The 72,089-nt window shown below is 40.0% G+C and overlaps 1 protein-coding gene across 5 annotated transcripts; it reads right to left on the reverse strand.

The window, feature by feature from the left end:
- Window positions 1-6,585: 6,585 nt before the first annotated feature.
- On the reverse strand, window positions 6,586-26,535 carry kdf1a (keratinocyte differentiation factor 1a). Of its 5 annotated transcripts, none has more exons than XM_039740064.1 (4): window positions 26,432-26,535; window positions 13,619-14,736; window positions 8,831-8,905; window positions 6,586-8,521 (listed from the first exon to the last, which is right to left on the reverse strand). In XM_039740064.1, the coding sequence occupies exons 2-4, from the start codon at window positions 14,715-14,717 to the stop codon at window positions 8,421-8,423; spliced, it is 1,275 nt and encodes a 424-aa protein (XP_039595998.1). In that variant the 5' UTR covers window positions 14,718-14,736; window positions 26,432-26,535; the 3' UTR covers window positions 6,586-8,420. The 5 variants fall into 5 exon arrangements, with proteins under 5 accessions (XP_039595998.1, XP_039595999.1, XP_039595996.1 ...); XM_039740065.1 differs by lacking the exon at window positions 26,432-26,535 and adding an exon at window positions 26,288-26,367; XM_039740062.1 differs by lacking the exon at window positions 26,432-26,535 and adding an exon at window positions 26,195-26,281.
- Window positions 26,536-72,089: the final 45,554 nt, after the last annotated feature.

Here is a 72,089-nt window from a genome sequence, read left to right on the forward strand (position 1 = left end):
TACCCGTGCTTTGCAGCAGAGAAGTAGTGTGTTAAAGAAGTTATGAAAAAGAAAAGGAAACATTTTAATAATAACGTAACATGATTGTCAATGTAATTATTTTGTCACTGTTATGAGTGTTGCTGTCATCAAGGATTTGATTATCATTATTTCTTTCAATCAGGTTTGTATTCGGAGGACGTGTTGTGTTCAAGTTACATTCCGTGTTTGCCAACCGTTGTAAAGATAACAGGTTTCATTCTTTGAAGTGTTCACTACCCAAATCGGTACACGTGAATCTAAGATGTTTAACAGGCATTCCCGGTATTCACTTGTGGATTTGCCTGCGAATATTTAGCGGCAGCGTGTCTACGAACTTGTGGAATCGTCTGCGAGTATTTAGCGACAGCGTCTCTATGAAGTTGTGGATTTGCCTGCGAGTATTTAGCGGCCGTGTCTCTATTAACTTGTGGATTTGCCTGCGAGTATTTAGTGGCCGTGTCTATTAACTTGTAAATTTTTCTGTGAGTATTTCGCGGCAGCGTCACAAAGTTGTTTCCATCTAGCTGCATCAGAAAATGTACCACAATGTCTGACATGCCTCCTTTTTAATGTTTTTTCATAGCTTGGATTGCTGCTGCCATAATTGGTTTGAGTTTCATGGTTTGTTTCAATTACGTTAGTATTTGCAGGATTTGTTGTGTTGAAGTGACATTTGGCATCTGTCAAGTGTTGCAAGCGCACAACCGGTTTCATCGATAACTTCACATCCAGCTTTTGAGAGTTTAAACATTCATAAATATCAAAGTGTCCACTACTGAAATCGTCACCTGTGAATCTAAGATGTTTAAGAGGCATTGGCGGTTATCCAAAGGTGTAAAATATTTGGCCATTTCGGTACACTTGAAAGCGACAACCAAGCAATTCAGTGGCAGCCATCAACTCACATGCAGAAGCATTGGTGAAGGACTTAAGCATTTCACTCTTCTAGTGCTCCTGTGTAGTATAATTATCTCCTGTACCGTCATCAGTCCACACCTTGAACGTGTCCCAGTCATTCAATACATAAGACACAATGTTCCTCCGGATATCAAGAGTGAGCCTGATATGGCCGTGCAATATGTAACAAAGAGAATGGAAAAGGTAGGTGGTATCTCCGGGCATGGAAACCACTCGGTAAGTGACAGTTCTTTGATCGATGGTGATCACCTCAATAGACATCTCACCACCCAAATTGCTACTCGTGAATCTAAGATTTTTAACAGGCATTCCCGGTATTCACTTGTGGATTTGCCTGCGAATATTTAGCAGCAGCGTGTTTATGAACTTGTGGAATTGCCTGCGAGTATTTAGCGACAGAGTCTCTATGAATTTGTGGATTAGCCCGCGAGTATTTAGCGACAGCATCTCTATGAACTTGTGAATTTGCCTGTGAGTATTTCGCGGCAGCGTCACAAAGTTGTTTCCGTCTAGCTGCATCAGAAAATGTACCACGATGTCTGACACGCCTCCTTTTTACTGTTTTCTCACAGCTTGGATTGCTGCTGACGGACGGCCTTATATGGGCAGGCAGTCAATTACGTGGGAGGCGTGGGGAATGGGGACGCAACTCCGCCTCACACGGCGACGGAGCTGCAGGCTATGGATGTATATATGTACGTAAGTAGGATTCAGTTATGACCGTTACGGGTAGAATTTCGAAATTAAACCTGCGTAACTTTTGTAAGTAACCTGTAAGGAATGAGCCTGCCAAATTTCAGCCTTCTACCTACACGGGAATTTGGAGATATGTGATGAGTGGGTCGGTCAGTCAGTCAGTGAGGGCTTTGCCTTTTATTAGTATAGATACTGAAATGTCACACTGGCACAAGTATTCAAATCCTTGGCTATGACACTTGAAACCTGGCTCAAATGAGTCCCATTCTATCGATCATTTTTGAGATGTTTTTACACCATGGTTGGAGTCCACCTTGTTAGGCTCCAAGAAGCACTTGTGGGTATGCCAGAACAGCTTCCCAGCTGGGAAGTCTCCTCCCAAAAGCCTCCTCTAGTTGCCCCCAAGGACCCCAGCAGGACTGCTCTCCAGAACTACAACTGCCATGGGACCCTGCAGGTGTCCAAGTGGAAGCTATGTTGGAGGGATGCTGACACCCAGTAGACTGGGGAACACATGGTTCTGGGAGCCCCATCTGTCCATTATATCACTGACTGGGAAAAGGCATAGGAGCCTTTCTGGCGGGGATGAACATCCATCCATGTTGTTCATCCAGAAGTGCTTCTCAGCAGGTTATGGGAGCACCATTCATCTTGGTTGGGATGTTACACCATGTATGATGTCTGCTACAGACTGGTGACCCATATAGGTGTGGTTCCTGACTTGTGCCCTACTCTGCTGCGATAGACTTTGGCTTCCACAATCCTCAAATGGGTGAAGAGAATGCATATAATGGATGGTATACAGGGGTGGTTTTAAGCACAGGGAGTCTTTGGGTTTGGTCAACTCAATTCAAATGCCACATCTGCTGATGTTTAAGTAAGTGACTTCACCTGACTATACAGACATGTCTCATGTTTTGAAAAGCATACAAGTGTCAGCTAATAGGATTTCCAATTAACACTTGCTATATAAATGTTCAGATAGATTTTTAACAGGGTGAAGCTCTTGGTAAACTACACATGAACTGGAAAGTCAAGATTAATAGAAATGTTTTCTTTTCCTGTAGTGTTTCTGCTGTGAATTGTCCCCAAAATAGAGGCGAGTCTCCTCTTCATCACCTTCTAATCCAGGCCATCTCCATATTAGTCACCTGCATATCATTTTCTACTAGATCTTTTTTTTACTCTTTCTTTTTCTCTTCTAGCAACCCCATTTCAAATACTTTCATTAACACATTGTTTTTTTCTAGTCTCCTGGTTCAACTCACTGAAATCTTCTCCTTTTACCTATTCATTTACTCAATCCATTTGTTCACCCTGCATATCCATCACACAATTTTCATCTCTTCAAAAGTCCATTCTTTCAGCCTCTCTTTTAGCTGTTCTGAACTGCTACTCTGATTACCATCTTGTATATTTGTCCTTTTATCTTGTTTGGTAAATGCTACCAAAGTTTAGATTGTCCATATTATGAAAAGAGATGGATGGAGGAATGCTTTTATTTTCTGAGCCACACAAGTGTAATTTATCATTGTTACTATTTATTTCTGCTACTCACACTCATATGTTAGGAACAGCACACATACAGTATACAATCTTCAAAGATCAGTTAAACATCTAAAATCCCGCCTGCAGCCGAGACGCTGTTTAATTGATAATAAACTCACATATATACTACCAGTCAAATGTTTCACAATGCCCCAGGCTTTCCAGTTTTTCCTCAAATTTAATCAGTTGAAATGTACCTAAAATGGCGAAAAGGTAAGCAGTAAACTGCCAGAGATTTAAATTTAAAGTTTAGGTTTTTTCAGAATATTTCATATGGGCCTTGTTCAGGGAACAACTAATAGGGTACAACCTACAGATGTTCTGCAGTAAGGTTAAAGTAAAATTAAGCCTTGCAAGTTGAAGCAAACAATTGGCACAGGTGTCCCAACTTCTGTCGATTACTTAAAAACAGCATATGTCTTAACGCAGAGTTGGAACAGACTGCTACTACATCCTCTGAAGTACTACTTGGACAATATTACACTGAAGAAAGTTGTAAATTCTAGTGATAACGGTAAGGAAACAGCAATTAAAAAATGAAATGAGACAGAGCATTATTACCCTTAGGAGTGTAGGCCTTTCATTTAGAGAAACAGCAAAAAAAAAAAAAATCAAAGTGTCACTGAATACGGTGTCCTACACAAATCCAATGACAATTGGAAACCGGCAGAAACTCCAATAGGAAGAGATCCAAAGTCACAATCCAATCAGAAGACAAGTTTCTGAGGCTCAGCAGTCTGCGTGATAGGAAGCTCACAGCAGAACAGCTTCAAGCAGAGCTTATCAGTGGTCAAGCAATGCAAAGGAGACTTTGAGCTGCAGGTTTGACAGGGTGAGCAGCAGTAAGAAAGCCATTCCTTAAAGGATGCAAGGCCTGCCTAGGCCATGAAATCCTGGCTGTGGACTGTTGCAGACTGGAAGGAAGTCTTATGGACTGATGAATCAAAATTTGAAATCTTTAGTTCACCACACAGGGTGTTTGTATGCCATTGAGTTGGTGAAAGCAGAGTTCCTCAGTGTGTGACACCAACTGTCAAACATAAAGGAGGAAGTGTGATGGTCTGTTTTTTTTTTTTTTGCTGGAGGCAGAGTCGGTGGCTTGCACTGGCATTTTGAATCAAAAGAGTTACCACAGCATTTTGCAGCACCACACAATGCCTTCTGGTCTGTGTCTAGTTGGTTAGGGTTTCATCCTACAAACAAACAACGGCCCAAAACATCCCTCCAAGCTCTGCCAAAACCACATTAAAAGGAGAGAACAAGAAGGTACAGTTCAAAACATGGAATGGCCAGAACGCTCTCCAGACTTAAACTTAATTTAGTTAGTTTGGGATGAACTGGACAGAAGAATGAGAAGAAAGCAACCTACAAGTGCAACACATTTGTTGGAACTTTTGCAACAGTGTTAGGAAGATCTTTCGCAGCAATATTTGATTTTCCTTATAGAAAGAATGCCATGCGTGCGTTTGGCTGTTGTATCAGCAAAATGTGGCTACTTTAATGAATCAAAATTTCAATTAAAAAATTTAATACAATTTTGTACACTTAATGATTCATTGGGTTGTTTATTTGCCATTGTTTATTTGTTCAATGCCTCAATTTCATGATACACTAAGGCACTGAACTGCATGCATTTCAATAAAAACTGACGTGTTCTAAAACATTTGAGCAGAAGTGTATTGTAGTTGGTTGCTTTCATTATTTACATTCTCTAGTGTAATTAAAATGCACACAAAATTTCTACAACAGATGGACTTTTACTTATGTTTGGACTGATTGTCAGACATTACAAATTCATTAATGTCCATACTTCAGAGTGGCATACATTTCAATCACAGGATATAGATTATCTTCAAATTTTCAGTACAAAGAGAATAACTACAGAACTTACTGTATTACAGCCCAAAAACATGGAATTATTCAACTGTCTGTGTTGCTTATCTGTTCAAATCAAGGTTCAGGACACATTATTTTAGCACATCAATGGCATTAGTACATTTTTCTCATCTTTTTTTCTGGTGTCCTGTGAAGGCACTTGGGACGATTACCATTTTGATTGAATTTTTCTCTTGGAATCTGGATGGGATGGAAGTCACAGTTTGTCCAATTGATTGCCATTGCCCTGCTCTGTAGTACACGATAGATTGTTGGATGAGGGGAGTGGAGAAAATCCTATTGTTTCCTAATTACTACAACACCTAGACATTTATTTTCTCTGGACTCTACATAGACTGAAAAAAAAATGTTTTTTTTTACCAGCCCATATAAACTGTAACCTATTCATCCATTGATATTTTTAATATTGAGCTGCCTAAAAATGATAACTCTTAAAACAGTTTATACTGTATATACACATCTGTTCATTATTTCCATGTATGTGTGGGGTTACAGGGGTATGATGGCATACTAGTTAGCATAACCTGACATTTCCAAATGCCTTTGTGTAATTTACATGTGCCCCCTACATGGGTCTTTCTACCACAACCCAAAGGTGTTTCATTTAGTTTACCTGGAGACTCTAAATTACCCCAACACAATCAAGTGTGGCCATTTGCACTGGCACACTTTTTTGAAAATCTGGAAATCCATCAAGCACTTGCTTTTGCCTTAAGACCAATGCTGAGAATGACTATTTTTGCTTCATGGTTAACAAGGATTATATTAGAAAGAATTACATGCTAAAAGTTTACAAGCTCTAGTAATTTACTTCAATATTGAATTAGGAATTATAAAATGTCAGAAAAAGTGAGCTTCAATTTCATTTCAGAAGATGGGAAAGGATTTCACTTTTTTGACGTGATGCTCATCACTAATGCGCAAGAGAGATGTATATTAACAAAACTGACTATGAATACCACCTTCTGCGACATTAAAAATTACAAAATTTTAAGAAAACAGCTGGAAATGATCAATTACTACAGTTAACCTGGAATCATGTGGTCCCAGGCCTTTGGAGTATTCAGGATTTGTGTATCTGGTGCAGAATAATGGGAAATAAAGCTACCTGCAAACTCATCACAATTTAAGATGGAGATGAAGAAGGAATTTTCTATAAAAGAACAAATGTTTAACGTTAACAGTTGAGTTGAAATGAAATAGCAATCTAAGAGAAACCCTGGGCCAGATCAAAGTCTTTCAAATGGCTCTTGTCCCCATGTATACTATATTGTTTCAAAAGTTATGTTTTTAATCTCATTGGATTTCTAACATAAAAAAGCACATTCCTCTAAACACATTTTTAAGCATTTGGTCCCAATAATGCATGATTTATTAAATTGAAGGATTTTTTTCTTTTTAAACTACAGCCAAGGATAGAGTCATTACATAATAGAATGAGAGGTGCTTTGTTAGCAGATAAAATTAAGTAGCAAGAAAATGAATTAGCACTCAGAAAAAAAATCCTTCCTACTTTCATTTTATTAATGGTCACATTTTGTCAGAGAGATAAAAAAGGTTGTTCACTCTCCTTTCCAAACCAGACAAACAACTTTTTTTCATTTCACACTGCTTCTGAAGAAACGGGACTTTCGTCCAAAGGAGAGCATGCAGGTGCTGCAGGGGCCAGAAGCGTATTCAGAGCCACAGGAATTTTACTGGTTGGTTCCCTGGATTAAGGAAGTTGAAGAATACTATTGTTTCAAGTCTGCCTTCATGAATGTAAAAGAAAGTCTGCTTCAGCATTCTTGAGGACTTGTGTAAAACTTACTAACAATGCACAAGAAACAAAAATGAACCAGTAAGTGGACATCATCCTCCTCTTTAATTTCTCCACACTCCACTTTTCTATCAGTTTTGTCATTGTTTCCTATGGGGTGTTACAGCAGGTGCAGAAAATCGATGACCACTTTTACTTGTCAAGTAACAGCTGAGAATAAAAGGATTTTGATTTCTTAGATGAAGCAATAAGGCCATATGGTAACACCCACTGATGACTGTTTTGTCAAATCCTGCACTCTAGTAGACTGTTTACTGCTGCAACTCTGATACTGTAGAGATTGTAAAGGAAGAATACCTGCACACGTGTATAGTAACTTGTTCTTTACATATTTTAAAATTCTTTGATACAAAATATATTAAAAGTTTGATTTACTCACTAAACAATGATTGGCGCTGCAATCATAAAACAAATTATGATTAGGCTTGTTTTCATTGTTCCCTAAACGATTTGATATTTTCTGCACTTTAATGATCAGATAGTGTCTGAAGTTTTAGGCAGGGGACATTTTTCAGTAGTATACAAAACTTTAATTATAAGTCATCCAAAATATAATTTGTTTCTAATTATATACAGCTGTATAATACAGACAAACACGGCATGGTGGGAATTAAAAAGCACTTAGAATTATACATTATTTTTGATATTTAACAAATACAAATAAAAAATAACAGCCAACACTAGCTTTGTAACTAGCTTTTTGTAAAGTACTGTACTATATAGCCCGTCAACAACTGCACAGGCTGTCTAATGCAGAAAGAGCTAAATAAGTCACCTGCTATATTATTCTAAAAATACAAACTTGACAAGCCATACAAAAATATCACAGTTCAATAACCTGCTCTCCTCAAATCCAGTTTTCTCCAGTTACTCCAACGTGATAAATGAGATAATACAATTGGGGGGAAAAAAAAACAAAAACATTTTACATTCTCTCTAAAGTACAATTCTTTCCAATTCAGTGGTTTCACGTGTTATAATCATGCAGAAAACAGAGTGTAGTAAAACATCATCCAAAGTCTGTGTGCTTGCAGGTTAAAAATCAGTGAAAACATAAAGGAACACTAAGCTGGTCTTAGCATCTGGGTGTTTATGCAAGAGACAAAAGTCAACCATCATTAGTTGCTCAGGCAAACTTCTGGGCATTGTGGACTATTGAATGAAAAAAAATATCGTTCAGATTGCAAACCTCCTCTGACCATGTCCAGGAAAGCAAGTTTTCCAAATAAAAGAGTTCTAGTCCATCTCCAAAGGGCTTCACCACATGCTCGTTTCAGTGGCATAAGACTAGATGTGAGATAGGCATGTTAGCTTCTGCTGTCCTGTTAGGTAGGCCAAACATTTTTTTAATCTTATATTCAATAAGAAACTCAGCAGTTAAAAAAGCATGGGGAAGATACAGACAGAAGAGCAAGTTTATTTGTCATGAACTCTGTCTGCCATAAGGCCTGCTTTCTAACATGGAGTAGGAAGGTTAGGATCTCTATGTGGTTCATGGCACTGTGTCAGTCCCCTGAGAAGGTCACGTTCGAGCAAGTGGTGAAAGTAGAGGAGCGCCAGAAGAGTCTGTTTCAGTCTCAGGAAGTGGGCTATAATTTTCAGCAGATGATCTTGAAGGAGAAGCTACATAAAAAAAAAAAAAAAGTCACAAAAAACCCCAGAGGATTAGAAATAATATTAATAGTATTTTAACAAAAATCTGAAAATTTAAATCTGGGGGGGGGTTGAACATTTTTTTTTTTAGATTTGACCATGTGTGTTCCAGGATATTGGCATGTTTTGTATTGTATTGTTTATACATTCAGTAAATGTACATTTACATATATATCCACAGACATATATACATTATACATATATTATATACAGTATACACACACACACACACTATATGTATTTTTTAATTATATAAAGCAAATAAATAGAAATGTTTACCCAACAGGCTCTGGCAAACCAGATCTCGAGCACGTTTATCCGAGCTTGTTTCCTCTGATATCTGTATATCAAGTCCTGTTATGAAAACAAAAACATTTTTACATATTAATCGCACAAATATAGTTTGGCTGTTAGAAAATCAATTAGATTGCACAGATTGTCATTACCCCTCCCCCCAACACAAAAGGTCCCAATGAGTCATGCTACGGGAAACAATAGGCACAAAATGCTCGCGGCTATAAAGTTGTGGTTCCTGTTTGAAAACTTGAGAAGGCACATTCATGTTTTTGAGATGCACTGAAAACTAAAACCTGGATGGCAGCAGTACTTTTGCAGCAGAGCACAGGTGGCACTAAAATAGCATGGCTTGCATTTTATTATCCAGAATGAATCCTCCTGCCGAGACATGGCACACTTTCTTTCAGCCAGTACCCCATATTGTGTATATAAAATCATTTATATATATTTCACTTTGCATGAAAAATAGCTGCTTTTTCATTATCTCATCATGGCTGCATTAAACACATAACACATCTGCTACATTAGAATTGAGAAGCAATTAATAACAACTGATAATACGCCAGATGCACTTTGTAAAGCTTACATATTAGTGGTACCAAGCTGTTCATCCAAGGAGAATGAAGGTTGTTTTAGTCACAACCAGGCAGAACTATGCTCTTTGAGAAAATGTTACCTAACATAATGGAGCCAATAAGCCTGTCAAAATACCACTTTAGAATATAAAATAAAATTTTTATTGGATCCGCTTAATCCAGTTTAGTGGGAAAAGGAGCTGGAGTTTATCCTGGCAACACTTGGTTCAAGATGAAATCAGCACAGCATACTGCACCAATTCATAAGCGGGCCCACTCTCACAATAGGCCACTTTAGAACTACACATCTCTTATGGGGTGGGGGGCGTGGGGGGAGAGAGAAACGGAAAAAAAACCCATTCAGGCACAAAGAAACAAAGAACATGCAGCCTCCACTATGATAACTAAGAATGGGATTCAAGCCCAAAGCATCAGAGAATATTTCTGCTTTAGTTGCTATCAAATTAAAGACACAAAGTAATCAATTGCTTTTATAATTTATTACAACTGCAAACAAAGCATAGCAAAGATATTGCCTGCAAGCCTACAGCTCCATACAGCTAAATTAATAACATTCTAAACTACATATTACAAAGGAGTTTACTCCCAAGGTCCCCACAACAGTAGTCAAGGACTCGAGCTCACCAGAACAGGAAACAAAGTAACAAAGCAAAATTATTTAATAAGACAAGCTTATTCTCTCTTCACTGCACCTATGGCTGTAGGTGAGGCAACTACTTGCAAAACAAGATTTAAACTCTTAATTCAAATGAGAAGGCTAAAAAAACCACAATAAGTTCTCCAGTGAGGGAGAATTAAAAAGACTTAACATTACTTGCTAAAGAAACAAAGATTACCTAACAATATTGACAACTAGCTTACAGCCTGTCAGAGGGAATAAAATAGAACAGAACAGATTTGTAACTTAATATAAAATGTATTTTGGATTTATTTTATACAAAAATCTAATGTGAGAAACCTCATCCATCATTTAGTACCTGCTCTTGCTGAAGTCAGATTATTACATCAACTAATGCTTTGAGGTTTTCCTTACCATGACTGTGTAACAAGGAAACCATGCAAAAATGGTTTGTCTATGGTTGTCATAAATTACTACCTTTTAAATATTTATTATTAGGATTCCTTTAAAGTGACTGAAGGGGTTATATAGGACTGATTTTTTTTACATAACTGAGAAAGGATGAACAAAATTCCCTATAATTGAAAAGCCAAAATCAAACACAGAAAAAATAACTGAGTATATACTAGCTAGCCTATTCCATTGTAAACCATTGAAAATGGATTTAGCATGTAAATCTAAGCGCAGAAGGATCACCTAACTGAAATGAATTCAAGAGTGCACCTGTAATCCGTAATACCTACAATGTTACTTGCGACACTCACTCAAGGGTGTCAATCTCAACATGACTATGCCATTGCTTATACTAACAAAATATATTGGTTTTTCACTCCAACAGATGGTGTATACAAACACACCCTACATATAGAACTGTAAAAATAAAAGTGGAGATAATGGCCGATTGAGGAATCCCATTGGAGCACAGTAACTTCCACACAGGGGAAGTAGCTGATGGTATAACCACAGGGTTTTAAACCCGGATCCTGGGAGGCTAGCATGCCCACTTTACAGCTTTATAACAAAATTTGTTATTTTCACGGTTTATTCCTTCTGTCATTTTTCTGTACTAATAAGGACAGATAACCAGAATGTTTAATGGACTCAGAGTAACCTACAGAGGGAATACAAATCTCAACCTCTCAATTTTCTTTTTCTGCTTAACTTTCCTTCATTAACTTAGTGCCAGTCCCCTGCTCTGTTGCCTCTGTTATACAGCATTTGGCATAGGATACTCATTAGCAAGTACTAATGTCTGTAGCATCTGTTGGAATGTAAAATGCAATGAATGTAATTGCTATATACTAGAGCTGTCAGACAATGTCATTATTCGAAAATAATGAATATTTTATTTTATTTGAAGACAAAGGCTGAAATTGATTGTAAAAGTAGAGTGTATTGGCATCAAGTTACCCCAAATGTGCCATACAAAGCTGTAGTATTTTTCCAGCTATGTTTTGCACTTCACTTCCATAACCTGCCATTTCATAATTTTGAATGGTTAGTTTGTTATCTTTAGCAGTAAAACTTTCAGCTGGAATCCTTCACAATTATTTTTTCCCCTGACCCAAAAAGTGTACTTGGAGCAGTTGTTCTAAACACGTTTCTGGTGCCCTGAAGTTGTTTTGCATCCAATTCTTCCCCACTCACTCTTAAGGCCAAGGTCCCCCACTGTTAAATGCTATAACCTTCTCTTTAAAGCAAATGGAAATTAACTGATAAGTCTGAATTTTCTTTTATTACAGTACTATAAAATGCTGATGAGACAATTCCTGAAACAATGAGGTGTAATTAAAATATTGTTTTAACTCTTCCAGGGCTGATGTCGACTTTTGTCAAAAGTAGGAGTTGATAATGGTAATCGACTGTAAACTGTGACAAAACCAACTGTTCTGTTTTAGTTGGACTCTCGTTGCTAGAAGGAAAGTTAGATTCATTGGTTTGACCGAGATTTCCTGCACTCGTGTGAGTAGCAAGGCGCAAACAACAGCAAAAATGGAGCTGACATTTGGTGAGAGATCAAAGTTAATGCGTAAAGCAAAACACTCCGTGGAAGACGTTTTGCCTGTTATCTCTAAACTGGACTATGACTTGTCGAACTCAGATTTTGATACAAGTGATTGAAAATGAATGAGAGGTTCCAGCTTCAGTTGATTGGTCCCCAGCTAATTGTTGTACTGACAGTGTTCGCCAGGGAGGACTGCCACTTAGAAACCAGGTTGCAGTGCACTGTGACTTTGACTCAGCCATGCAAAAACAGCCTGGCAGCAACCCTGACGCATATTCTTGGCAAACTGGCAGCCACAGCATGCAGCAACAGATGTTTTATGTTGATTTCTGTGTGAAACCATCGTTTTTTTTGGAAAAATATTTAGCCCTCAAGGAGTTAAAATATTGCTGTAAATTAGGGGGAATGACAGACTGTGCAGACCCAGACTTGACACCATGATGATCCTGTAAGCCACACAGGAGAAACTTTTTTTATTTGGATTGCCAAGATAAAACTGAGATATTAAAGAAGATGATGATAAAGTTCACATACTGGTTAATGATTTTCTGTCTTATGCATGATTAGTGGTTTTTCCATTCATTTATATGACAATCAAAACAGGAGCTGTTAGTCTGCATTTGAACAAGTAGAAAGTGGGAGCAGAATAAACAAGTTTTTCCAATCATCTCAGTTTCTCTGTGATGTCTGTGGAGGAAAGGTCCTGCATTTTCCTTTCAAAACTCTGACGACAGACAGACAGACAACTGGCCACCTATTTTACTGAATTACTCCCATGTGCAGCTATTACTAATGGTTCACAATGTGAGTGTTTAAAACAAGATAAATTTAGTTATGCAGTTTGCATATTAAGGAGATGTGTAATTTAAAAATAAATACATTTTGATTACCCTAAATGTAGATCTTAGATTCAAAAGAAACAACATACTAATGGGATCAACCAATGCATCTGATTGCGTATAACGCATTGCCAAGTCTTAAAAATTATGAAGACAATTAAACATGTTACTTCTAAAAATACTAAAAACACTTGACTGACTTCCAACTTAAAATCCCAAGGTACTAATAACCTTGTCATTTAGTCAGTCAGCAGTCATTATCCAACCCACTGTATCCTAACACAGGGTCATGGGGGTCCGCTGGAGCCAATCCCAGCAAACACAGGGCGTAAAGCAGCAACAAATCCAGGGCACCACAGGACATACACACCAAGCACACACAAGGGACAATTTAGGAACACCAATGCACCTAACCTGCATGTCTGTGGACTGTGAGAGGAAACCGGAGCACCCGGAGGAAACCCACGCAGATGCAGGGAGAACATACAAACTACACAGAGCGAGGACCCGGGAAGCGAACCCAGGTCTCCTTACTGCGAGGCAGTAGCGCTACAACTGTGCCACCCCCCCCCTTGTCATTTAATATAATGAAATGCTAGAATTCTACCTACAGACTATCCAGTTATTTCAACATCAGTATAAATAAACTGTCATTCATTTTATGCTTTTACAAAGAAAGATGAAAAAGATCAAATAAACCAAAATGATTACCTTTACTATCTTGACTGATACCAGAAGTGTCTATCATTGTTTCATTGCCACTGTCAGGAGGATAACTTCCATTATCCCTCTTGCCACTTTCCCTTTTGTCATCGTTGTTCCTAATGGAGCTTACATAACGCGAGTCATTGTCAGACCGATTTTCAGGGGATTTGATTTTCTTGGGCTTCCTGGTGCTAATGCGTATAACGCCATGTACCAAACGACATTCTGCATCCTGTTCATCAAGATTGTAATTATGCATAATGTGATTGATAAGCTCAGCAATCTCACTTGTTTTCTTAAAAAAGGCTGAATCTGATGTGCATTTTGCAAGCTGGTCTATTTGATGCGAAGTAAAGAGCTCCAACAATTTCTTGTTAATCAATGAGTTTATATCTGTGCCTGAAGTGTTGAGTTCGTCTATACCCTGATCTAGGTCTTCAAAAGAATAGTCTGAAATCTTGCTGAGAGGACCTGATGGCTTCTCCATACTCTCACTTCTAGAAAGTGATTTTAATGAATTTGTGCAAGATGTGCTTGGTTTGTGGCTACCAACACTCTCAAGGTTCAAAGGCTTTCCATAAAGTTTTAAATCTGGGTAATTAAAACTAGGGTTTTTTGAAGGCTTATTTTCAGTTCTCAGTGTAGTTCGTTGATTAATCAATGCTACTCCATTGGCTTTAGATTCATGAATTTTGTCATCTGTTGAAGTTTCAGAGCTGGATGTACATGGTATACAGATGTCGTGCTCAGTTTTGTAGTGACCACAGGTTACTACAATGCATAGGAGTTCTTTGCACCGTTCCCATGAAAATGTATTGCAAGGCCCACATGAACCAGAAGATGGAGGACTTTCAGCAGATCCAGGAAGAAAGTCAAGAGTCTCCGACTGCCTCCCGTTGGCATTACTTTGATAGTACTTTCTGACTTTGGCAGCTTTTGATTTTTTGGGTTGATTCAGATCAGGAGTCACATCACCCAAAACCTCCAGGCACATGTCACTTTCTTTGGAAACACTTGATGGCCTCTGTTGATTGTCCCTCATTGGCTTGTTATTCTGGCTATAGATATTGGCTTGCCGGGAGTTCCCCACACTGTTCCCAGGCATATCTTACAGATTTACAGATCTAGAAAAAACAAAAAGGAACATAAACAATGCAAATCTACTTAAGGGAAAAAAACCAAAACAAAACAGGCTGTAGACAGAAACTCCAAACAGAATAATTGAGATTTGACATTGTTAATCATTAACATCCACAAAAGAAAAAAAAAAATTTTGGATATCAAATTTACAGGTGAGAATGAGTGGTGGTGCAGGCAAAAAAATGATACAGTTCACTGGAACTGGGTTGTTGTAAAAAATCTCTTATTTTACCAAATGAAACAATTCCCTCCTCCATAATTTATCATCCATCCATCCATCCATCTTCCTAACCGCTGAATCCAAACACAAGGTCACGGGGGTCTGCTGGAGCCAATCCCAGCCAACACGGGGCACAAGGCAGGAACCAATACCGGGCAGAGTGCCAACCCACCGCAGGACACACACACCCACACCAAGCACACACTAGGGACAATTTAGAATCGCCAATCCACCTAACCTGCATATCTTTGGACTGTGGGAGGAAACCCACGCAGACACGGGGAGAACATGCAAACTCCATGCAGGGAGGACACGGGAAGTGAACCTGGGTCTCCTAACTGCGAGGCCGCCCATAATTTATCAGATTTGAGTTTTTTCACATACAGTAAATCCCAGTGGTAGCCAGACCAACAACAGTACAGGGCATCCTAAGTATTGTTTAAAAAAAACAACTCGCCATTCTGTAAAGCAAAGGAGAGCAAGTAATTGTTTAGATGCTTTGATCACTCTGAATATATTCAGGGCCACTAATACAGAAAAGTGCATTACAATACAAAAAAATCTGATGCAATATTTTACTGAGAATGCAAATCCCCAAACTACAAAAGCGCCATTGGATACCTTTGCAGAGAATGGTTTTGCAGGAAGCTGTTCAAGACTGTTAAAGGTGGCCATAGTACTAGTTTTTGTACTTGCCAAAATACTTTTTGGTTTAATTTTAATTCAACCTCTTAAAAAGCAATTAAGGGTTCTCAATTTTATTAATTTCTTCTTTTACTTGCCGTACTCACTGCTAAAGAACAATATAAAAAGTTGAAGTTCTTAACTTGTTGATAAATTATTTTGAAAGGGAGTAAAGGGAAACAATATTTAGGTTGCCAAATCAGTCCCATTTGCATTTACACACATTCATCATAAAGTATTTGTTTTAATGAAATATTAAAAAAAATAGATCATTAATTACAAAACACTAAAAAAGTTAAATGTCTAATATGGTAAAATGAGAGGACTAAGGAGCTATGGAATTAAATTATCAATTTTAACAACTTAAATTAGTTCCTACTTAAATCTGCTGGAGTGAACCCTTGCAGCAAATGAGACTCAAAGAAAAAGACTGGAGACCTCAGTGCATACCATGAAAATTTTCAAGAGAGAACCTAGTTGAAGTCTGCATCATAACACAATATTTTAAAACGTGGTTAATCCAAGTTAGGGTGGTGGGAGACTGGAATATATCCTAGAAACACTGGCTGCAAAGCAGGAACCATCTCTGGATGGGGTGCCAGTCTGTTCCTGGACACACTCTGACAGATCTAATTCAGAGGAAAAACATCTAGAGAAAACCAACACAAATACCAAGTAAATATGTAAACTCAACACAGACAACCAGACAGGATTTGAACCATGGGTTTGGAATCAATGAGGCAGCTGCTCATAATTCTAAGATTTAAACTAATGACAGAAAACTGGTTACCAAATTGTTAAAATGAATGTTTGTATTTGGGAGATGCATCTTCAACCTAAAAGAACTGGAACATTGCTAAATCAAACTCTAGACTCATTTATAAGTCTCTGTCTTTTAAAACAAGCAGGACTTCAGACCCATTATTTATTAGTAAGAAAACTGCTATTTCTTTTGAATATGTTACTTATGTACCTCACTATGATATGTCTAGACAAACCTATCATGCCCTTGGCTTTATTTTACAAGATTTACCCAAAAAGAGTGCAATACATTCATAATATACAATACTATTCAAATGTTTGCAATCACCTAGGAACTTTAAATCTTTTTCTATCAAAAACATTAAAGTTTTTTTTTTCTAATCAAGGTACCATTAAATTCTTTTTAAAATATAGCAAAAATACTACTAGTGTTGCAAATGAGTATTATTGCTTGAAATGACCGATTTATAATTTACTTCTCACATAGGACTCCAAAGCCGCATTTTCATCAGAAACTACTCCAGTATCCCAATGGCAAACTCCCTTACCTCATGATTTACTCAATCATATTTAAATGCTAAATTGGTTATTAGAGAAGCCTTTGCAATTTTTAATAAATTTAAATGTAATTTTCTATTCAAAGGAGCAAGTAAACTGTTGGTAGTTGGGTGGCAAGGTACTGGAAATCTTAGTTTAATTCTGGGTTCAGAAGTGGCCAAAACAAAACAGCTTACTCCAGAAACATGCCAAGTCTCTTGTTTTGCAAAATGAATGCTATTCTAGACAGACTGTAAAGAAACTTCATATAGATTATATCACTGACCTGAGATCTTATTGAAGAGCTGTCATCTTTTGATACACCATTGTGATGCAAAATACAAAATACTTGCTTGTCTAATGTAAAGTTAAAGTTACAGTATGTGTATTCTTTGCACAGTTGAAGAAAGACACAAAAGGGTGTAGGCCAAATAGAAACACAGAAGAAAAGAGGGGACCAGAATACACAGTACATTGTTTTGGTTTTTTTTTTTACCTTGGTCAGGTGAATCAGTCTTAGTTGTCACAGGCTGTGGCCTCACTGCCTGACAGTTTTTTAACCAATGTTTTAATATAATAAAGTCCCACTTTGAAGTTATTGCTAATTGAATGTCTCTTAAAACTAAAGACTGTAGGTTGCAATTAAAAAAAGACACTGGGTCGAGTAATTTGAACAGTCAAACAGTCAATTTTGTATTCACACTGTAGAGTATGATGCCCTATCCAGGACTGGGTTCTACCTCGTGTTCAAAGAAATTTGCTTATACTGTAACACCAAAATTAGACATAAATCCTCCTGAGGGTAATACAAAAACTGCAATAGGAAAAAGCATCTATGCCTTGCTTCTTAAGATTAATTTAGCAGGAAACTCCACTTTGACCTTCTACAAAAGTTAAAAAGGCAAAAACTAGAGAAAATGACTTCATACCATACCATACCATATTTATTTGTTGAGCGCTTAAAAACACAGCATTACAACTGACCAAAGCGCTGTACAGTTACAACAAGCAGGACTAAAAGCAAAATATTAAAAATAAACATTAAGAGAGAATTAAAACAGAGATACTAAAAACAGGTCAAGGGACCAAATAAAATAGAGAAAATAGCAAAAGACAAGTGGAAAATGAAACAGGTTAAGAGTTCATAGTTGAATTAAAACTTTATTTAGTCCAGTCTGATGCCTTAGAGGCACAACACAAGAAACAATACAAGTAATAATTTAGGAATGTACTAATAGATATGTCAATATAGACATATGCATAATATTTCAAGTAAATAGCAATTTTATTAGCTTGTCAGATATATTGGGGTACACAACTACAAACTAACAAAACAAAACTACACAGTTCACAATTTACAAATGAACCCTATGATGCCCATGTTTATATAAAAACTAGCAGGAAACTGAAATTGCACTGAATATTTACACAGACTGTAGATAAGTGAGCAACAATACACGATGCCCTCTATTATAAATAGAAAACTCACTCACTGAAAAATTATTCTGAAAAGCTTTGGAGGATAATAGCTTCAGACTTCCAAATGATGAGATGATGTTTCAAAATGAAACAACTATTTGTAATTTTTTTCCCCCCACACAAACACGCCAATTCTAATAGAAGGTGGCACTGGAATGGAGACCATCTCTGTAGTGTGGTGTACAAAGCAGGAAACCAGAAAGGATGACAAGCAAACCTTCATCAAGAAATGCTCTTTCCAATTGGTAATAACTACAAACTTGCTGCAGCTCTCAAATGCCATGGAATGCTTATGAAGACTGATAGTTTGGTATCTACCAACTCTAACTATTGTATACATTTTTAAGTTTAACAGAAACAGGGAAGCAAATGATCCAAATGTAAATGAATTATGAATTCAAGGACTATTTTGTCTGTTTTTTTCCTGTTAAAGACTAAAGTAATGACTCAGTAATTTTTCATCTATAACAAATGCACTGGGTTCTTCTCCACTTTATAACCACCTTTAAAATCCAGCAGCTTATATACAGATTTCTGAGCACAATAACTGCAATACTAGAAGACTGGGGTAAAAGCAGAGTTCTCAAAAGAACTTACTCATCATTCCAAAGCAATCATGATACATTATTTTTAACCAAGCAGAGGTCACCTTTTGGCATTCCAATTCTCATAATCCATGTGATAGCCTACCTGCCCTATTGAAATCTGGAGCAAAAATTTTTATTTCCCCTTTTAAAGGAAAAATAAATTTTACTGAATATGTTCAAATATTTTTAAGATTTTTTTTTTTTTTTAAATCTTCCTTAACTTCAGAATTCACTCTTACATACCTAGTATTTGTGCATAATCTCTATGATATATTAATACTTTAATTCAAGGGTTTTCAACATTGGTCCTGGAGACCCCCTGAGGCTGCAGGTTTTTGTTCCAACCAGCTTCCATTTTAATTGGAATCCTGGGCTAATTAATTGAACTGTTATACTAGTATTGCCCATATTCTGTGTTTTGCATAATAATTTACACTATTTTCAATTAAAAAAAAGATAACACTGGTATGTCTTTCATTTCCTTGGAATATCCAAGTACTGGGGTGTTTTCCGAACAAAGATTTTGTGAAGAAGTATTTAGTTGTATGAAATCAAATCAAATGTGACAAACTGGCTGTGCAAAAATGTGGGTACCTTGTAATTTTGCTGATTTGAATGCATGTAACTGCTCAATACTGACAACTTGCAACACCAAATTGGTTGGATTAGTTCGGTAAGCCTTGAACTTCATAGACAGGTGTGTCCAATCATAAGAAAGGGTATTTAAGGTGGTCATTTGCAAGTTGTGCTTCCCCTTGACGCTCCTCTGAAGTGTAACAGCAAGGGATCTTCAAAGCAACTCTCAAAAGATCTGAAAACAAAGTTTGTTCAGTATCATGGTTTTGGGGAAGGCTACAAAAAGCTATCTCAGAGGTTTAAACTGTCAGTTTCAACTGTAAGGAATGTAATCAGGAGATGGAAGGCCACAGGCACAGTTGCTGTTAAACCCAGGTCTGGCAGGCCAAGAAAAATACAGGAGTGGAATATGTGCAGGATTGTGAAAATGGTTACAGACAACCCACAGATCACCTCCAAAGACCTGCAAGAACATCTTGCTGCAGATGGTGCATCCGTTCATCGTTCTACAATTCAGTGCAATTTGCACAAAGAACATCTGTATGGCAGGATGATGAGAAAGAAGCCCACAAACAGAGTTGCTTGTTGTATGCAAATGCTCATTTACACAAGCCAGATTCATTTTGGAACAAAGTGCTTTGGACTGAGGAGACAAAAATTGAGTTATTTCATCATAACAAAAAGTGCTTTGTATGGCAGAAGAACACTGCATTCCAAGAAAAACACCTGCTACCTACTGTCAAATGTGGTGGAGGTTCCATCATGCTGTGGGGCTGTGTGGCTAGTTCAGGGACTGGGGCCCTTGTTAAAGTCGAGGGTCGGATGAATTCAACCCAATATCAACAAATTCTTCAGGATAATGTTCAAGCATCAGTCACAAAGTTGAAGTTACGCAGGGGTTGGATATTCCCAAAACACAGTTCGAAATCTACAAAGGCATTCATGCAGAGGGAGAAGTACAATGTTCTGGAATGGCCATCACAGCCCCCTGACTTGAATATCATTGAAAATCTATGGGATGATTTGAAGCAGGCTGTCCATGCTCAGCAGCCATCAAATTTAACTCAACTAGAGAGATTGTGTGTGGAAGAATGGTCAAAAATACCTCCATCCAGAATCCAGACACTCATCAAAGGCTATAGGGGGCATCTAGAGGCTGTTACATTTGCAAAAGAAGGCTCAACTAAGTATTGATGTAATATCTCTGTTGGGGTGCCCAAATTTATGCACCTGTCTAATTTTGTTATGATGCATATTGCATATTTTCTGTTAATCCAATAAACTTAATGTCACTGCTGAAATACTGCTGTTTCCATAAGGCATGCCATATATTAAACGGAAGTTGCTACTTTGAAAGCTCAGCCAATCTTCTTCTTTCGTCTGCTCCCATTAAGGATTGCCACAGAGGATTATCCAAAATTATTGTCCGCATATTGATTTGGCAAAATTTTACACCAGATGCCCTTCCTGACGTAACTCTCCCCATTTATCTGGGCTTCCGACCAGCACGAAGAAACACACTGGTTTGTGCATCCCCTGTGGCTGGGTTTTGAAAGCTCAGCCAATGATTAACAAAAATCCTAAGAATTGAGAGGGGTTCCCAAACTTTTTCATATGACTCTGTGTGTGGGTGTATATATATATATATATATATATATATATATATAATAAAAATGTACTAAGCAGTTACATATGGGAATAATGCATTTTTTTCTTAACAATATTTTCATCTTGATGTTCATTCTGTTTTTCCAAGTGTTCTAATTGTTTAATTAATCCATTATTTTCTAATTGGTGGGTCTAACACTAAAATAGTTGTAGCCTTTCATGATGTAGTGTTGTTTCCCTGGGTGTCTGTTCTGCTCTTTTTGTCATTATTAACATACAATGAAGGGAGAAAACTTCAGAGAGAAAGGGGAAAATATAACGAAAACAACAAAAGTGAGTAAAGCATTTAAATCTATAGCAACAGCAGAAATATTTCTAAATGTCTTATAAATGTAAAAATCATGCCTCTGTGCTTTCTTAATGTAGAATAAGAAGAGAAAACAAAATCAATAGCTAATTAATTGAGATCAGTGTTAGCAGTTGTCAAAGATTATGAATCTGGTTGAAGCAAAAACCTGAAGACACAGTAGGCCCCCAGGACCGACTTTCTGCGAGAACCCCTGCTTTAATTCAGTAATACTGGGCATGAAAGAAAGACTGTTTTTAAAAGTATGATTCTGTACTTTCATTGGATGCAGTGCTGGTTTTTCGCAGGACTCAAAGCCATAGTTACTTCTACAGGGCAAATTTAGAGTTGCCAACTAGCATAACACACCCCTTTGAAATGGGGAGGAGAGGGGAGAACTGTCAGAACATGCGGGCAGACGGAAGCTGAACTGGAATTCTAATTCATCCTCTTGTAACTAAACTATGAGGCACAAGGCCTTCCAACCATGCTGCCTATTAAATAAATTAATATGTAGTGCTGAGGATGTTCACTTCTAAAAATATACAACATATAGCTCTCTTCTAAAATATACAGTATATGTGTTATCCCAAAAGTAACAGAAATACTATGGATTAGGAATTTTAGTGATTGATGCTTACATTAAACAGAACATTAGACTTTGCCTTTCCCTATAAAACTCATGCCTCAGTAGTCTTAGTTTTATAAACCTCCTCAAAATGGAAAACAACATTGATAGGGGCAAGAAGTGAATCATGAGAAGGTTTACAGGCACACATAAAATATTAGCAAACTTGCTTTTTGTTAGCTCAGTCCTGCATTTAAACGAGGCTGGCTGAATGAATTTGTGTTTAGAGTCACTGATCTTTCATCGATTCTGTTGAGTTCTGAATGAATCACTTGTGTGTTAAGTAAACATAATTATTAATAAATAGCACTAAATAAAATATCAATACACACCATTGTCTTCTCATTACAAATTAACTTCATTTTAAGAAAGATGCGATGAGACTCACACTAGCACATAGACTTATCCTTCTTAACTGGAAGAATCCCAGTCCACCTTTTAGAAGTCAGTGGGTAACTAATGTTCTATACTTTTGGAAACTAGAAAAAAAAAATCAAATTCTTGCTTAGTGGATCCGTTCAAAACTTTAAAATATGGCAAGATATAATTAGTAAAATTTTTGAATAAGCATTTATAGTGGGGAAAAGTACACTCTGCCTTCTCTCTCTCTTTTTTTTTTATTTTTATTTTTGCCCATGATGTGGGTTCTCCTCACTTTCTCTTGGGTGGGGACTGAAATCGGATAAATTTGACTTGAATGTATGGAATGTTATTTTCTTCCAATAAAATTATTAATAAAAAAATAAAAAAAAAGACCAATGATAAGAAGTCAAACCTTTCCTAAATTTTATAAGATGACAAAGGGGTAAAAAAAAAAAAATCTCCTTTAACATTGAGTTAATGCCACTTCTAATCTTCAGAAAGGCTTGAATGAAAATCAGCAGGCACTGCATCTCATCAGGGAAATGTTTGCCAAGGTCTGACAAATACACGCTTATCAATATTACAGCTATTGAACTGGCATCCAGACTGACATCCCAGTGGAACAGTTAAGTCCGCTTTCATACAAAATCATAAAAAGCCTTGAATAGAAAACTGAGAGGCACAAATTTTGAAGTTGCATTGTTAACATATACAGTGGTTTTGAGGCAAGTGTGACCCTAATTCCTGTATCTTAGCATTTTCTTGTTACTTTTTATGCCTATTTTATTTCCATTCTTAAGGCCTTGTGGGAGACATGCTGCTCATAACAAGAGGATTGGACCGAACACAGGAAACAACTATGATTGCGATTTAATCCAGTACTTTAGCAAACCCGTCCATCTTCCATACTCTCTTATCCCAAGCAGGGTCATGGAGAAGCTACAGCCGATCCAGGAAAGCACCAAGCACAAGGCAGGAACAACCCATAGACATGGAGCCAGCTCATCCCAGGGTGCACACACGCCTACAAATACACACTATGACCACTTTAGCAATGCAAGTCACTTAACCTGCATGTCTTTGGACTGTGGGAGGAAATTGGAGCACGGAGAGAAAACCCAAAGAGAGAACATGCAAACTCCACACAGGGACTACCATCACCTTGTTGTGAGGCAGCTAGCTGCACTACCATTGCCGCATCATGTGCCTTTTAATACAGCATATTTTATGTTAAAAACCTTTACATGCTGCTAAAAATCATCTTTTCCCAAGAGGTGCAAATTACTACAATGTTTAAATTTCATTATTTAATTTATTATTTATAGAAGTCTACGTGACCATCATCATCAGGTCCTTCCATGAAAACCCTAAATACAAAGAGGACTGTTTGACTTATGTTAGGTAGATTGCCCAGAGGAGACTGGGCGGTCTCGTGGTCTGGAACCCCTACAGATTTTATTTTTTTCTCCAGCCTTTGGAGTTTTTTTTTTGTTTTTTTCTGTCCACCCTGGACATCGGACCTTACTCTTATTCTATGTTAATTAATGTTGACTTATGTTTATTTTTTATTGTGTCTTCTATTTTTCTATTCATTTTGTAAAGCACTTTGAGCTACATTTTTTGTATGAATATGTGCTATATAAATAAATGTTGATTGATTGATTGATTGATTATTGTTCTCTGGGTAGAAAAAAATGTAAATGGGTTCACATACACTTGATACATTTATTTTTTGACAACAACCTAACATGCAAATGGTTGGGATGTGAGCAGACACTGGAGTACATGGACCATGTTAAGAAAATTAAAACTCTGCACTTATAGTGGCCTTGACTTAGATTAGTATCAAGTCTATGGTGCTGTGAAGGTACAACTCTGTGACTATGATTAATATTATTAAAACCAATTTTATATATATATATATATATATATATATATATATATATATATATATATATATATATATATAAACAAAATAGAAATGTTAAAGCTGTTTCAACATCTCATTCCTGCAAAAATAAAGAAAAAAAAACAAGTTTTTAAAATTTTAAATTGTTATTAACCACTAATAATAATGATAAACTTGTAAAAAAATAAAATACCCAGCAGAAAATAATGGTTATCGATATGGTATAGCTGAATTGAACAACGCTTGCAACAGGCAGAACGGCATTCACCCATACACCTTCTGACCTTTTTCTTTTTTATTTAGAGTCTTTTGATGCTGCATGCTAACTGTGCAGCTTTGTGCACAAAGCTAACATGGTACACCTAGTAGGTGTTTTTTCTGAAGCATACATTTGGGATGTGAGAAGTAATCCAGAGTACACAGAAACACCTCCACAAACATTGCCAAGAACATGCAGAGACAGTTACCTGGCCAAGATTTAAATCCAGTCTAAAAGACCTGTGAGTGCAGCACCACTGCACAACTTTGTAGGACAGCACTACATTTTTGGAATTTTAAGAGGTGAAGGTGGAATCCGTCAGACGAGGCCATTCACTTACCTACTGAAAAGGTAGGTGGGTCAAATCTGTACTTAGGCCCCTGATTTGACCCCCAGGCATGAATACCATATGTAGACAGGTATGTACTCCCTCTGATCAAGGCACAGTTGAATACTAACAGCTCCGGATGAGAGGGTGGAGTGGGTGTAATGAACCATTTAATGGTCCAGTAACGCGTCACTGGGGGGTTATTGGCTTTCCATTTGGCTTAAAACTAATGCACTCCACTACAGCAACCGGAATAAGCAGGTTCCGCCTTCCAAATATTATAGGACGGTACTATACAAAACAAACGTGGAATTCTGCGTGCATTATTTGTTACCCTTTCAGTTCTTTTGCACCCTGCCACTCTCACATGACGCCGATTAGTGTAAATCCATGAGTTTCTTTTGGACGAAAACTTGTACCAAAGCAGCGATATTGTTATCCGAAACATAATATTGCTGGCTCTTTCATGTAAAGTAGAGCAGGAATGCAGAAACAACCAACTACGGAAAAATACCTTAACAAAGCAAGGAGCGGCGATAAAAAAAAACCCGTCAAAACAAAAGAAACATTATGCTGGCGTTATTTACGTGGTTGTCAATAATACAAAGGTATAGATACCCAGCGCCAATATACGCCTGCGTTAAGGACAGGCCCGCGCAACGATGTAACTCACATAAAGAGCCGGGGGGCGACACTCGATTCATAGGCACAGGCAGTAGCACGTACGTATGGAGCTGCCCTTGGCTGTAAACTTTGTTTTGGGACGACACCAAACTCGTGAGGATTACAAATCGTGTCCCGTTCTTACGTGCGGTTAGGTCGAGTCAAACTATCGATCATCGACTGCATTTTTCGCCTTTGCTGAAAGCTTGGTAAAGCGCTGCACCTTTACGGCAAACACAGAACTTTCCGTCGACCACCTGTTGGTTACCAACCCGCCTTACCTTACAGGATAAGCTGCCCGCCGTCTCTTTTCTGCTTTGCCTTTCGTTTTATGAACTCCGGAAGTCAACCGTATCCTTCCTTTCCCTCCCTCCCTCCTCTGTTTTGGTCACCTGTTTTGTTTTTTACTTTCTAAACCTCTGGATTTTTCAAGGCCGGTGTGCCAGAATGGCAGTCTCGCAATTTTTGTTGTCTCGTCTGAATGTATACTCACGTTAACTTAAAGCTGCGTCCAAGTTTCGGTAAATCTTTTTAGACGGAAGCTGCTAGCCGTGGAGATGCATTCGAGCTCCTCCGAATGTCTTACCTGAGCCCAGGTGAAAGGCCCCGCCCATCCACATGACGTCACCCTGACAGTCGCCTCCCGGGCCTTGCAAGGCCAAGGAAAAAGCGCCCGAAACACCCAAGACGGATGGATCCACAGGGGTTCAAGAATTCATCTGTACGCTACCTTCGCTCGCATAAGCATTTTTCTGGCCTTCACAGTATTGTGTCTGAGTGCACGACCTCCATTTTGCTGTCCCAGGAAGTGAGTGAATGTGAGCACCTTTTTTTTATTTCCAGCCATCCAGGCGTTTTCCAACCTGCACGTTGGAACATGATATTCCAACTATCTATTTATCCACCCACCCGCTTCTTCCATAGGAGAAAGATCAGTACCTGCCTTTGAGCAGACCAAACAAGACCATGCAGGACTATCTGCATGGCGTTAGATGCAAGAACATAACACATAAACAAATATAATTTGAATAAAAAAACCAAACCAGCATCATATTCCAGTGCTTAAATATTTCAGTTTATTGTCATGCTTGCTTGACCTCAGTTCTATCTTTGATATGGTCTGCCATGCCCTTTTAGTTAACTGTATAGAAAAATGGCTTTGGCCATTTGGTACAGTGTTTGACTCGTTTTCAATGCATTTATTAGACCGTTCTTAGTTTGCCCTCATGGGTAATAGTAAACTTCACTGTGCCTCAATATGACTTGGTGTCCCCCAGGTTCAGTATCTATATGTGATCCAATATAACACGTTTGTGATGGCTTATGGATAGGTTAAACACACACAGGGCAGCGCTCTGCTGCTAGTCTAGTTGAAGCAAAAGGCTAAATGAATATTGATGCTCTGCATTCTTGAACAATGTGCCACAGTGAGATTTCTTTGGGCAGAGGGGGTGAAACCTGCTGAAATTTACCAACGGTTGTTGGCTCAGTATGGAAGTGAAAACAGCACGACTAAACAAAAGGTTTATGAATGGGTAGAAGGGTTTAAAGTGGGAAGAACAACTGTAACCGACAAAGCTTGATCTGGTGTACTATCAACATCGTGCATACAAACCCACATTGTCATGACAAATTCCTTCATCAGAGAAGACCAACGGTTTATGTTGTCCACTGTTGCTGCACATTTGAATATCAGCTATGGATCTTCACATGACATAATGCATGATGACATGGGGTACCATAAAGATGGGTACCCAAACCGCTTACTGATGTGCACAAAAAACTGCACATAGAGGGTGGAACCCAAAACACTCTTGCTGCTCTATAACAATGCATGTCCCCATGCAGTGGCCACAATGGTGGAGGCAATGCAACAACTGAGGTTTGAACATTTTGCATATTTCCTTACAGCTCTGAATTAGCACCATGCAGCTATAACATCTTCGGTCTACTTAATGAAGCTCTATGTGGTTGCAGATTCACCTCTGATGATAAGGTTAAGGAAACGATGCAGAGCTGGATTTGGGAGCAGCAGAAAAGCTTCTTCTCTCAAGGGGTTTAATAAGGAGTGTCACAGTGCCGCTGTTAATACCATATTTTAAGCAACTGAACCATATTAAACGTAGCCTATCCTTGATATTGTAAATTACATTATTGAGTGCCATTAAGAATTCAGAGTGCATGCAGTGCTGTGCATTAACAATTATGTGTACAGTATTGCTTTGTTAATGCCAAAGTAAAAGAAACAAATTAGATGAGGCAGCCAGGTTTTCACATTGCACAACTCGCTGTGAACACAAACATACATTATTATAGCATTTCTCGAGTCTACATTAATGGCAAATAAACCAGAATATTAAAAAAGGGTGTCTTTTTTAAACAAACAAGCCCTAAAAGAGATAGACAAGAATAATAAAAAAGCAAAAAAAATACAACAGTTCACGTGGGCCTTCTCTTGCAACTTGGTTTCATTATGTCTTCTTCTTGGAGTTTGAGCCCTCTAGTGGCACCTCTCCCTCTCTTAGCAGACATCTCTACTAAAACGTCTGAAGCCTGTCTCCATGGCTTACTCTAACTCTTATGCGGGTGAGGGCTCATAAGTATTGTTCCCACAGGACATCTATCATCTGCTGAGAGGAGGACTTTATATCCCAGATGCAAATCACCTGCACCGACATGACAGCATACATAAAGCAAGCTGCTTTCTCTCTCTGTCACTTTGAAGATGCTGTCACTACCATGGGCCACCTTTTCTGAGGAACAAGTCCCTAACCACATTACTTCACATTCAGTGACAGTTTAGGATTTACAGTCAATCCACACCTTTGGTCATTGGGAAAGACTCTACATACATAGGAATAAAATGGACTGTACAGATGCGGCAACCTATCCAAGGATCGATATATATTATTGTGAGCAAACATTTTGCACTTTAAACTCTATTGTTGCCAGTTCAGTTGCCACCTTCCCTTTACTGTGTCAACTTTAACAGGTCACTTAATATCCCTGTACTCCATTTACAAAAAAAAAAAAAGAAAAACCTGTAAATTTGTATTGTAAGGTTTAAAAATTTCAGTAGCCTAATGTGTGACAATAAGCATTTCTGCGGGTTGGCAGAACCACCTACAGTGTGTCAGTTTTAGACATGAGGTACTTTACAGTGAGAGACATGAAGTGTTCAAACCCCATAATTTCTTTAAATGGTTTCTCCCATGTATATCAGGCACAGTACCCACCTTGTTGTTTAACTTTCATTTTTTTCTCTGTGGGCTTTCTCCCACATCCTCTAATTCTCCTTGTTAGGTTTATTGGCTCTACTAACTTGAGTAACTGGTGGGTGGTGCAGCACATGACTTGACCCTGGATTGGTGTGGTTCCAGTACTGCCAGAATAGGACTAATGGATTAGAAGAGTTTTAAAAGAGACACAGGGGCCTTCTAACTGTTAGCTATTTTTCATTAAGGTTTTTAAATCTGTCCCTACATTTCCTAGTCTGACATTATTTAGTATACTGAGGAAGGGAGCTAAGCCTCTTCTGGCAGCAGCAGTTACAAGATAGTAATCAACTGGATGGAATGACAGTCCTCACACACACATACACACACACTCAAACAGCCATTTAGACTTTTGAAACTGCATAACTTTGTATCTTAGGAAATTCACATACAAACTACATACAGGGTCCTGGGGTTATACATCAACATCACCTTACCAAATGTTATTTCCACAAGAATTTGAAAGTTTTCATTTTCTTAAAGTAGAGCATATAGAAATAAAGTAATGCCTTTTTCACATATACAATGATATTTGTCAATATGACAGGTTAACAAAGTTGTCAATATTAAATTGTCTTGAAGATTCTGAACTGCAGCACTGGCGAAATGTGTTTACTTGAACAGCAGAGGTCGCAGTTGAGACAAATAATGGTGAGTTGCCATTTGTATAAAAGAAAATGTGCTTCGAATGGGTGGTGAGGATATCCAGATTAAGCTAAAAAGCATCAGGGGTATATGCCTGATATTGGGAGTGTGTTATAGGACCTACAGTGCAGACATTAGTTTCAATATGTATCTTTTAAAAAATTTTAAAGTTTAAAGGTGCATATTATAGTCTCGGGAGACTTGTAACACCCAAATATGAACAGGAATAACATTACAAGAAGCAGAACACAAAAACAGCATTACATAGATGTAATCAGTGCTACTTTCTAACACATTGTGTTAAAATACCAACAAGAAGAAAAGACTACCTGGATTTAGTATTTTGTAATAATCAGGATAGAATTCAGGAGTTTAGGTGATTGACCCATTTAAATTTAGTGAACATAAAGTAATATACTTCACAGCATTTTGGCAGAGAACATATTTAATAACTATAACTAGTAAATGTAACTTTAATAGGGCAAATGCTGAGCAGATGTGGTAAAATCTAAGAAAGATGAACTGTAATAATCAGTTAAGTTTGTGGACAGTTGAGGATCAATGGAACAGGTTTAAAGTCATTTTTTATTTACAATGCAGCTGGCAAGTCCATCCTGAAATTTAGAAGCATTGAGAATTTAAGGAGAACTTTGACATGAATAAATAAAGAGCTATAAAAGAAGCTAAAAAGTAAAAAAAAAAAAAAATCAAAACAACTGTGTAATGTTTACATGACAAGAAATCCAGTGCTAACTGTGGGGACAATGGCAGAATGAGATCAACAGTTAAAAATTATATTAGGAATGCTAAAAATAATCTGAGGGGATATAGTGCAGAAAACACAAAAGAAGATTTTTTGAGTATTTTAGTAGGAAAAAACAGTTAAGGAGGAGGTGACATATAAAGGTGATAGACAATATCCTGACAGTGAAATGGCAAAACCTCAAAATTCACATTTTCCTTAAGTTTTTACTTGTGAAGAAATCAACAGCCTCCCAGCAGTTACAAAGACAATCAAGGAGCTATCTAGTGATTTGGAACTTGTAGAAAAAGAAGTGCTCCTTAGTTTAAAAAGGCTAAAATCAAACACATTACTGTGCCCAGGTAGTAGTTATTATAGGGTGTCTGAAGAGGTTAGGGAGCAAATATATAAACCCTTGACACAGTATTTTCCATAATTGCTGCACCAATCTGTCACAGAGCACTCACACACTCAGCCATTCCATTCAGATTTGCTAGTTAACACTTACACCTTTGAAATGTATAAGGAAAACCAGCAAACCAACAAAGACATGGGGAGCGTATGAAAACTTCACTAACTCAGTGCTTGTTCAAACCCACAACTGTGAAGTTGCATTGCTAACCATTGTTTCACCATATGGTTTAACTGTCAACATGGTTTAGGAGGTAGGCGCTAGACTTTAAACCACAAAGCTGAGCATTAAATCCAAGTGTAAATGTTTATTGCAGTACCACAGATTAGATGTCCGTAGACAAGTGTTATTTTTATGAAATTAACTTTAACATTTAAAAAACGTCAGCATTCTAATATCATGATACAAGAGAACCATTCTATAATTTCTATAAAGTAAAAAGTGGAAGACATTTTTGTTCTGCTTGGTAGATATTCCAGACATACCCTCTCTTAATGCTGCTAATGTTTTTTTCCATTCTACAAACAGCTGTTGACAGGACTTCTGAACAGAAAATTAAGGGATGACCATAACAATTTATTGGTACCTGTTGTTGGAATGCTTTTTTTTTCTCAAATGTTTTGTTTTACTGTATTGATTCATTTGGATATTTGTTCCTGTATTGAAATTATTCCATCCATCCATCTATTATCCAACCCGTTATATCCTAACTACAGGGTCATTTGGGTCTGCTGGAGCCAATCCCAGCCAACACAGGGCGTAAGGCAGGAAACAAACCCTGGGCAGGGCGCCAGCCCACCGCAGGTATTGAAATTATTTATCCTCTAAAATATCTTGTGTCTGTAATTTAGTTGCACTATATAGAATTTACTTAAAGTGTATAATTTATTAACATGTTTTTATTATTTTATTTTAGTAGGTTTTAAAAATGAAGAAATTCATTATTAACTATGTTTAAGAAATATTTTCTTCTTTTGCCCTTCATTTGTCCAGTCAATAATACAGTATTTCATGTTTGTTATGTACCATTTTTGTGTTGTTTACTGTTATTATTATTGGTTTAGCATATTTATAATAATGTTAAATTGTGTTACCTGTGTATTATGTATTCAATATGTGTACTATTTGCATTTTACAACCTGTTCGCTTAGAACTCTACAACCTGCTGATCTATGAGCCTGACTGCTTATAATGACGCTGTATAAATATAAAATAAGTTAAAATCAGCTGATTACTTTTCTTTCTTGAATAACTAGGGGCTCTGCCCCCTGCTCGCTTCGCTTCGCCAACCCCTGTATTTGGTTAATGAATGTACAATTTTAAAAGCTTTTTTTTTTTCTTTGGAATTGTTTCAGTTTCATTATTTGCACTTTTACTTTAAAGCTTCATTAAAAACAATATTTGCAATTACCTTTTCTTCAAGATTGCATTGAATTTTGATTCCGTTTTTGGAGACACATTGTGACAACGCAACATATAACTGCCCGTGAGTGAATATTGTTTCTGTTTCTTTAATAAATAGTCTGACTTTTTTCTAATGTTTGTCCTTGTGATCTGTTAACTGTCATAGCAAAAGCTATTCTCACGGGAAACTGTAAACATTTTAATATGAATGGCATATAAAGATTTCCTTTGGTGTCTAATGTTATTCACGGAATATATACATTACCTTTCTTGTCGCCTGTTAAGATTTGCATCACTTCTTTGTGATCAGAAATATACACCTGACCGAATCGTGTTTTCTTTGAAATTAAACTTGTTGCTTTAACTGTTGCAGGACCACAGATTCTCATAGCGTATGGTCCATTATTGTGTAAATCTACGTTTTGTGCATTGAATGATGCAAAGGTGAAAAGACTTTGTTTTCTGCTCTTTTCCTTTTATTTCTGACCTTGATTTGTCCTGCTATTTTTTCAATTACACCTGGTCCTGATGATTAATTTCCTTTTGTTTGCGCTAATGCGATCTTTACTATCTTTTTATTGATACTGTAGTGACTGACGTAAATAAATAAAGTGTCACAAAAGTTTTACTTGAACAATCGCAGACTTCATAACCCCAAACACAACTTTCTATCACCCTCTCCAACCCCTCATCCCCCGGGTCTCGCATATTACCACATCAATCAATGCCCTTCTATCAGTGTTCCGTGCTGTACTCCGCCCTCCCTTAATCGGACCTAACAGTCACTTAAAACAAAAAAGGCTTCAACCTGGCTGGGACGCTACAATGCTTTCGAATTTTACTGCTTTCATATTCTTTACCTTTCTCTGCATGTGTATTGCGCCATCGTTTGTTTGAGCCTTTCGAATTGCACTGCTTTCATAATCTCTTATCTGCCTTTTTTTCTCCCCAACGCTTTTGGGTCTCTTTTCTCTGCACTGCTCTTTCTTCTTTGCTTAGTCGTTGACATTTCGTCTAGAACGTATTGTCCTTATATGCTTTATATGTGCTGAGAGCACAGGATCTGTGTGTGCTACATGCCTTTACACGACTGAGTGTTTTGCTGGCCGTGCTCTTATTTGATATTGTTTACGTCTTGCGGGTCTTTTAAGTGTCTTCTGAGAACTTACAAGAAGATCACGTCTCATTGCCCTGCTTTTCCTTTCCAGGATTTTTTTTATAATAGAGAGATAATAATAAATAATAATAATAATAATAATAATAATAATAATTGCCAGCAACCATCCACATGCTCTTCAGAACAGGTCATCAACCTAAAGCTAAGTATGTTTGGGCCCAGCCAGTACTTTCATGGGAGGCCAACCAGGAAAAAGCTTGGGTTGCTGATGGAAAAAACTCTTACCCTGTGATCTGAATGTGGATCCCAATGACCCAGTGCAGAGACGGGGACATTATGCTATAAAAATGTCCTTTTGATGAGATGTAAAACCAAGGTCCTGACTCTCTGTGGTCATAAAAGATAAAAGTAAGATGTACCCAAATGTCGAGGCTAAAATTGCCTGCCACAGCCTAATTCTGGCCGCCTAATCATTCCCTGTCTCTAATTCTCTCTCTCTCTCTCATCACTTCACCATCTACCAGTATGTGGTGAGTATACTAGTGTAGTGCAGCTGCTAAACATCATCCTGGTGGATGCTGCACATTTGTGATGGTTAAAGTGGCTTCCCACCCACTGTACCACTTTGAGTAGTGAGTAAAGTGCTATATAAATGTAATTAATTATTATTAGTAGTATTAGTAGTATTAGTATTATTATTATTTCTGTAATTTGCTGGTGGCTGATAAGGTGTCTATGTCCCTAAAAGGGACCAAAGGCTTAACACAGCACTCTACAATCTCCAAATCTTTATATTTGTTCTGGTTTTCAGCTTCTTTGAACATGAGGTTGCTCTCATCTCTGCCTGTTATATTGATAAGCAGGAATTGTTTCTCCTTCTTTCAATGAACCACCATATCAGGACAGATAGCTGGAATGGTATATTTGGTTTGCACTGCCAATGTCCCACATGATGGTAGTGCCTCCAATGCTGATGACAGCCTCTGATGTGTGCTGGTACCAGTTTTCAGCTTTTTGTCCACCTAGCGTGCTGCAGATTGACCAGTGCAGATAGCTGGTAACCTTCTTGTGCCAGTTTATGCATTTTGTAACAGCCAGCGAAGCTATGGATGACTGCTTCCTCAGTCGTGTTGCACATTCTGCACTTGCTGCTGACCTGCCGCTTCAAGATATTCCATTGGTGGCACCTGGTGTTTAGTGTCAGGTCCTGAGCTGGGATCATTTGACTTTCAGTCTTTCCCTTGGGTCCAGGACTGTTCAAGCATGCCACACTTGCATGTTTGTCCATGAATATTTTTTCCTGTTGTGGTTATTATTGTTATTAAGTCAGTCAGTCAATAGGTACGCTGATTTTCCTCCCACTCTGTTTCCCACACAGTCATACATGTTAGATTAATTGGCAGCTCCAAACCTGCCCAATATGAGTAGTGAAATTGTCCTCATATTTGCTGCTGGCCCATTTAGGGTTGGTTCCTACCTTGTGCCGTGTTGCCTAGTTAGGCCTGTGACTCCATATGACCCTTAATTGGAAAAAATGATTTTAAAAATGGATGGATTAATGTTTATTGTGATTGGATGGATGTAAATTTTAATGTATTTGGATTTTTGCTCTTGATAAAATATGAAGATGAATCCCAGTGGATTGAAATATTTGACCTCAGTAACATTTATCATATCTGGAAAGGTAGGAATGCTTAGAAAATGCCTAGGAGATTAAAAAAATGGCATAACACACAATAGAATAACAAAAAAATAATTACATATTGGTGGATGATGGTGTTTGAGGAAATTGAGATATTCTTCCCTTGGATGCTGAAATTATTTCAGCTATCAAGAAACTTGTATACTGCTGTACAAATGTTTGTTTGGAAACTGTGTGCCCATGCAAAAATTGTTTAATTGGGTTAACATTTCTAGTAAACATCACAATTGTATCCACTTTTCGTAAGAGCTTAGTGAGTTTTTATTCCTGGATAATTCTTAATGCCATTTGGATCCTCAGATATTATTAGATTACAACTGTAATAATAACATAAGGCATCTGGAAACAACTCAGTGATTGAAAGAAAAACAAGAAACAAACATTGTGCCAGATCAGACCTCTATGACAGTAGCTGTTTCAGCTGATTAATTAACTAATTAGATTTACCTGAAAAAAGGTGGATTTGGACTCTTCCCTCATTTCAGTGCTGGATGTTCAGGTATACACAGTTAAGGGGAGTTTATGAAGAGAGTGTAAGAATGTGAATTCAGTAAAATTAATGGAGGGCGGCAATTTATTAAAGCATTCTAGTGATGTCTCTTTGGCATTGCTCAGGTTTTTTGTTTTGAGACTAGACCAGCAGGACTTAACAAGTGTTAGCTGACCATTCTAATGCAGGGAGTTGCATAAAGAAATTAACTACTTGATGGAAAAAACTATGTTCTTTAACCACTGTTATTAGTGCAGTGACTAACACTGCTGCTTCCTGGATCCAGTGTCCTGGAGTGGAATCCTATACCTGGTTTTTCCCTTTGAGGCATTTAAATATTTTTCCTATATCTGCAATTTCTGGTTCTGTGAATTTTTTTGCTTTAACTTTGGATTTTGTCTCTGGATTATAGACTGGTCTTGTTAGCATTGGGTTGCTTTTTCAGGCAAACCCTTTTGGCTTTATTTTTCCCATTTTTCATCACCTTGCCATTTTTGTGCTTCTTTTGTAATTTAATAAAATCATTAAAATTTAAAGGAATATTGTTTTGCTTTGTCCTTCAAGTTAGAAGGTTATCATCTCACTTGAAGGGCATTATGAGTATTTAGAGTACAGTGGAACCTCGGTTCATGACCATAATTCGTTCCAAAACTCTGGTCGTAACCCGATTTGGTCATGAACTGAAGTAATTTCCCCCATAGGATTGTATGTGAATACAATTAATCTGTTCCAGACCGTATGAACTGTATGTAAATATATTTTTTAAAAATATTTTTAAGCACAAATATAGTTAATTATATCATAGAATGCACAGCATAGTAGTAAACTAAATGTAAAAACATTGAATAACACTGAGAAAACCTTGAACAACAGAGAAAACTAACATTGCAAGAGTTTGCGCTATAGTGCTACGAACCGCTCGCTGTGAACACTTTTTTTTAATAAGTTTTAAGCACAGGGAAAAAATGAACATTGGGCCTTATGCGTCCAGCCCTGTGCCCGTGTGTGTGTCTCGTGTGTGTGTCTGTCTTGCGTGTGTCTGTATGTGTCGCGCTCTCTCTCCCTCTTACTCTCTCTCTCGCTGCACAGGGAATGCACAGGGAGAGACTGAACACGTGCGGAAATCATCGGCGCACACAAACCGAAAGGGAAACTGGCTTGCTCGTATACCAAGTGTGTGGTCGTGAACAGATGTAAAAGTTTGGGGAACTTTTTGGTTGTAAACCGATTTGTACGTGTTCCGAGATGTTTGTGAACTGAGGTTCCACTGTATTTTGAACTTTTAAAGCCTGAGTTCTACTTTGGTCAAAGAGGTTGCATTTTAAGTTTGGGACCAGGTTGCTTAGGGTAAGGCCTTTTTCAGAGGAAAAGTAAGCCCTGGATTGACATGTAATAATTTTAGACCAGTACACTTTATTTTACCAGTTTTGTGTTGGATACCATAATTAACAAGTGTAAGATGTGAAAGATCTTTATCTTATGCGAAATGAATGAGAGCTGTTGTATTTTAGTCAGGGTTCCATTTATATTCCTGTTTATTTTTTGTTTATCTTTTATATTTGAAATGTTATTTTTTATGTTTATTTTGTTAATATATATAATATATCACACAGTTCTTCTGCTGGTGAAACACTTTGAGCTTTTGAGTCTATTTGCTATTTATATATTTTTAACTTTAAAGTTTATCTTGATTTTGAGGCCTAGCTGGGCCTTAAGATTCCCATTTTCCTGGGTTAGGCTTGCCTTGGGTGAAATCTGTCCTTTGAGCTTTTTTGAGGCCTCACCCCTTCAATATTTTGTGGAGTCAGATTCACAACAAGATCAGTATGCTTTTTTGGAACAAATACAGCTTAAAATTCTCAAATCTGATTAATCTATTTCAAGATTTCAAGATAGTGGGTGGAGTTTTGTGCACCATGCAAAAGCCAGCTTAACTTAAAGAAGACCCCAATTCATTACAGAAACCACTTTTGCACCCATTCAATTCGGAGTTGTTATTTAACATAACATGCACATCTTTGGGAATGTGGGAGGATAACTCATACAGACAAAGAGAGAGCATGCAAACATCTGACAATGACTGGGTATGGTATTTGAAAACAGAATGCTGGATCTATACTAATAAAAGGGAAAGCCCTCACTCACTCACTCACTGACTCATCACTAATTCTCCAACTTCCCGTGTAGGTAGAAGGCTGAAATTTGGCAGGCTCATTCCTTACAGCTTACTTACAAAAGTTGGGCAGGTTTCATTTCGAAATTCTACGCATAATGGTCATAACTAGAAGCTATTTTTCTCCATTTACTGTAATGGAGTTGAGCTCGAAAGTCGTGGGGGGACGAGTTTCGTGTGACATCATCACGCCTCCCACGTAATCACGCAGTACGTAGAAAACTAGGAAGAGCTCCAAAAACCGCTGAAGAAAACATACATTATATAATTAAGAAGGCAGCGAAACAATTAGAAGCGAGTGAGTGACAGATAAAACCATATTCAGCGGCTCACGTGAACTGACGCAGTGCGCAGACAAAAAGCAACAGTTCCAAAGAGTGCTGAACAAAAACTGAATTACACTGCTACGCTCAAATAGACAAACCACATGCCGTGGCGCAATAGTAGAGGGTTTGCCTCTAGCGCCAGCTTCCGAGGTTCAATTTCCGAGAGGGGATGCACTGAGTATGTACGCGCGCTTCCCGATACATTTTAGCCTCGCATCCCCTTGGTTTGAGACGTATGAAAAAATATGCAGTTAACGCAGAAAGACAGATCACCAATTGAAGCTTTATGGATAATGGATACTTTATTCACGATCAATGATTGTTTTGGTAAAGCCATACTCAGTGTATTCATTAGATGAACTGTAAAAAAGTGAGAGCGAGGGGAGGATGACTTATTGAGGCATGCAGGCAAAACCATAATAGCACGCGGGCTCGATGTACTGTAGTGCGCGTCAACTCGATCTGAATTGCGCGATCACATTTGAAAAAATATATCTTTTCAAGTTCTATTTAGTCCATATGTGTCAAACTCAAGGCCCACAGGCCACATCCGCCCGTGTAATTATATCCGCCCGAGATCATTTTATATATTATTGTTATTAATGGCCCGGGGATATGAAGCGCTGGTAACACAATAAACTACAGATCCCATAATGCAGCACTTCAGCTGCCTTGCCAACACTTACGCGTTAATCAAGTCTAGCTTATGATGCTGCAAGTTATTGCGAAGCTAGCCCACACGATGCCGAAGAGAAAAGGTGATTCTGAACATAGAGCCTTTAAAAACCGATGGGAGGCTGAGTATATGTTTACTGACATTGCCGGTAAACCCGTGTGTCTCATTTGTGGAGCTAATGTGGCTGTAATTACAGAATTTAATCTAAGACGGCACTATGAGACAAAACATCAAGATAACCTGAAAGACCTGAATGCAATGCACAAGATACAGAAAGCAGAAGAGTTAAAGAAGAATCTGACACTTCAGCAGACGTTTTACCGTGCAAAATCACAAAGTGATTTCAAGTGAAGCTACTTTTATGGGAGACACAAATGCACCAGTGCAACTTGCCCCACTTTCCCTGTTGCCAAGTAATGTTGAACCAAGTCGCACTACGGTGTTCCCAAACACGCACTTTGCTGATAAACTGAGCGCACTGCGCACTGAGTTCGCACGGCGCTTTGGTGACTTTGAAGAACAAAAAAAGAATTTTGAGTTGTTTCGCAACCCATTTGCTGTCGATGTGGAAACTGCACCTGTGCAGATTCAGATGGAGGTGATTGAGCTGCAGTGTAATGGCACACTGAAGGCAAAGTACGATACTGCACGGCCCGCACAGTTTATTCACTCCATTCCCGCAAAATGCTCCAGCTCCGTCTACATGCGGCTCGAACCTTGTGCATGTTTGGTAGCACATATCTGTGTGAGAAGCTCTTCTCAGTCATGAAGACTAACAAAACAGCACACAGGAGTCGCCTCACTGATGAGCACCTGCAGTCCATCCTGAGAATCTCCACAACACAGAACCTCACACCAAACATAAACGAACTTGTTGCCAAAAAAAGATGCCAGGCGTCCAGCTCTGATAAAATGACATACTGTATGAGCAAAGACAACTGAATGATTTGATTTGTTATTGCTGAAAAGAACACATTTTATTTATATTTCCAGGTTTTGTTATGCACCATGTTCATATTTGAATTTGTATAATTTTGACAGGATATATTTTTATGGAGAGCAAAATCTTTTGGGATATTTAAAATTTAAGTTTATTTTTATATAAAATTACATAAGAGTAAAGAAATTTGAATGTTTGTTCTTTTAACGTTTACTTTATTTCTAACTTGTATAATTTAGACAGGATATATTTTTATGGAGAGCAAAATATTATAAGTTATTTAAGGTTTGAGTTGATTTATTCCGGAATAATATTCTGTCGACTAAATAAAAATTCCTTCTATTTACAATTTGAATAGAACTTGAACATATACGATAGTTGTGTGTATATATGTGTGTGTATATGTAGAGATATATATATATATATGTATATATATATATGTGGATGTATGTGTATATATGTATGTATATATGTGTGTGTGTATATATATGTGTATATGTATATATGTATGGATATGTATATATATATGTTTATATGTGTGTGTGTGTATATATATATGTATATGTGTGTATATATATATATGTATATATATATATATATGTATATGACAGCAACACTTATCACTCATAACAGTGACAAAACAATTACATTGACAATCATGTTATGTTATTTTCAAAATGTTTCCTTTTCTTTTCATTGCTTCTTTAACCCACTACTTCTCTCTGCTTGGTATTTTGCTATATATATATATATATATATATATATGTATGTGTGTATATATATATATATATGATGTGTATATATATGTTTATATATGTGTGTGTCTGTGTGTGTGTATATACTACTGTATATATATATATATATATATATATATATATATATATATATATATATATATATATATATATATATATATATATATGCCAGCAACACTCATGACAATGACAAAACAATTACATTGTTAATCATGTTACGTTATTATTAAAATGCTTCCTTTTCTTTTTACTTCTCGCTGCCAAACGTGGGTATTTTGCTTATATATATATATATATATATATATATATATATATATATATATACTAGCAAAATACCAGCTTCAGCGTAAGTAGTGCATTAAAATTTTATTAAGAAGAAAATTAAACCTTTTTAAACTGTGGGAAAATATGCCAATAATTATTTGTTAAGGATCTCTTTGTATACCATGTTGTCAGTTCAGCCCTCCGGTTGTAATCTGACCAAGCTGTGCGCTGAGCTTACTCTTGAGCATGTAACGTACAGTTGGCCATGTGAACAGTAATCTTGTCTCAAATCTCACAGCTTGGATTGCTGCTGTCATAATCGGTTTGAGTTTCATGGTTTGTTTCAATTACGACAGTATTTGTAGGACTTGTGTTGAAGTGACATTTGGCATCTGTCAAGCGTTGTAAGCACACAACCGGTTTCATCGATAACTTCACATCCAGCTTTTGAGAGTTTAAACATTCATAAACATCAAAGTGTCCACTACTGAAATTGTCACCTGTCAGTCTAAGATGTTTAAGAGGCATTGGCGGTTGTCGAAAGGTGTAAAATATTTGGCCTTTTCGGTACACTTGAAAGCGACAACCGAACAATTCAGTGGCAGCCATCAACTCACATGCAAAACCATAGGTGAAGGCCTTAAGCATTTCACTCTTATAAAGCTCATGGGTAGTCTAATTATCTCCTGTACCGTCATCAGTCCACACCTTGAACCTGTCCCAGTCATTCAATACATAAGACACAATGTTTCTCCAGATATTAAGAATGAGCCTGATATGGCGGGCAATATGTAACAAAAGAATGGAAAAGGTAGGTGGTATCTCCGGGCATGGAAACCACTCGGTAAGTGACAGTTCTTTGATCGATAGTGATCATCTCAATAGACATGGTAATGGGGGTTGGAATGATAAAGGAAATGGGTACCTGAGCAATGTAAAGTAAGTGTAAAATACCTACACAATAACTATAATCGTAATAAACAAACAATAAAACAGCGGAGAAGCCGTGGATTAAACAAAAAGGCTATAGTTATCAGTAGGGAGACGTGAATCCCGTGGCAAAGCAAGGAAGGGAATGCAGAGACCGGAACGACGGACAGCCTTATATAGGCAGGCAGCCAACAACGTGGGAGGCGTTGGGATGGGGACCCAACGCCCTCACACGGTGACTGAGCTGCAGGCTATGGACGTATATATGTACGCAAGTAGGATTCAATTAGCGTTGGGAACCCGTGTACCAAATTACTTGATGATGGGCCCATACGTAACAAAGACTGTTGAAAAGTTCAATATGGCGACCGACAGTGGCATCATACCACCGAAATAAGTACACACATTTGTTTTGGTTAGTGCAGGAAAGCCGCCTACCAAATTTCGAGAAGATGGGGCCATAAATAAGAAAGTTCAACATGGCGGACGTTGTTGACCGTTATGACCATTACGCGTAGAATTTCGAAATGAAACCTGCTTAACTTTTGTAAATAAGCTGTAAGGAATGAGCCTGCCAAATTTCAGCCTTCTACATATACGGGAATTTGGAGAATTAGTGATGTTGGAAAATTCATTATGGCGGCTGACAGTGGCATCATACCACCGAAATAAGTACGTACATTGGTTTCAGTTAGCTCAGGGAAGCCACCTACCAAATTTCGTGAAGATGGGGCCGTATATAAGAAAGTTCAACATGGCGGACGTTGTTGGCGTTATGACCGTTCTGCGTAGAATTTCAAAATGAAACCTGCTTAATTGTTGTAAGTAAGCTGTAAGGAATGAGCCTGCCAAATTTCAGCCTTCTACCTACACGGGAAGTTGGAGAATTAGTGACGTTGGAAAGTTCAATATGGCGGCCGACAGTGGTGTCATACCAACGAAATAAGTACAGACATCAGTTTCCGTTAAAAGTTCAATATGGCGGCCAACAGTGGCATCATACCACCGAAATAAGTACCAAATTTCAGCCTTCTACCTACACGGGAAGTTGGAGAATTAGTGACATTGGAAAGTTCAATATGGTGGCTGACAGTGGCGTCATACCACCGAAATAAGTATGTACAATGGTTTCAGTTAGCAGGGAACCGAATACCAAATTTCGTGAAGATGGTGCCATGAATAAGAAAGTTCAATATGGCGGACGTTGTTGACCATTATGACCGTTACGCATAGAATTTCGAAATGAAACCTGCTTAACTTTTTTAAGTAAGCTGTAAGGAATGGGCCTGCCAAATTTCAGCCTTCCACCTACACGGGAGGTTGGAGAATTAGTGACGTTTGGAAAATTCAATATGGCGGCCGACAATGGCGTCATACCACCGAACTAAGATACATACATCGGTTTTGGTTAGCGCAGGGAAGCCACCTACCAAATTTCATGAAGATGGGGCAATGAATAAGAAAGTTCAATATGGCGGACGTTGTTGACCGTTATGACCGTTACGCGTAGAATTTCAAAATGAAACCTGCTTAACTTTTGTAAGTAACCTGTAAGGAATGGGCCTGCCAAATTTCAGCCTTCTACCTACACGGGAAGTTGGAGAATTAGTGACGCGTTTGGAAAATTCAATATGGCGGCCGACAATGGCGTCATACCACCGAAATAAGGACTTACATCGGTTTTGGTTAGCGCAGGGAAGCCACCTACCAAATATCGTGAAGATGGGGTCAGCCTTCTACCTACACGGGAAGTTTGAAAATTGGTGACGTTGGAAAATTCAATATGGCGGCCGACAATGGTGTCATACCACCGAAATAAGTACATACATCGGGTTTTGGTTAGCAGGAAGCCGCCTACCAAATTTCGTGAAGATGGGGCCATAAATAAGAAAGTTCAACATGGCGGACGTTGTCGACCATTATCGACCGTTATGACAGTTACGTGTAGAATTTCGAAATGAAACATGCTTAACTTTTGTAAGTAAGCTGTAAGGAATAAGCCTGCCAAATTTCAGCCTTCTACCTACACGGGAAGTTGGAGAATTAGTGATGAGTCAGTGAGTGAGTCAGTGAGTGAGTGAGTGAGGGCTTTGCCTTTTATTATTATAGATATATATAGATAGATAGATAGATAGATAGATATGAGAACAACACTCATATCAATGACAAAACAATTACATTAACAATCAAGTTACGTTATTTTTAAAATTTTTCCTTTTCTTTTTCATAACTTCTTTAACACACTACTTCTCCTCTGCGAAGCGCGGGTATTCTGCTAGTCCTTGATATAGCACCACTAAACACGGTAATACTGTGCTACCCGGGAAGACAGAATATGAAGGTCAAATGTATGTTACTCTTGATGCCACTTCTCCTAACAACTTAGTAGTCCTGTTCTAAAGTCAGAAGAATACATGTTATCATGAAGGATATGGAGGCAAAATGAAACTGTCACAAGATAATATGAACAGAAAGAGAATGAGAATAAGACTGAAGAATAACATCTTGTAGTTATGATAATCGGATGTGATTAAAGCATGGGGAAGAGTCTCAGCATTAGAAAAGAGGAGGAAAGAGTAAGCATGGGATATGTCATAGAGGTGGAAGTAAAAAAGTTTCTTAATTCAATCAAGAATGACACCAAGACTACTTGTATCAGAGGTCTGATGAGTTCACCATCATGAGTGACTGAGAAGGAAATAATTTTCTTATGCTGCGCTTTAGTGCTAATCTGCAGGAGTTCAGTTTTACAGCAATTTAATTTTAAAGAATTCTGCTCCATCCAAGTTTTATTTTCACTGAAGCAAGTTGTGAGCTGCGAAAGCTGAAATAGAGTTGAGCATAGCTATGGATGATATGGCCAAGAGGAAGCATATCGATAAAGAAGAGTAGAGGACAGAGGACAGAGCCCACCTTGTGTGACTGGTGCTGAGCTGGATCTCTATAGATATTTCAAACTCTTGCCTGTCAGTCAGGTAGGACTTAAACCACTGGAGGGCAGTGCCCGGGAAACCCAGCATGTTCTCTATTCTGGACAGTATAATGTCATGTCTGACGTGTTAAATGCTGCACTGATGTCTAACAGAATTAATATGCTGGTTGTCCAGAGTCTGCTGTCATAAGCAAATCATTTGTTACCTGAAGCAGAGTACTTTCTCAGCTGTGCTGTGCCCTGAAACCAGTCTGAAAGGGTTCCATCAAATTATTAGAAGTTAACTAATTGGTTAAGTAATTGCCTGCTTTAGTTCTTATTTATCAAATCAATTCCATTATGTATATTGTGAATGCTAGGGGTCACTGTTGCCCCTTTAAACCCAACAGACAGATGCTCAGGACACAGGATAAAAGCACTAAGAAGTATTTAAATACTTTTTCTTTTATAAATAGTGCCCCTAAGCACCACAGCCACAAATAATACAAGTAAAATGCAACATTTAACACAATTCTCTCTCTGTCTTTTCTTCTCCACACCTCCCAGAAAGCTTTGACCACCTCCACCTGACTGTGGCTCACTTGCTCGGTTCGCAGCAGTCCTTTATATAGTGTCCAACCAGGAAGTGCTTCTGTTCTTCCATCCATGTGACTTGCCAGCACTTCCGGGTCAGATGTAGAACTTACATTTTCTTCAGCCTGGAAGTCCTTCTGGATCTTGGGCACCGCTATGCTGTAGTGAAGACCCCATCATGTCTTGGGGGAGGCAGTGTCTAAACATAGTTGCCTTTCCCCATCCTTCCCTTCTCAGAGTTTCCTGGCCGGGTTGAGCTGCTGGCTGTCCCTTACAACAGAAATGTGCTGACATTACTCCATCATTATGCACAGAACTGAGATATGGTGTCCCACAAGGCTCAGTACTGGCACCTTTACTGTTTTCACTTTACATTCTTCCTCTGGGATCTAACATTAGAAAATATAATGTTAATTTTCACTCATACGCAGATGACACCCAGTCATACGTTTCTTTTAGACCAAGAAAAGTCCAATGTTGTCTTTAATTAGTTGTGTTAGTTAATTAAAGGAGTGGATAGATGACACTAGTTAAACAGAGATGTTAATTACTGGAGGGCATGATGCTGATCACACTATTTTGTCATCAAACAACTCAGTTGGAATCACCATTCATTTTTCTGAATCAGCACGTAATCTAGGAGTTATCTTTGACTCTAGCATGTCATTTAAAGCGCACATTACAAAATTGTCTGAATTATGTTTCTTCCATCTTAAAAATGTTGGGAAATTACGGCATTTTCTAAATAGATTGCAACAGTGGAAAGAAATGTTGTATGAAGAAGTTAGGAGTGGCAAATGAGTATGTAAGAGTGGTACAGGAGACGTAAGACAGAAGTGAGACAGTGGTGATGCAGTGGCATAGCTAGAGTTTGTGCCACTTGGGGTGGGGCAGTGCTTCAATTTGTCCCCCTCTAACATATCTGAATATGTTAACCTATTTAAATAGAAAATTAAAATGACATATAGAGAAAAAGTAGGATACATTTTGCATAGATTTGTTCATACATAGAGAAACAGCAATCATTTTTCATATATAATTATTTATAAGCATCAACTAGACAAGAATGTAGTATAGACGCACTGATAAGCCGTGTTCTAATTATTAGTTTAATATAGTTACGCTGCAAAAGCCAGAACCAGAGCAATGTACAACTAATAGGTGGGGATGTTTTCTGCGCAGAGGAAGAACATATTTGGATTGATAATGAAACAAAATTCTAAATTCTAAATTAGTTGTTTATCTTCCTTGAAATTATTATCGGTGTAATGTTTATGTTTATTTTTGTTATTGCCTCATAAATTTCAACTGCTGTGCCTGATGCCATCACAGAAGGACAGTCTGAAAATTATTTTTGAAGCATTTGTGGATAAAATTCAGAGAATTTTACTTTTTTCATTCATGAGTGATATTTTTCTGAACCCTGCTGCTAACACGTGAATTGTACTGAGCTTTTGGCCAATAATGTGGTCCCCCAAAAATGTGCCACCCGGGACAGACTGCCCCCTCCATCTGCCCCTTGGTACGCCACTGTGGTGATGTCTGCCCTAACAGTGACAGATGCATTAAAGGTGGATGTGGGATTACATCAAGTATCAGCTCTGCACCCTTTCTTATTTGCAATGGCGATATACAGGTTGACAGAGGAGATTAGACAGGAGTCCCCATGGACTACAATGTTTTCTGATGACATTGTGATATGTAACGAGAGTAGGGTCTAGTTTGAGGAGGCACTGTAGAGGTGGAGATATGCTCTAGAGAGGAGAGAAATGAAGGTCAGTAGGACCAAGAGAGAATACTTGTGTGTGTCTGAGAGAGAGGTCAGAGGAATGGTGAGAATGCAGGGAGTAGAGGTGATGAAGGTGGATGAGTTTAAATACCTGGGGTCAACAGTACAGAGTAATGGGGAGTGCAGAAGAGAGGTGAAGAAAAGAGTGCAGGCAGAGTGGAGTGGGTGGAGAAGAGTGTCAGGAGTAATTTGTGACAGATGGGTATCAGCAAGAGTGAAAGAGAAGGTCTACAGGATGGTAGTGAGACCAGCTATGTTATACGGCTTGGAGACAGTGGCACAGGCCAAAAAAAAAGGAGAGAGAACTGGAGGTGACGGAGTTAAAGATGTTAAGATTGACATTGGGTGTGACAAGGATGGACAGGATTAGGAACGAGTACATTGAAGGGTCAGTTCAGGTTGAACGGCTTGGAGACAAAAGTAACAGAGGTGAGATTGTGTTGGTTAAGACATGTTCAGTGGAGAGATGCTGAGTATGTTGGGAAGAAGCTGCTAAGAATAGAGCTGCCAGGCAAGAGGAAAAGAAGGTATAAGAGAAGAGAATAGAAGAGAAGAGTATATGCAGGTGGTGAGTGACAGAGCAAAATGCAGAGGACACTAAGATATGGAAAAAAGATGATCCACTGTGGTGACCCCTAACAAGAGCGGCCAAAAGAAGAAGAAGAAGAAGAAGAATGATAAAGTCCTGTGTTGCACCCAATGCTACCAAAATGGCCCTCAAAACTATGAGCTGGATTAAGCAGGTTCAGTAATGTATGAATGATTTCTTTCTTTCTGCTCCAAGGATGAAATTACAGTTAGAATGGATAACATGATCAAGCTGGCAGTGATGCCAAGTGTCACAGCTGGACAGAATGAAATGTATTTTAAGAAGAAATGCATAATGCACAAGTCCTGTTCAGCAAATTTTGCTGAGGACAAATGTTCAAAAAATGTTTGCAAAGACAGACATTTAAATGCATTAGACCACAATACAATAAGAAAAAAACTGCTGATGCTTTTGAATTAAGGTAATCTGCTCCGCTATTAACAAATATTGAGTTAGTCAGAATCAAGTATGGTAATTAATCATGGTGTCACTTGAAAAATGTTGCAAGAAATTCTTATGACAGAAAACAGAAAAAAAAAACACAACCAAACCACTTGAACAGATGGTCGTCAGTATGGGGGGAGAGAGACAGGATGATTTCGGGGATGACTTTGTGGGGGGGGAGCGTTGGTTGTAATTTATAGACACACCCAAATTGCAGATTTCTCCTTGAGTCGCAGCAATGAGCACAACACAAAGTAAGATACTGTATAAAGGTGAGAGGAGGTCATTCAAGCTGTGCAGACTGGTCAAGTGTTGTCCAGCTTATACAGCACTGGTGTAGAAAACCTGAATATGGAAGACACAAACACTGCTCTAAGAATAAGAGGTATGAGAGTTATGCTTTGCAATACATAAAGCTATTTTATTTATTGAAATATTCAATAACGAGGTACTGAAATACCACTGGGCGGCATGGTGGCAGAGTGGTAGCACTGCTGCCTTGCAGTTAGGAGACCTGGGTTCACTTCCTCGGTCCTCCCTGCGTGGAGTCTGCATGTTCTCCCCGTGTCTGCGTGAGTTTCCTCCCACAGTCCAAAGACATGCAGGTTAGGTGCATTGGTGATTCTAAACTGGCCCTAGTGTGTGGGTGTGTGTGTGTGTCCTATGGTGGGCTGGTGCCCTGCACAGGATTTGTTCCCTGCCCTGTGTTGGCTGGAATTGGCTCCAGCAGACCCCCCACTGGGATTGGCTCCAGCAGACCCCCGTGACCCTGTAGTTAGGATATAGTGGGTTGGATAATGGATGGACGGATGAAATACCCCTTACTGCATTTAAAGAACAGCTTGATTTCTGACCAAGGTGCCTTCGGTGTAGTGCTTGCATTTTCTCCCCATGCTTGTATAAGTTTCCATGTAGTTTCTATATTTGCTCACATGCCTTTTAATTGATTGGTGATTGTAAAATGGCTTGAGGTTGGTGTATAAATCACTGTGCGTCATGAAGGACTGCTATTCCTCTGAGGAATTCCTTCTCAGTTTACAACTCTTCCTATGGGGTTAGGTTCTACCTTTCTATGAGCTACTTATGGAGAAGTCATGATCAAATTAAGAATTTGGTTCACACAGAAGATATTGTGAAATTAAAGCATGTTTTAATATTTAAGGTAATGGTCAAAGTCTATGGCTATATGAATGCTGATTTTGGCTAGTTTTAACATGCACAACCCACACTAAAACCCCAAAACAGTAATTCTCTGACATTTCTTTCTTTTCAGTCAGTGAATCTGAAAGTAAAAGCACTGCCTCTTCTAAACAGAAACGTATCTTTGAACATCATTCATCTTTTGGAGACACAATGTTACTGCTGCCTTCTACATCCAGAATGCTGGGATCAAAGCCCACGCCTGGTTGCTGTCTCTCTAGAATTTACATGTTCTCCGTGTGTCTATGTATGGTTTACACTAGGTAATGTTTATCCTCTCAACCTTCCAAACATTATGTGTTAAGTTAATTGCCAGTTGTAAATTGACCTAGAGAGGGTGAAATTTTGTCTTGCTATGGTCTGACATTACTTTATAGTTGCCTCCTGACTTGTACTCAGTGATGTTGATTTAAGTTACAGTATCAATTGAAACTCTGAATAAATTAACATGTTATGTCTATTTAGATCACAAAGTTAGTATCACGGTAGGTTAGATGGTTTCATACTGGCCCATTATGATTGACAGTAAATGTTAATGTGAGCATAGCCCGTAAAGGGCTGAGGCAAAGTCCAGGGTTGACTCTTGCTTTGTGCCCGTAGTGACCGGATTGTGATCTGTGACCCTAATCAAGATTAAGCAAACCTTTTTATTCTTATGCCACTGTAAAGTATATGTAGTCTGATAAGTTACAGAGTATGACTGTACAATAAAATCAAACAAAAAAAAAATTTGAAGTTTGAGTTTGAAAGGGTCAGTGTAGCCATTACCTACAGTATCTGTAGACTTCACCTAAAAATAAAGTAAATATTAAATTCTTTAATTTCTGCATTGCATATTTTGCAGATCATGTGATTGATTGAAAGTTGACAGCTACAGTATTTAAATAACAGGAAAGGGGCCTCTTCTTCTTCTTCTTCTTCTTCTTCTTCATTCTCTTGCTAGGGGTAGCCTGCCCTTTTCAGTCTCTTTTTCTTCCTCTTCTCCACATCTGCCTCTTTGCTAGGGGTAACCTTACTTTCTGAGTCTCTTCTCCCTCTTCTTCTTCTTTCTCACCTCTTCTACTTTTCTAGGGGTAGCCTATCCTTTTCAGTCTCTTTTACTTCTTATTCTTGTTCTTGTACTTCTTCTACTTTTTGTTCTTCTCCACATCTGCCTCTTTGCTAGGGGTAACGGGTAAGTTGAGTGTTCTTACAAAATGGTACAAATATGCCACTTGGAGTGGACAGACATGTTTGCATATGTTGTGCCCTGCCAATTCTATATGCAGAACATCATAAATGGGGCCAGCAAGCCAGTTAACCTTCTTTAAACCCATTTGATACATCAGAATCTGGGTTGCTGGTGACTGTTTACCTGGAAAGGTAATTAGAGGTTGAAAACATCTGCTTAGTCTTTACATATAAAATGGGACTTAGAGGTGAAGTGTAACAAGGGACCACCAAAGGTTATTGTCCAAAAACAGCTGAAATTTCTGTTTTTGCCAGTGAGTCAAGTGTTTACCATGGCTGTGAATCCAATAAATCATCATAAATGACCGGTGCATTTTGAATCTGGATATTGAAGCCTTACTCTGTTTAATTTAATGCTAGCAATGTTCTGAGGTCAATAGGAAGCTACTATTTTTCAGCCACACTCCTTCAATGTTTCAACTGGTGTGTACCCACTTCAACTCCACCCACTGTTAAAATTCTACTTTAAAGATATTCAATTTATGGACAACTATGCTGATGCCAATTGTCAGAGAAAAAGCATGTTTCTTCTTAATTTCAGCTGGCTCAGCCACTTTTGTGTCTGCTCTGCAGTGAAGCTGTGCGCATAAGGGCATGGAGTTCATTATAAGTGGAGGGCAAGCAGACCAGCCACAATGTGTGCAAAAGATGAACACAATCTCGGTTACAATAGTTTTCACTATGACATAGATAATACAACACATAAATCTCCCTTTAATGTTTACTTAGTCTGCTTAAAAAAGAAACACTCAGACAGTGTAAACCTTATACAAAGTTAAACAATGCAAAGGTCATTAACCTATTGATTAGTCACTTAAAGCTGCTATGTGTGAACAATATCACTCAGCAATAATATTTTCAAAACTGCTAAAGCAAGAGAAAACTTGCTTTAAAATCCTGAACATTTGCTTTATGGAGATGAGGACCTTGAAGCTGAACAGGATATGGTACAATGCATGTTTAGCTATCAGACTTATTATACTGTATCTGACTTGTTGCACCTATGGAGGCAGGAGCAAACACGGAGTGGCTCCCCAGCACCAGCTCTTCAATGGGCAAGAAGAGACCGGAGGTATGCTGCACAATGAGGTATGCAGCTGACAATTGGGATCAAAATTAAATTGCAGATCATGGTAACTCAACAAAAAGTAGAGATGTGACTGTAAAATAGCCCAAAAATTGTTTTATTGGTTCATTCACTTGTTCAAAAGCATTATCGATAAATAGACAGATGGTCATATGCAAGTATGCAGAAAGATCAGTGACAAATTCAAAAAGGTAAGAAAGGAATAAGCAGAGGTACAAACAACAGGAAATTTAAGATTGTACTAAAACACTAGACAAAACCTGAGAAATCCAAAAAATGATACCTATGTCAATTAAAAGCAGAAACTGCTAAACAAGAGGAGATCTAGATTGGCTATTGGCTGAACTTTCCATACCTCTTAACCATTCATACAACACCAGCTCTGCCAGACAACACACTGTTGTCTGTCACAGAAAGAGGCGAGCGCAACTGTGCTGGAAGGTCTGCACGCAGTCGCTAAATTTGACTTGTCTAGTGATTTTCAGTCATGTCCAGTGATGAGATCAACAACTGCAGTTGGCAAGTTTGACATCAAGGAGTGATAAATACAAAGTACAAATCCACAGAAAAAATCTGAAACCTACAACTTCTTGGACCTTCCACTGTAATTCTTAAACCTAGGTTCAGGTGGGGTTTCTTGTCCACTTGTTGAGTATCCTTTCTTCACCTCCTGAATTTTATCCAACCCTGGATGCTTCATCTTGCCAGTGAACTCTTGCCACAAATGTCCTCCCCAAACCTGAGCTCATTTCTTCTCTTGTTTAAGGTGGATTTAACACATTCCAATGGTCACTCCTGGCCAAGTCTCAGAATCTCTTCCAGGCAATCCAAATGTCAGTGATTCCACAGGCCACTAGATGTCAGAGCTGCTTGATCCTTCTTAGAGAAACAGGCCCTGAAGGGCATGAGAGAGATAAAATCCCCTAGAATTCAAAACAGGGGAGTGCACTGTCCAGGGTTGGGAATGCAGGGACTGAATTGCCCCCTTAATGATGCCAAGCAGTGTGGCATTTTAATGTTGTGAAAGTGTACCAAGAGCCACTGGGCGGAGCTGAGTGCCTCTTGCACAATTATGGCTGTATTAGCTGGAAGTGATTCTAAAGAGTGGCTGAAAGTTAACTGTGTTAATGTCACTTTGGAGTTCTATTCATTTCTGAACTTGAAATATGTAGTTATAAAATTGATATACACTAGCTGTAAAAATCCCGGAATCCTAGAAACTGTTGAAATCTTTATAAAAAAAACTGAAATGCAGACTCGGCATTCTCTCTTGTTTGTCTTTGCTCAGCGGTTTCACTTTGGCGATGGATTCGCTTTCTTTCAGCTTCATGCTGTAGCCTCGTACATCTTTCTTCTTCCGAATCGTTAACTTGGAGCTGTCTTGCCAGCTCTTTGAGCTTCAAGCTGTAGCCTCGCACTTCGGGACCATACAGACAGATTATAAGCGAAAGTCTTGATGCGGTTTGCATATATAAAGCAAGAAATCCACAAAGGCAGAAAATTAATCACATATCTTAAAATAGTTTTTTATTCCTGAGCTTTTCACACCTATCAGGTGTCATCATCAGAGGAAAATGATTAGACATACAGGAATCAAAGGCAATATACAGTAAATGAGAGAGGGGGGCTAGGTGGGTGTAAAAGGGTTGGATTAATAAGGTTGAGTTTGGAAGGTGTTGGTCTTAAAGTATTTTTTATTATTTGGATGATTCTTCTTTTTAAGCCTGTATATGCTGGGTTCATGTCCAATTTGTCTGTTAATGGCATTTTCATTATAGAGCCACAATTCAGCCAACTCTCTAGGACTCTTAGTATTTGCTGTGAATCTTATTTGCACTTTTTAGTTTGAAATGGTATGTGTGTATAACAGAGACAGTGAGACATTCCTTCTGACAGCATTGCAATGTTTCTGTATATGGGTTGTGAGTGTTTTAGATGTTTTTTCCATGTATACAGCTGGACATGCACTACGTGGTATAATGTATACTACTTTTCATATCTCAGCTGAAAATTTCTTGCTTTTGGCATTACAAAGAACTGTCCGTAAAGTGTTTCCTAGTTAATGTACTACTTTAAAGCCTGTTCTGGAAAGAATATGTGCTGGAGTTTCTAATATGCCACAGTGATAAGAAAGACTGTACCAAGTATAATGGGAGATTGGGTTGGTGCCAATTGTTGGCTGAGGTCTGGGGCGTCTACTATGTAAGCATTGTTTGATAAATGTTTTAGAGTAGCCGTTAAATGTAAACAGATGGAACAGATAATGTCTTTCAATCTTTTTAGTTTTATTTGTATTACAGTGTGTGTATCATTTTAAACAATGCCTTAACAAAACTCAGTTTATGCGATAAGGGCTGATTACTGCCAAATAGTTTGTCAAAATAACATTCTTTACGATAAACACTTGTAATCAAAGTGCCGTTGTTACCTCTTGTAATGGAGATGTCCTATACTGTATATATATATATATATATATATATATATATTGTGGAAGACTGCCGGCCTCCCAGGCCGTCCGCACCCCAGGCGACAGGAGGAGCTCTCCCGACAGCGGGATCGTGCCCGAGGTCCAGCAGGGCCTTATGGACTCTGTGGTGTTTATACACAGCCCTGCTGGATACCTTGGGGGCCACCAGGAGTCGCTGTGGGGGGACTTATGGGCTCTGTTGTGCCTTATAACCCGGGAGTACGTCACGGTCACGTGACAGGAAGGAATAAGGAACTGTGGACTGCTGGGACAGGAACACCTCCGGGTCAGGGGCTATAAAAGGACCGTGCCTCAGTCCAGACACTGAGCTGTGCTGGGTGGGAGAGGAGCAAGGTGTCTGGGCGAGGAGGAGAGGTTACTGAGTTTATTTGTTGTGAGATTTATGAGTAGTGTGGGAGGTGCTTGGTGCACTGTGAAAAAAGAAAATAAAACGGTCGTAGACTTTTACCTGGTGTTTGGAGTCATACCTGAGGGTTCAAGGGTGCACTACTGCCCCCTACTGCCACACTGGCGTAGTCGGCAGGATTCTCTGGCCGTCTGTTGGCAGGGGACCTGCGCTAAAAATAAATTTTGTGTGGGCAGGCAACCCTCAGTGGGTTCCACATCTTTTTACGGAGGTGCAAACACCACCCGCTACAGAAGAAGCTACAACTGTGAGCGTTGGTCCAATCCGGAGTAATGGGGAAAAAGACCGGGAAAAAGAAGGTCAGTCCCAGCTGGCTGCAGGGCCTGACGGGCAACGAGGAGTCCTGGACCTACCTGACCGGGAGCGAGGAAGACAGAGCGCTGATACGGGCCAAACAAGCCCGGGCCGCGCTGGGACCCGGACACGGACAAATGCCGGCGCATCGTACTCCTTAGACGGTCCGGGGGTGCCGCATTCCGCTACGGAGGCGGCTGCAGGTAAACCGCCCGACGTCCCGTCTTTGTTTTTATCCTGTTTTGCAGATGTCCGCCGGGAGGATTGCAGCGGCGTCTTGGATGACGGCCTCATGCCTCGGCAAAATGGCCGCGGCTCCCAGAAGACAAGCCGTGACGCAAGACGGCTAGAGACAGCCGCGGTCGGCGACAACAGACTGCTCACCCGCGGTGGATGTCGGGACGGTGGAGGAAACCCGGAGTCCGCCGACGAGGCCGGTCGTCCCCTAACGGGTCCGAGCCTCCTGGAAGGGGAGGGGAAGACGGGCGAAGCGCCGCCGAAACAAAAAGCCTCCGACAAAGAGGGACGGCTTGGGGCTGACGGGTCTGCCGCGGAAAAGAAAAAGGCAGATCTCAGCCGGCTTGTAGTAGCCAGCCGTCCCTCTGAGGACTCCAACTCCCAGGAGCCTTTGCGCGACCCAGCGGAACACGTGCCTGGAGGCGACGTGCTCATTGGTTCCCGGCCGGAAGGTAAGCACAACGCGGAAGCGAAAATGCAGCCGGCCGTAATAACTAACTGTTTGGACTTACGGGGTCTCGAGAAATACCTCGAGCCCCTGCACCGTTTCTTGCAGGGTGTCGAAGACCTAAAGGAACGAGTGGAGGAACTAGGAGCAACGGCAGCAGCACCTGTAAAGGCACTGAAGGATTTCGTGCAGCGGCTGCGCCGGGAAGCTCCGGAGATGATCGCGCGGAGTACAGGTGAGTCCCTCCCGTGTCGAGAGTAAGGGGACACAGTGCGATCGGGCACCGCTGAGAATGAGTAGCGCGTGCCAAAGCACTGTGTGCCCGACAAGAGACTGGGGCACGATGACCGAATGGTCGGGGACTGGAGCAAACAGCCCGGGGCATGCGCGTGGCGTGGCTTTCCGGAGCAGTACGGCTCACCAGGACTCGACCGGTCTTAAGTGCGGGTAGCGCCGGTGGTAGGAGTGCGGGAGCGCCGCTCGTGCGGTGCAGCTGAATAGTGCTGTTCATCGGTGCGGGACGGTGCTAATGACGCCGACTCCCAGTAAGCGGAAGGTAACGGGTGTGCAGACAGCACAGAGGCTCTCCTCTTCCCATGGAGGGCCTCAGGCTGAGCGCAAGCCCACATTGCGGAGATCCCCAAAAGGAATGGTGGGTCTCCCAACATGATGGAAAGAAGGCTTGAGGGCGCCAGGCGCCATGATGACTTCCTGGCAGGTGAAGGGGCGGAGACGACGCTGACGGAGTTCCCGAGATGTTTTTGGTCCCGCAGAGGGGAGCAACCAGGAGGACTTCGTCGGTGCTATAATTGCCGGCAACCGGGCCACGAGAGGCGCCATTGTCCCCGGGGAGACAGGAAGTACACCGTCCCTCCAAGGTTCGCTCGAGGACAGGGACAACGCATTCAAGGCCCGGATGACGCCTCCTCCTGGAGGAGGACGTCCCTCTCGGGGCCGGACGCTCCGCCCCAGAAGTCGTCACTAAGGGGGGGGAAGTGTGGAAGACTGCCGGCTTCCCAGGCCGGTCCGCACCCCCAGGCCGACAGGAGGAGCTCTCCGACAGCGGGATCGTGCCCCGAGGTCCAGCAGGGCCTTATGGACTCTGTGGTGTTTATACACAGCCCTGCTGGATACCTTGGGGGCCACCAGGAGTCGCTGTGGGGGGACTTATGGGCTCTGTTGTGCCTTATAACCCGGGAGTACGTCACGGTCACGTGACAGGAAGGAATAAGGAACTGTGGACTGCTGGGACAGGAACACCTCCGGGTCAGGGGCTATAAAAGGACCGTGCCTCAGTCCAGACACTGAGCTGTGCTGGGTGGGAGAGGAGCAAGGTGTCTGGGCGAGGAGGAGAGGTTACTGAGTTTATTTGTTGTGAGATTTATGAGTAGTGTGGGAGGTGCTTGGTGCACTGTGAAAAAAGAAAATAAAACGGTCGTAGACTTTTACCTGGTGTTTGGAGTCATACCTGAGGGTTCAAGGGTGCACTACTGCCCCCTACTGCCACAATATATATATATACAGTATATATATACATTTATATATATATATATATACACTAGCAAAATACCCGCGCTTCACAACAGCGAAGTACTGCATTAAAATTTTTATTAAGAAGAAAATTAAACCTTTTTAAACTGAGGGAAAATATGCCAATAATTATTTGTTAAGGATCTCTTTGTATACCATGTTGTCAGTTCGGCCCTCCGGTTGTAACATGACCAAGCTGTGTGCTGAGCTTACTCTTTAATCGGTTTCAGTTTCATGGTTTGTTTCAATTACATCAGTATTTGCAGGATTTGTTGTGTTGAAGTGACATTCGGCATCTGTCAAGCGTTGTAAGCACACAACCGGTTTCATCGATAAAATCACATCCAGCTTTTGAGAGTTTAAACATTCATAAACATCAAAGTGTCCACTACTGAAATCGTCACCTGTGAATCTAAGATGTTTAGGAGGTATTGGCGGTTGTTGAAAGGTGTAAAATATTTGGCCATTTTGGTACACTTGAAAGTGACAACTGAACAATTCAGCAGCAGCCATCAACTCACATGCAGAACCATAGGTGAAGGGCTTAAGCATTTCACTCTTCTAGTGCTCCTGTGTAGTATAATTATCTCCTGTACCGTCATCAGTCCACACCTTAAACCTGTCCCAGTCATTCAATACATAAGACACAATGTTCCTCCGGATATCAAGAGTGAGCCTGATATGGCCGTCCAATATGTAACAAAGAGAATGGAAAAAGTAGGTGCCATCTCCGGGCATGGAAACCACTCGGTAAGTGACAGTTCTTTGATCGATAGTGATCACCTCGATAGACATGGTAATGGGGGTTGGAATGATAAAGGAAATGGGTACCTGAGAAATCTAAAGTAAGTCTGAAATACCTATACAATAACTATAATTGTAATAAACAAACAATAAAACAGCGGAGAAGCCGTGGATTAAACAAAAAGGCTGTAGTTATCAGTAGGGAGACGTCAATCCCGTGGCGAAGCAAGGAAAGGAATGTAGAGACCGGAGCGACGGACGGTCTTATATAGGCAGGCAGCCAACAATGTGGGAGGCGTTGGGATGGGGGACCCAACGCCACCTCACACGGTGGCCGAGCTGCAGGCTATTGACGTATATATGTACATAAGTAGGATTCAGTTAGCGTTGGGTACCAAATTTCTTGAAGATGGGCCCATAAGTAACAAAGACTGTTGAAAAGTTCAATATGGCGGCCAACAGTGGCAGCATACCACCGAAATAAGTACGTACATTGGTTTCGGTTAGTGCAAGGAAGCCGCCTACCAAATTTCGAGAAGATGGGGCCATAAATAAGAAAGTTCAACATGGCGGACATTGTTGACCGTTATGACCATTACGCGTAGAATTTCGAAATGAAACCTGCTTACCTTTTGCAAGTAAGCTGTAAGGAATGAGCCTGCCAAATTTCAGCCTTCTACTTACACGGGAAGTTGCAGAATTAGTGACGTTAGAAAGTTCAATATGGCGGCTGACAGTGGCGTCATACCACCGAAAGAAGTACGTACATTGGTTTCGGTTAGCTCAGGGAAGTCACCTACCAAATTTCGTGAAGATGGGGCCGTAAATAAGAAAGTTCAACATGGCGGACGTTGTTGACAATTATGACCGTTACGCGTAGAATTTCGAAATGAAACCTGCTAAACTTTTGTAAGTAAGCTGTAAGGAATGAACCTGCCAAATTTCAGCCTTCTACCTACATGGGAAGTTGGTGAATTAGTAACGTTGAGAAGTTCAATATGGCGGCTGACAGTGGCGTCATACCACCGAAATAAGTATGTACATTGGTTTCGGTTAGCGCAGGGAAGCCACCTACCAAATTTCGTGAAGATGGGGCCATGAATAAAAAAGTTCAATATTTCGGATGTTGTTGACCGTTATGACCGTTATGGGTAGAATTTCGAAATGAAACCTGCTTAACCTTTGTAAGTAAGCTGTACGGAATGGGCCTGTCAAATTTCAGCCTTTTACCTACACGGGAAGTTGGAGAATTAGTGACGTTTGGAAAATTCAATATAGCGGCCGACAGTGGCGTCATACCACCGAAATAAGTAAGTACATTGGTTTTGGTTAGCGCAGGGAAGCCGCCTACCAAATTTCGTGAAGATGGGGCCATAAATAAGAAAGTTCAACATGGCAGATGTTGTCGACCGTTATCGACCGTTATGACCGTTACGTGTAGAATTTCAAAATGAAACCTGCTAAACTTTTGTAAGTAAGCTGTAAGGAATAAGCCTGCCACAGGCACCATCACATAGAGTACTGTGTATGCTATGCAAATTTTAAGTTATATGTTTGCTTTCATGGAGATGATATATACACCTTTTGTGACTACATGTCTTCTATTCCTTTGATTTTCTTGTATATTCTAAGTACTAACGCATCTCAGAATCCATTGCATTTATTCAAATGTTTTGTCAAAATAAACTAAAAAGGACACTGTTTAGAATAAACATTTTTATCAACTTTGCTGTTAAATATTAAATATTGTATGTTTTATTTTATTTGGAATTTATCCTATTGTATTGCTTAAAGAAAGGGTGCAACAGAAGGATGTGGACATTAAATTCTTATATAACAGGACTTTCATACCTGTAATGATCCCTTGTAACATCCATCCATCCATTATCCAACCTGCTATATCCTAACTACAGGGTCACGGGGGTCTGCTGGAGCCAATCCCAGCCAACACAGGAGACAAGGCAGGGAACAAACACGCCAAGCACACACTAGGAACAATTTAGAGTCGCCAATGCACCTAACCTGCATGTCTTTAGGTTGTGGGAGGAAACCCACGCAGACATGAGGAGAACATGCAAACTCCACGCAGGGAAGACCCGGGAAGTGAACCCGGGTCTCCTAACTGCAAGGCAGCAGCGCTACACACTGCGCCACTCTCCTTTGTAACAGTCATGTATTATTGTATGCAGTATGTCATCCAAAATGACTGCTGTACTTAAAGATTCTGTTGACACAGTTATTGATGTCTGAAAGGAACATGTCCACTAAAATGCTATACAAAATTGAACTATGGGAAGGTTAATGGAGATGAGAGAGAACATAGAGTCAAGGACAGTGCTCATCTGGATGGGGCTGACACGCGTGGAGTCCCGCAGGGATGTATGTTCGACCCATTCTTTGTCCTAATTTCTGTTATTAATATAGATTCATATAGTGCAAACTGGCTAAATACATCAGATTTATTGATGATGTCATAGTGGGGATGGAGGTGAGCTTCAATATCACTCAGCAGTCAGCTAAAAAATCAAAAACACAAGAAAAAATTCAAGCACTGGAAACACTTGTAAAATAAATTTCAAAATAAATAATAGCATTGAACGACACTGATGTAAAACCAGTGTCGATTGTTTTACCTTATCCTTAAACAATTTTAAGCCTTCTTTGTAAGCATAAGTAGTATTTCACAGGAAAGGCATACATCAAACTGTGTTTTAAACTGCTACCCCACAGTCCATGGTTCAAACCCCAACCTCTGCACTGTCTGTGAGGGGTATTCTTGTTTTCTTAATGTCTACAGAGGATTTATCTGTTTTCTCACGTATCCCATGGTGTCCTTGCCAGCTAGGATGGTTGGTGAATCTACATTGTGTGTGATTGTATGTGTGTGCTTGAGCGTGCCCTGTCTAAAGCTTGTTCCTGCCTTGTGGCTACCGTTATCTGATATTGAAATGAGTGACATATGTAGAATAACAATATTAAACCCATTTAATTTAATTTATAATATCTGAGCCATTCCTCCCAATCATGCCCTTCCAGGTCTCACTGTCATTGCCCACGTGAGCATTGAAGTCTCCCAGAAGTCCCAGGGAGTCCTCAGAAGGTATGCCCTCTAGCACCCCCTCCAGAGACTACAAAAAGGGTGGATACTCCAAACTGCTCTTCGGTGCATACGCACAAACAACAGTCAGGACCCTTCCCCCCACCCGAAGGCGGAGGGAGGCCACCCTCTCGTCCACAGGGGTAAACCCCAATGCACAGGCTCAGAGTCGGGGGGCAATAAGTATGCCCACACCTGCTCGGCGCCTCTCACCGGGGGCAACTCCAGAGTGGTAGAGAGTCCAGCCCCTCTCAAGGAGATTGGTTCCAGAGTCCAAGCTGTGCATCAAGGTGAGTCCAACTATATCTAGCCGGAACCTCTCAACCTCGCGCACTAGCTCAGGCTCCTTCCCATTCAGAGAGGTGACATTCCACGTCCCAAGATCCAGTTTCTGTAGCCGAGGATCAGACCGCCAAGGTCCCCGCCTTCGGCCACCACCCAACTCACACTGCACCCAACCTCCTTGGCCCCTCTCATAGGTGGTGAGCCCATGGGGAGGAGGACCCACGTTACCTCTTCGGGCTGTGCCCGGCTGAGCCCCATGGGTGCAGGCCCGGCCACCAGGCGCTCGCCATTGAGCCCCACCTCCAGGCCTGGCTCCAGAGGGGGGCCCCGGTGACCCGCGTCTGGGCGAGGGAAAACGCCGTCCAAATTTTTTATTCGTCATAGAAGGTCTGTTGAACCGCTCTTTGTCTCATCCCTCACCTAGGACCAGTTTGCCTTGGGTGGCCCTACCAGGTGCATAAAGCCCTCGACAACAGATCTCCTAAGATCATTGGGACACACAAACCCCTCCACCACGATAAGGTGGCAGTTCGAGGAGGGGATGTTCAAGCATAGGGCTGTTCATATGTGCACTTGGCAGCAGAACACCCTAGGCCTCAGTTCGATGATCGACTTTGTAGTTGTGTTGTCGGACTTGCGGCCAAATGTCTTGGACACTCGGGTAAAGAGAGGGGCGGAGCTGTCAACTGATCACCACCTGGTGGTGAGTTGGCTTCGATGGTGGGGGAGGATGCCGGTTAAGCCTGGTAGGCCCAAACGTGTTGTGAGGGTCTGCCTGGAATGTCTGGCAGAGTCCCCTGTCAGAAGTAGCTTCAACTCCCACCTCCGGCAGAACTTCGACCATGTCCCGAGGGAGGTGGGGGACATTGAGCCCGAATGGGCCATGTTCTGTGCCTCTATTGTTGAGGTGGCTGACCGGAGCTGTGGCTATAAGGTGGTCTGTGCCTGTCGTGGTGGCAACCCCTGACCCCGTTGGTGGACACCGGCGGTGAGGAATTCCGTCAAGCTGAAGAAGGAGTCCTACCGGACCCTTTTGTCCTGTGGGACTCTAGAGGCAGCTAACAGGTACCGACAGGCCAAGCGGAATCCAGGTTCGGTGGTTGCTGAGGCAAAAACTCGGGCATGGGAGGAGTTTGGGGAGGCCATGGAGAACTATTTTCGGATGGCTTCAAGGAGATTCTGGTCCACCACCCGGCATCTCAGGAGGGGGAAGCAGTGCAGTGTCAACACCTTATATGTTGGGGATGGTGCGCTGCTGACCTCGACTCGGGACGTTGTGGGTCGGGGAGTACTTCGAAGACCTCCTCAGTCCCACTAACATGCCTTCCAATGAGGAAGCAGAGCTTGGGGACTCGGAGGGGGGCTACCCCATCTCTGGGGCTGAGGTCACTGAGGTGGTCAAAAAGCTACTTGGTGGCAGGGCCCCAGGGGTGGATGAGATACGCCCGGAGTTCCTCAAGGCTCTGGATGTTGTATTACTGTTTTGGTTGACACGTCTCTGCAACATTGCATGGACATTGGAGACAGTGCCTCTGGACTGGCAGACTGGGGTGGTGGTCCCCCTCTTTAAAAAGGGGGACCGGAGGGTGTGTTCCAACTACAGAGGGATCACACTCCTCAGCCTCTCTGGAAAAGTCTATTCGGGGGTTCTGGAGAGGAGGGTCCATCGGAAAGTCGAACCTCGGATTCAGGAGGAACAGTGTGGTTTTCATCCTGGCCGCAGAACAGTGGACCAGCTCTACACCCTTAGCAGAATCCTGGAGGGTGCATGGGAGTTTGCCCAACCAGTCTACATGTGTTTTGTGGACTTGGAAAAGGCGTTAAACTGTGTCCCTCGGGGAATCCTGTTGGGGGTGCTCCGGGAGTATGGGGTACCGGACCCCTTGATAAGAGCTGTTCGGTCCCTGTACAACCGGTGTCAGAGCTTGGTCCGCATTGCCGGCAGTAAGTCAAACCTGTTTCCGCTGAGAGTTGGATTCCGGCAGGGCTGCCCTTTTTCACCGATTCTGTTCATAACTTTTATGGACAGAATTTCTAGGCGCAGCGAGGGTGTTGAGGGGGTCCGGTGTGGTGGACTCAGGATTGGGTCACTGCTTTTTGCAGATGATGTTGTCCTGTTTGCTTCATCAGGCCATGATCTTCAGCCCTCTCTGAATCGGTTTGCAGCTGAGTGTGAAGTGGCTAGGATGGGAATCAGCACCTCCAGATCCAAGACCATGGTCCTCAGCCGGAAAAGGATGGAGCGCCCTCTCAGAGTTGGGGGAGAGATCCTGCCCCAAGTGAAGGAGTTCAAGTATCTCTGGGTCTAGTTCACGAGTGAGGGAAGAATGGACCGTGAGATCGACCGGGCTCTGCATCGGTCTGTCGTGGTGAAAAAGGAGCTGAGCCGTAAGGCAAAATTCTCAATTTACCAGTCGATCTATGTTCCTACCCTCACCTATGGTCATGAGCTGTGGGTAGTGACCGAAAGAACGAGATCACAAATACAAGTGACCGAAATGAGTTTCCTCCGCAAGGTGTCCGGGCTTTCCCTTAAAGATAGGGTGAGAAGCTCAGTCATCTGCATCGAGAGGAGTCAGATGAAGTGGCTCGGGCATCGGATCAGGATGCTTCCTGGATGCCTCCCTGGTGAGGTGTTCCGGGCACGTTTAACCAGAAGGAGGCCCCGGGAAGACCCAGGACATGCTGGAGGGACTATGTCTCCCGTCTGGCCTGGGAACGCATTGGGATTCTCCCAGAAGAGCTAGAACAAGTGGCTGGGGAGAGGGAAGTCTGGGCCTCTCTGCTCAAGCTGCTGCCCCCGCGACCCGACCTCGGATAAGCGGAAGAGGATGGATGGATGGATATCTGAGGGGACAGAACCTATTCCCACAGTATCAGAGATTAAGCATGTTACACATATCCACACAGGGACAGTCTAACATAGTCAATTAACCTAAAATGTACATTTTAGTCTTGTATAGTGGAAAACCAGCTCCAAGAATAAACCATGCAGACTTTAGGAGAGCATTGAAATTCAACCCAGATGATAACCATCCAAAGAATTCAGACCCGTTAAATGCTAGACCATTCTGCTGGCTTTGAAAAATGTAGCTTATACAGTATGAGTATGACTTAGTAAAATGTTTTGCTTAGGGCAACACTGAGAAGTAGAGATTTGAATCTGTGTCTTTTGGTTTAGCATCCATATTTTCAACTAGCGACCAGCCATAAGCATTCAAAAATTGCTTTGGTCCTTTTAGATCACATATGCCTTAACTTATGACTTTTCACAGCTGTTTTTACGATGTATCTTTTTTAGATGTGGCCGCATACAGTTTAACGTAAAAAGCACCTTCTGCAATAGCCATGTCTTTTTGGCTGCCTGCCTGCCTGTCCACATAAAGCAACTCGGATCCCACTAGACTGACTTTGCTGAGATTTGACATACTTATTTATCAAGGGGATTTGCCAAAATAGTTAAATTTTTGTTAAGATATCATAAATACTACTAAATTTTTGAAATTTCAAAATCTCCCATTGAAAAGCATTGATGATGTTGCAAACACATTTAACTCAAACAGAGAACTACGAATAATTTACTTTTTAGTTTGAATTTGAGTTTGTATATTTTAAAATATTTTTTTACTAGTTTGACCGCTACTTCTGGCAGTAAAGCAGTGAAATGCCTGCAGTCGTGTGCACTGAAGCAAATACACCTCATGGGAGGATATTGATCAAGTGTAGGTGGGGATGGATAACTGATTACAGTAATCCCTCGCTACTTCGCAGTTCAGTTTTCGCTGATTCACGACTTCGCGGGTTTTTAAATATAGTAGTAGTATTTCCTAGTCTAAGAACAACAAAACAAGTTCGGTGACTACCCTAAGTGCATTGTAACACGGGCTGTGATTGGTACATGGGAGGGAGACGACAAATCACAGCTTCCCGCTTTCTAATTGGGCCCGTGATTGGTGCTTTGACTGATGCCCAGATCCCACAGACTGGCTAAGGATCTGCAAAAGCGGTCACAGGAATGGGACGATGATATGGTTCGATCAGTCCAATTTTGCAATAAGGTCGACGACGTCATGACCGCCTACAAGCTGCTCTTCGACCGGAAAAAGAAGCAGCGGCAGCAACTGCCGATCACAATGTTTTTGCAGCCTCGCAAAAAAGAGCCAGTTCCTACTACTACTACGGATACACGTTCGGAAACCATGGAAGAGGTGCCCCAGGAAATGGCACCACCGTCTGAAGAGACGTAAAATACAGTCATCGGCTGCGCAGTAAAAGTCATCATCACCTTCATTGTCATCATTTTTACTGCACAGCATATTCATCACCATCATCATGTCATATATAGCTACATGTACTTCGCTATACAGTAACTGTAAACTTATCTACTGATTTCATATTGCTTAACAGTTGTCCCTGTTATAAATAGAGTAAAGGGTGGGTTGTAAACAGTACAGGGAGGGTTTAAAAACGTCCAAATACACGTTAAATAATTAAATAAATATGGTGTCCCTACTTTGCAGAAATTAAGTTATTGCGGCGGGCCTTGGAACCTATCTCCCGTGATAAACGAGGGATTACTGTATTAAGTAAGGAATATATGGCATTTGATGTGTATTTATTCAGTTTACTAATAATGATAGTCTTCATTTATTTAATGAGACATAAATGATATTGTTTATTGATTCATCACCATCTCTTACTATACCAGAATGCAGTGGGAATTATCATTATACATTAAAGTATGGCTTTTGCCGCTGCTCCATCCCATGCTTGCCTCTGTGGCTGTGCACCATCTTGTGAACCTCAGTCACGGCAACTCACTTCTACTGCTCCTTAAAGATGAAGCAGGTAAGCAACATGATGTTCATTCCATAAAAGTAAATAATAAAAGCAAGTTAACTTGTGTAGAAATTTCTGAAAGATGGCTTGGTGGTATTTTATGCTCTAGTGACCATATGTGTATTCAGTGTTTCTTTTACACTGAAACAACTTCATGGCTGCATTACCTAAACTTTATAATGATTCAATATTTCTCTGACATGATCATTTATTGGCAAAGCACCACAATGTTCATGTTTGGATGCAGCCAATAATTTTAGCTGGAGACTTCAACATTGACATTAAATCTTCAACTCGCTACTTCTTTGAAATATTTTAGGTTTAAGAAATTTGACTCTACAATTAGCCTCAGACCCTCTACTACTAACTATATCACAGGGATCATTTCATCACTTGACATGGAATCTGAAGCGTAAGAAAGAAATTTCAGCCATATATTATAAAACAGTTTAAAAAGATTTTGTGTAGACTATTAGTACATACTAGCCAACTCGCGGTGTACCATACGCCGCATAATCAGGCCGGTTTTTAATGATTTTTAAGCACAGGGAGAAAATTAACATTTGAAAAATCGGTAATGTAATAAATCAGCAAGAAAAGCAACATTGTAACAATGCATGGAACAAACCAAAACACAATCGTCATGACTGAAAACTGGCGGATCGCCACCGCGCTTTCTCCTGCCAGACAGAGGGATGCGAGTGCACTGCGCTCAGGCGCGGAGTGCCTCCTCAGGAGAGGAGAAGGACGTCCACTCAGCTGCCTCTGTCATGCTAGTCTGCTGATTTCTTGTTCAGTATGCACTGCCCGCTCTTGTACCCACCTCCAACTCGTCACTGGAGTCGTTGTCATTTTTACACAGTCCAGATGCACCTGTGGCTCACGTAGACGTTTCATTGCTTTGTGCAGTTTTGGCTGCTTTTCTATATATAATCCACCAAGACACCCGACCACGGTAGTAGCAAGGTGGGAAGGGGGTGTGCACAAAGGGTAGAGACGCAACCAGTGGGAGCGTATGAGTCTCACTTAGTGGGAATTCTACGGTTTGCAGCCTGAATGGGGTTCAATGGCTTACCACGGCTTCAACGCCTCTCTGCGCCGGGTAGACACACGCTCAATCTCATGCATAATTATTTATTGAATGCTAAACACTTCTGGAAAGACACGGTTGTCTAAAACGGGTTGGTATGAGAATACAACAGTAAGTGAATGAAAAGATGGAACTCTGGAGAGAGCAAAATACAACACAATAGTGAACCCGCGGCATAACAAACGCCGCATAATTATTTATTGATGGTTGAACACTTCTGGAAAGACACAGTTGTCTAAAAAGTGAGGATTTGAGGATACAACAGAAAGTGAATGAAAAGATGGAACTCTGGAGAGAGCAACATATAATTGTCCGTGAGTGAAGAAGACGCATGTTTGTCGCGAATGCAAATTGCTGTATGTAGCGTGTAAAACAGTTTGCTATGGTGCACGCGGTCGTGCGTCGTAACCGAAAACTCAGTTTTTAAAGACTGCCTACTTCATTGTGTTTTAACCTCAATTGTAAAGGATTGTTTTAAGGATCCCATGGGATTACCCCTCGCAAACCGTTTTACACGCTGCATATGGCAACTCACCTCCGCGAGAAACATGCCTCTATGAACAGTCAAGGTGGCTCGGAGGTACATGAGGCCTCTACGACAGACGAATATAAATGACGCCGTTCTTTCTGTGTCATCGCGTCCGAGTTGGTGGCCGTGGCTCTGCGAGTTGTCGTCATATCCAATGGTCTTGGAGTTGGTGGGCGTAGCTCTCCCGCGCGCCATAGGTGTCTTACTTGTCGGCGGCTTAGTGAATCCACGCCCCTTCCGGTGTGCTTTCCATGGGTGTCTTGCCTTAGTGAATTATATATATAGATACTTCCATTCTATTATCACCATTATTTTTATAATATGACTCACTACAAATATATGATGATAAACTCTTTGATGAAATGATTACAAAATTCTAAATTGCTCCAAATTTCAAACCAACTAACCAAGTCTCCGAACATACTTTTTTTAAATTCCCAAAATTTCCACTAATTGCACATATTGAGTTGAAGAGTACTGTAGCCTTAAGTTGAGAAGAGTCAGCAAGTCTATTATTGGAGTGCAAGTGAAGTCAGTATAGTCAGGCGCCATAGTCATTCCAGTCATTTGAAAACTTGCAGCTATTAACAACTTAAAGGAAAAGTTTGGTATTTTTCAAGGCAAAGTTTTTTCTTCACAAAGAAGGTATATATGCATTGTTATATGAAAGTGTGTGCTAAAGTTTCACTTTCTCTAAATTAAAAAGATATTTTGCCCACACTGGTCCAATACATTGTAGGCTATAGGGCATAGAAGAAAAGCTTAAAAACTTACAAAATATATGTCAATTTTTCAAGCCAAGACTGCTGCTGAGTATTGATCAGCATCTTGTGATTACAAACACTTTGTTTAATACACATTGTCATACATGTCAATATTATGAGATTCAGCTATTTTAAAAGAAGGCCAGCTGTGCACGATAGCTCAGCACTTAGTCCTCCTGAGCAACAACCTTTCACCCCTGGTGGGTGATTTCCTCTTAAAACATCAAAGAACAATACACTTTTTGTGCTATGTAGTTAAGTTTTGATTTCTAGTAATTTCCATATTTCTGTGAAAACTTGCACAAGTAAATAGGAAATGTATTCTTACCAGAAGAAAAAACAGTGCCAAGAATATGTAATAAAATGATTCTTTCTAGATCCCTTTTTGTTGCCACAAGCATGCATTGGAAACATGGAAGTCGTGGATTTGTTCTCAACAACTGTCTTGATTTGAAAAACTGAGATATTTGGTACATTTTTAAGGTTTCCCTTTGTGCCCCATGCCCTCCATTCTAAAGCGTCAGTGTTGGCAAGATATTTTTTTACATTTATAGATTTTTTTTAAAGTTTTTAACATAATTTATCATGGCAAATGCATATATACAATGTTTGTGAAGAAATAACTTTGACTTGAAAAGTACCAAACTTATCATATAACATCCCAATGTCCACATGACATTAAAAGAGAGTTAAATAAGTTGACTATATGAGTCGATTACATTTTTTAGAGTTCAATGACTATGTACAGTGTGTAGTGGGCACACCAAGAAAAGATTAAGCACCAGTAAGAGTACAAGCGTGTAGAGACCTCTACATGCATGCTTTGAAAGTGGGCCAGTTGGGGGGCAACCATTTGACTTTACAGTAAAGCAGGCAGTCAGTCAGTCATTCATTTTCCAACACGCTATATCCTAAACACAGGGCTACGGGGTTTTCTGGAGCCAATCCCAGCAAAGGGAGCAAGGCAGGAACAAATCCTGGGCAGGGCGCCAGCAGGGCACACACACACACACACACACCAAGCACACACACTAGGGACAATTTAGGATTGCCAATGCACCTAACCTGCATGTCTTTGGACTGTGGGAGGAAACCCACGCAGACACTGGGAGAACATGCAAACTCCACGCAGGGAGGACCCGTAAAGCGAACTCAGGTCTCCTTACTGCTGCGCCACCATGCTGCCCCAAAGCAGGCAGTACCATTTTCTTTTTTTAATTTTACATGGGTTGGCTAGTCAGGTTTATGTGTGCTACCAATACTTTTGTCAGACCCTTTACGCATCTAGATTAATAAAGTCAAGCATTCATCTTGATTTTGAGACTATCCACATATTTCATTAATTCTGCTCCTAGTCTCACATGCTTCCTTCTACTAAAATTAAATAAACTTTATATCTTCTTTCTAAAGCACAGTTGGTTGAAGGGTTCCAGTCAATTTTCAAGCTTATTTAATCTCATTGGCCTTTCCCAACAGTACTGTTCTGTCTTGTCTTCAAGAGATATGAGCTGTTGACAGGTGAACAATGACACAGAGTCTTCTCCCCTCTTTTCAGAAGTTCACTGCTTACAATCTTTTAATTTCTTAAGGACATTTTCTTTGGAGTTATTCATTCTTGTTTGACAGGTGTTTAGGTCTTTTTTATTTGTTATTTGCAGTCGTCTACCTTGTAAATCTTGAAAACCTTGTAAATCAAGTACTACAGACTCTTTGACGCCGTATTTGAGCTGTTTGTATTACCGTTAAAGCAAGTATAGCAGTAAAGACAACTCCAGAGGAACTTTCATCCATGTTATAAATAATAATTTGTGCACAGTATTGTTTATTTAACACATTTACTACAAGCATCAAAAAAAAATACATAAATAAATAAACAATCTTTATTATCAAGCCTCTCGTGTTGAATGAATTTTGTCACTGATGACAGATAATCAGAAAGCCCTGGCTTCATTGAGAAACATTGGAGGAGTGTTCTACACCTCCAGAGACCCCCTGATTGTGTTTTTTTCTTTTTTCATGTTTATCTCCCATGTGCCAACTCAATCCAGTAAAGACACCTGAGATCATCGCTGTCACTTTTCCACTGATAGCAAGAGCCTAATTCCTGTTTGGCTACCAGGAATATTTTTCTGGTCTTCTTGGAATCAAATGTGAAATGCAACCTGTTCGGGGTGTTTGGGGGCTCTTATTCTGTATTGCATGTTGTATTTTACCTGAAGCCATGATGACACTCTGGTCAATGACTAATTTCAGCTGCTGTCATCATGTGGAGGACAAGACTCTAGCTTGCATGTCATTTACAGCATTTATTTATTTACAGTAAATCAGATTGGCTCTGTACAAAATGGAGTCACGCTGGACAGCATATGAGATGAAAACAGAGAGTTTAAGGGGTCTTTGAGACTTTCATTCATAATGAGCAGCATGAAGATAAATGTCATAGAAGCTCCAAAAAAGAGTGTAAAATACTGCTGTATAAATAAAAATAATTAAAATAAGTGTAAAAGAGAGCAAAAAGAAAAATAGAATAGCATTACATAGAAATATCAATCTCTTGGTTTTGATAAAATAATTGTTTGAGTAATGCCTTCATTAAAGTTCTTGGCTATAATAGAAGAACACTGGGTTTTCAGCAAACACCTGGTGGTCCTTGTGTTTTTTATCCAGAAACCAAAAGACCTTCTTGGCCACCCATTCATCTCAACATATAAGACAATATAACAGAAAAAACAAATTCCTTTACAGTGTTGGGCAAGAGGTGGAAAACCATTTTGAATGAACCCAACCTTAGGCATTTGTCTAAGCACTGTGAGTGTGGCCTGCAATGGCCTTCTCAACCATCCAGGGTTTGCTCCTGGGTTGAACCCAGCACAGCAAAAATAGGCTTCAGATCCTAAAGAGTCTGTAATGGAAAATGAAGGACTAGAAATTGTCTGGAGGAGTTTCTGTGTTTGTCTGTCAGCCTGCTAATAATCTCCTTTATGTCATTCAATGCATCATTTTCTGTTCCTGTTGTTCAAGAGGACCTAGTTTTTGACAATTAACTGCAGTAATGGACAACAGTCATATTATAAAATGCTCTGGTAGACAGTACAATGCCAGCCAGGGCTCAAGTGGCCCTGCCAGTGTAACTGAGCTCTCACCACTAGGTGGTGCTGTGTCTCAAGCTATGGGGGAGTTTGGTTCACTGGGATTATAGCATAATGGAAGGACAGTAAGTAGTAGTACTAGTAACACAGTCATATATGCAGAATACAGTGAAATTCTTACTTGTATGTCCAACCAAAATGTCATCAATCTCCAAAGCCATGACAAACAAGAATGTACTAAAATACATAATTCTGTTTCACTTAAAGATTTAATTGTCAAATACTTAATCTGAAAAATATCTGCTCAAGTCTGCATTCTAACCAAATCTCCCCTTTGTTACATTTTTATTTAGATTGATACTGATAAAAATTTAAGGAACAACTGTCTCAATTCTAAAACCTGTTGGTGCTGTGATTCAGGTACCACACAATAGCAAAACAGGTTAGACCTTCAAAAAGACCTCCAAAAACTGGGCAGAATCCTAACTGGTCTGCCACAATGTATGTCTCACCTTAGGCAAGCTGGACCTGAGGAAAATGAGAGGCTTTGGCCTACTCAGGCCCAAGTGGACCTCAGGACCCACAGTTCAAAATGAATCCAAGGAAAGTCTCTGCTGCAGGATTTTGCTCCAACCAGTTTCAATCAATCAGTCATTGTTACCTTTAATTGATCTTATTGTTTAATTAGCTGACTCATTTTTTCCTTCCATTTTTGTGTTTAAAACAGAGCAGTAATGTCAGATATACACATACAGTACAGGAAATTAAGACATTTTTGTAATTTTTCCTGTATCTTTAACTGTTTACTTCATTTTGTGTTTTTTATTCTCTTTTTCTGTGGTATTTGCTTACT

The sequence above is a fragment of the Polypterus senegalus genome, chromosome 17 (assembly GCF_016835505.1).
Source record: "Polypterus senegalus isolate Bchr_013 chromosome 17, ASM1683550v1, whole genome shotgun sequence".
Lineage (NCBI taxonomy): Eukaryota > Metazoa > Chordata > Cladistia > Polypteriformes > Polypteridae > Polypterus > Polypterus senegalus.

Bases quoted from the DNA above. Each gene is read 5' to 3' on its own strand.
- kdf1a (XM_039740064.1), bottom strand. From the start codon at position 14,717: ATGCCTGGGAACAGTGTGGGGAACTCCCGGCAAGCCAATATCTATAGC. The intron at 8,906-13,618 runs GTAATCATTTTG...TTTTCATAACAG, and splicing joins TATCAGTCAAGATAGTAAAG to GACTTGATATACAGATATCA. The intron at 8,522-8,830 runs GTAAACATTTCT...TTTTTTATGTAG, and splicing joins GGTTTGCCAGAGCCTGTTGG to CTTCTCCTTCAAGATCATCT.